The sequence below is a fragment of the Cygnus olor genome (genome assembly GCF_009769625.2).
Source record: "Cygnus olor isolate bCygOlo1 chromosome W unlocalized genomic scaffold, bCygOlo1.pri.v2 SUPER_W5, whole genome shotgun sequence".
In the NCBI taxonomy this organism is placed as follows: domain Eukaryota; kingdom Metazoa; phylum Chordata; class Aves; order Anseriformes; family Anatidae; genus Cygnus; species Cygnus olor.
The window spans coordinates 885,426-957,514 of NW_024429076.1; the positions used below are offsets into that span (position 1 = coordinate 885,426).

Consider the following 72,089-nt stretch of genomic DNA (forward strand, 5'->3'; position numbering starts at 1 on the left):
TGAGCCTGTTGCTGCCATCTGAGGGAGGCAGAGACACCGTGTGTGTGAGGTGTTAGCAGGTGGATGACCTGCTCAGCCTGGTGGCAGAGCTCAAAGAAGAGGTGGAGAGGTTAAGGGCCATCAGGGAGTGTGAGCGGGAGATAGACTGGTGGAGTAACTCCCTGCAAGGATGAAGGAAAGGCACCGGGGTGAGACACCACAGTGGTGGACCCTCTGCCCTGTTGCTGTCGGGCAGAGGGAGGGGACCTAGGAGATGAAGAGGAATGGAAGCAGGTCCCTGCTCGGCATCGCAGGCAACCCCCCTCCCTACCGGCCTCACCTTCCCAGGTGCCCTTACACAACAGATTTGAGGCCTTGGAGCTTGAGAGACTGGTGGGTGAGGATGAGGTGAAAAGTCTACCCAAGAGGATGCCTAGGGCGAGGAGGTCGACTCCACGCCTCAAGACTGCCTCCACTAAGAAAGAAAGAAGGGTAATCGCTGTAGGCGACTCCCTTCTCAGGGGAACAGAGGGCCCTATATGTCGGCCTGACCCTAGCCCTAGGGAAGTCTGCTGCCTCCCTGGGGCCAGGGTCAGGGACATTGCCAGAAACCTTCCCAACCTGGTTCGCCCCTCTGATTACTATCCTCTATTGATAGTCCAGGCTGGCAGTGATGATATTGAAGAGAGAAGCCTGAAGGCTATCAAAAGGGACTTTAGGGGACTGGGACGATTAGTAGATGGAGCGGGAGTTCAGGTGGTGTTTTCCTCCATCCCTACAGTGGCAGGGAGGGGTACAGAGAGGACACAGAAAGCCCACCTGATAAACACATGGCTGGTGCCAACACAGAATTTTTTTTTTTTTTTTTTTTTTACCATGGGGCACTTTACTCGGCACCCGGCCTGATAACTGCAGATGGGTCCCACCTATCTCTAAGGGGAAAATGGATCCTAGCCCAGGAGCTGGCAGGGCTCATTGAGAGGGCTTTAAACTAGGTAAGAAGGGGGATGGGGATGAAGTAGGGCTCGTTAGAGGTGTGCTAGGGGAACAATGTCAGGGCTGGGGGAGAAGGCCAGAAGCCCAACTGAAGTGCATCTACACTAATGCACGCAGCATGGGCAACAAACAAGAGGAGCTGGAAGCCATTGTGCAGCAGGCAGGCTATGACTTGGTTGCCATCACTGAAATGTGGTGGGACCACTCCCATGACTGGAGTGCTGCAATGACTGGCTATAGGCTCTTCAGAAGGGACAGGCAGCACAGAAGGGGTGGTGGTGTGGCTCTCTATATTAAAGAGTGTTTTGATGTTGTGGAACTTGAGGCTGAGACTGGGAATGATAAGGTTGAGTCCCTATGGGTTAGGATCAGCGGGAAGGCCAATGGGGCAGGCATCCTGGTGGGGGTCCATTATAGACCACCAAATCAGGATGAGGAGACGGATGAGGAGTTCTACAGGCAGCTGGCAGAAGTCGTGCAATCGCCAGTGCTTGTTCTCGTGGGGGACTTCAACTTCCCAGACATATCCTGGAAATACAATACAGCTCAGAGGAATCAGTCTAGGAGGTTTCTGGAGAGTGTGGAAGATAGTTTCCTGATGCAGCTGGTTAGTGTGCCTACCAGGGGAGGTGCCCCGCTAGACCTTCTGTTCACAAACAGAGAAGGACTGGTGGGAGATGTAGTGGTCGGGAGCTGTCTTGGGCAGAGTGACCACGAAATGGTAGAGTTCTCTATTCTTGGCGAAGTCAGGAGGGGGATCAGTAAAACTGCTGTCTTGGACTTCCGGAAGGCAGACTTTGAGCTATTCAGGACACTGGCTGGCAGAGTCCCTTGGGAGGAGGTTCTGAAGGGCAGAGGAGTCCAGGAAGGCTGGGCACTCTTCAAGAAGGAAATCTTAAAGGCTCAGGAGCGGTCTGTCCCCACGTGCCCAAAGACAAGCCAGCGCGGAAGAAGACCGGCCTGGCTGAACAGAGAGTTGTGGCTAGAGCTTAGGAAAAAAAGAAAAAAAAAAGGTTTCTGACCTTTGGAAAAGAGGGCGGGCCACTCAGGAGGACTATAAGGATGTTGAGAGGCTGTGCAGGGACAAAATTAGAAAGGCCAAAGCTCATCTGGAGCTCAATCTGGCTACTGCCATTAAAGATAACAGAAAATGTTTTTTTAAATACATTAACATGAAAAGGAGGACTAAGGAGAATCTCCATCCTTTACCAGATGCGAGGGGAAACTTACTGACGAGAGATGAGGAAAAGGCTAAGGTGCTTAATGCCTTCTTTGCCTCAGTCTTTAGTGGCAAGACCAGATCTGGATACCCATTACCCTGAGCTGGTGGAAGGGGATGGGGAACAGAATGTGGCCCTCACAATCCACGAGGAAATGGTTGGCGACCTGCTACAGCACTTAGATGTATGCAAGTCGATGGGGCCGGATGGGATCCACCCGAGGGTACTGAGAGAACTGGCGGAGGAGCTGGCCAAGCCGCTTCCCATCATTTATTGGCAGTCCTGGCTATCAGGGGAGGTCCCAGTCAACTGGCGGCTAGCAAATGTGACGCCCATCTACAAGAAGGGCTGAAGGGTAGACCTGGGGAACTATAGGCCTGTTAGTTTGACCTCAGTGCCAGGGAAGCTCATGGAGCAGATTATCTTGAGTGTCATCACGCGGCACTTGCAGGACAACCAGGTGATCAGGCCCAGTCAGCATGGGTTTCTGAAAGGCAGGTCCTGCTTGACGAACCTGATCTCCTTCTATGACAAAGCGATGCGCTCAGTGGATGAGGGAAAGACTGTGAATGTGGTCTACTTTGATTTCAGTAAGGCTTTTGACACCGTTTCCCACAGCATTCTCCTGAAGAAACTGGCTGCTCATGGCTTGGACTGGCGTACGCTTCGTTGGGGTAAGAACTGGCTGGATAGCCAGGCCCAAGGAGTCGTGGTGAATGGAGTTAAATCCAGTTGGAGGCTGGTCACTAGTGGAGTCCCCCAGGGCTCAGTACTGGGGCCAGTTCTCTTTAATATCTTTATTGATGATCTGGATGAGGGGATCGAGTGCACCCTCAGTAAGTTTGCAGACGACAACAAATTAGGTGCATGTGTCGATCTGCTTGAGGGTAGGAAGGCTCTGCAGGAGGATCTGGATAGGCTGGACCAATGGGCTGAGGCCAACTGTATGAAGTTCAACAAGGCCAAGTGCCGGGTCCTGCACTTGGGGCGCAACAACCCCAAGCAGCGCTACGGGCTGGGAGATGAGTGGCTGGAAAGCTGCCTGGCAGAGAAGGACCTGGGAGTACTGGTTGATAGTCGGCTGAATATGAGCCAGCAGTGTGCTCAGGTGGCCAAGAAGGCCAACAGCATCCTGGCTTGTACCAGAAATGGTGTGGCCAGCAGGGCTAGGGAAGTGATTGTCCCCCTGTACTCGGCTCTGGTGAGGCCGCACCTCGAGTACTTTGTTCACTTTTGGGCCACTCACTACAAGAAGGACATGGAGGTGCTCGAGGGTGTCCAGAGAAGGGCAACGAAGCTGGTGAGGGGTCTGGAGAACAAGTCTTACGAGGAGCGGCTGAGGGAGCTGGGATTGTTCAGCCTGGAGAAGAGGAGGCTCAGGGCGACCTTATCGCTCTCTAGAGGTACCTTAAAGGAGGCTGTAGCGAGGGAGGGGTTGGTCTATTCTCCCACGTGCCTGGTGACAGGACGAAGGGGAATGGGCTAAAGTTGCGCCAGGGGAGGTTTCGGTTGGATATTAGGAAGAACTTCTTTACTGAAAGGGTTGTTAGGCATTGGAATGGGCTGCCCAGGGAAGTGGTTGAGTCACCATCCCTGGAGGTCTTTAAAAGACGTTTAGATGTAGAGCTCAGTGATATGGTTTAGTGGAGGACTTGTTAGTGTTAGGTCAGAGGTTGGACTAGGTGACCTTGGAGGTCTCTTGCAACCTAGATGATTCTGTGATTCTGTGATTCTGTGACTGGAGGCTTGCTAACGTGATGCCCGTCTATAAGAAGGGTCATAAGGAGGACCTGGGGAACTACAGGCCTGTCAGCCTGACCTTGGTGCCCGGAAAGGTGATGGAACAGGTCATCGTGAATGCAATCACACAGCATATGCGGGACAGCCGGGGAGTCAGGCCCAGTCAGCATGGTTTCATGAAAGGCAAGTCCTGCCTCACCAACCTCATCTCCTATGACCGGGTGACCCGCCTGGTGGATGAGGAAAAGGCTGTTGACGTAGTCTACCTGGACTTCAGCAAGGCCTTTGACACGGTCTCCCACAGTATTCTCCTGGAGAAGCTGGCAGCCCATAGCTTGGACAGGTACACTCTTTGCTGAGTAAAAAACTGTCTGGACAGCTGGGCCCAGAGACTAGTGGTGAATGGAGTGAAATCCAGCTGGCGACAGGTCATGATTGGTGTTCCACAAGGGTTGGTGTCCTCTTTAATATCTTTAATATCCTCTTTAATATCTTTATTGGTTATTTGGACGAGGGAATGGAGTGCACCCACAGTAAGTTTGCAGACAACACCAAGTTGGGGGGAAAGTGTCAATCTGTGTGAAGGTAGGAAGGCCCTGCAGAGGGACCTGGACAGGTTGGATCAATGGGCAGAGGCCAATGGGATGAGGTTCAACATGGATAAGTGCTGCGTCCTGCACTTTGACAACAACAACCCCATTCAGCGCTACAGGCCTGGGGCAGAGTGGCTGGAAAGCTCTACCAAGGAAAAGGATCTGGAGGTGCTGATTGATGCTTGCCTGAACATGAGCCAGCAGTGTGTCCAGGTGGCCAAGAAGGCCAACGGCATCCTGGCTTGTATCAGGAACAGTGTAACCAGCAAGGCCAGGGATGTGATCGTCCCCCTGTACTCTGCTCTGGTGAGGCCACACCTTGAGTACTGTGTTCAGTTTTTGCCCATCACTTCAAGAAGGACATTGAGGCCCTGGAGCGTGTCCAGAGAAGGGCTAAGAAGCTGGTGAAAGGTCTGGAACATGAGTGCTATGAGGAACAGCTGAGGGAACTGGGGCTGTTTAGTCTGGAGAAGAGGAGGCTCAGGGGAGACCTTATTGCTCTTTACAACTAACTGAAAGGAAGTTGTGGGGAGCAGAGGGTAGGCCTCTTCTCGCAGATAACTAGTGATAGTACTAGAGGGAATGGCCTCAAGTTGCGCCAGGGGAGGTTTAGGTTGGAAATTAGGAGACATTTCTTCTCAGAAAGAGTAGTCAGGCATTGGAATGTGTTGCCAAAGGAAGTGGTGGAGTCACCATCCCTGGGGGTGTTCAAGGAGAGGTTGGAGGTGGTGCCTAGGGTCATGGTTTAGTGGTTGATATTGGTTGTAGGGGGATGGTTGGACCAGATGATCTTGGAGGTCTTTTCCAACCTTTATGAGTTTATGATTCTATGATTCAAAACTGCCCAGAGAGGTAGTGGAATCTACTTTTTTGGAGCTATTCAAAACGCAGTTGCATGCAACCCTGTGTAACATGCTCTAGGTGACCCTGCTTGAGTTGGACTAGACGGTCTCTTGACGTCTCTTCCAACCTCAGACGTTCTGTGATGCTTTGATTCTGTCGTTAGGGAGAAGAAGAAAGAAATTGTGCAGACAAAGCAATAGGCGTGTGGTGGTTTTACTCGGTTGGGCAGCCGATTTCCACCACAGCCGCTCTCTCACTCCCTCTCCTCAAAGGGAAAGGGGGAGAAAATATGACACAAAGGGCTCAAGGGTTGAGATAAGAACGGGGAGATCACTCAACAGTTATCCTGATGGGCAAAATAGGCTCAGAGTTGGGAGGCAGTAAGATTTATTGCCTATTACTAAGAAGCTAGAGAAGCGAGAAACAAAGAAACCAAAAACACCTTCCTCCCATCCACCCTCTTCCACCTCCTCCCCCTGAGCGGTGCAGGGAAATGGGGGAATGGGGTTTGCAGCACTTCGTCTCCGCTTCTCCTTCTCGGTCACTCTCTTCCCCTGCTCTAACTTGGGGTCCCTCCCATGGGATGCAGTCCTTCCCGAACTGGTCCTGCGTGGGCTTCCCACAGGCAGCAGCTCTTCAAGAACTGCTCCAGATATGGGTCCATACCACAGGGTCCATCCCTCAGGAGTACACTGCTCCAACCTGGGTCCCCGATGGGCAATAGCTCCTGCCAGGTCACCAGCTCCTACGTGGTTTCCTCTCCACGGGCTACAGGTCCGGCCCGGAATCTGGTCCAGCGGGGATCCTCCACAGGCCACAGCCTCCTTCAGTGCAGGTCCACCTGCTCCACCGTGGTCTCCTCCACAGGTTGTAGCATGGAACCCTGCTCCACCATGGTACTCCATGGGCTGCAGGGGGACTGCCTGCTTCACCATGGTCCTCTCCACAGGCCGCAGGGGATTTTTTCTCTGTTGTCTGAAGCACCTCTCCTCCTCCTTCACTGAACTTTGCACCTGCAAGGCTGTTTCTCACTCCTCTCTCTCTCCCATCTACTGTTCCCCTGCAGTTTTGTTTTTCCTTTCTTAAATACGCTCTCACAGAGGCACAAACGACGTTGCTTATTGGCTCGGCTCTGTCCAGCAGCGGGGCCCTTATCTAACATAGGGCAGCTTCTGGATTCTTCTCGCATAAACTACCCCTATGGACCCCCGCTACCAAAGCCTTGCCACATAAACCCACTACAAGGAGTATGTTGGTTACCCATGGGTATTCAAAGTACTCAAAAGCTGCTGTAATTAGCCCACTGGGAAAGAAGGAGGAGGTATCCTTCCTGATAATATTCATAAACTGACATCCAGAGGAGGAAAGGAAGACAGTATAATTTCGAATATTCTCTAAAAGATAATTTCCAGGAGACCCAAATGATAACCATGCAGGGCCTGAATGCCAGATTAAACTCCAGACCAGTGCTTTACAGCACAGGGAAATAAATATAAGGAGCACAAATTGTAGCACATTCTCCGATCTGATATAGAGGAGAAGGGAGAACATGGCACGGATTACATAAGACAGGATCACACAGGAAAATATTAACAGGAAACCGAACATGGTGACTAGCAAGTAAGTGTGTTAGATGTAAGTGTTTTAATCATTTCTGTTATCTCAATCCTTGTGCCGCAAATTGGGCGCTGAAAAGGACTGTGTTGGTTTTACCTTGTTAGGCAGCTGAACTCCACCACAATTACTCTCTCACTCCCCCTTCTCAGAAGAGGAGGAGAAGAAGAAAAGAAAAAAACAACTCACAAAAAAAAACAACCCATTATTAAGGGGAAATTAAATAAATTAACTGAAGGGAAAAGGAAACGTAGGGGAAAAAAACAATAACCACAAGCAAAGGCTGTGCGGAAGCACAGAGAGAAAGGAAAGAAATTACTCTCTACTTCCCACCAACGAGCAATGCTTGACCACGTCCCTAAAGCAGGGCCTCAATACATATAGCCGTTGTTCAGGAGGACAGACATTTTCATAACGAGAACCCACCCCTCCCCTCTCCTTCCCTTTTTCCAATTTTTCCACCTTTTATTGCTGAGAGTGACATCATATGGTATGGAATATCTCTTTGGTTGGTTTAGGTCAGCTGCCCTGGTGATGTCCCCTCCCAACCTCTTGCCCACTCCCAGTCTGCTGGCTCTTGTGGGTTGCAGGGGTGGGGGTGGGGGGCTGGAGGGAGTCCTGATGCTGTTCCAGTATTGCTTAGCAGTAGACAAAGCACTGGTGTGATACCAACGCTGTTCTAGCTACAAGTGCAGAGCACAGCACTGTATGGGCTGCTGCAGGGAAAGTTAACTCCATCCCAGCCAGACCCAGTACACACCTACACAACATACACAAAAATACGGAGGTGACTCAGGTGAGATCTGAAAATCATAGTGTCTAAGCAGCCTCAAGGGATCACAGAATCACAAAATGGTTTTGGTTGGAAGGGACCTTAAAGATCATTTAATTCCAACCCCCCTGTCATAGACAGGGACACCTTCCACTAGATCAGGTTGTCCAGGGCCTTGTCCAACCTGTTCTTGAACGCCTCCAGGGATGGGGCATCCTCAACTTCTCTGGGCAACCTGTTCCAGTGCCTCACCACCCTCAGGATAATGAATTTCTTCCTAATATCTAATCTAAATCTACCCTCTTTTAGTTTAAAGCCATTACTCCTTGACCTATCACTACACTCTGTTTTGGTTTAACCCAGATGACAGCTAAGCACCACACAGCTCTTGGATCACCCTCCGCTCCCCCCGCCCCCCTGGGGTATGGGGAGAGAATTGAAAAACTAAAAAAAAAAGAAAGCTTGTGGATTGACATCAAGACTATTTATTAAGACAGAAAAGAAAGGAAAATGATAATAATGATGATAATAGTACTACTAATAATAATGTGGACAAAACAAGTGATGCACAATGCAATTGCTCACCACCCGTTGACTGATGCCCAGCCTATCCCCGAGCAGCCAGTCCCCCCACCCTGGCCAGCCACCCCATATTAATTGTTTAGCATGGCGTCAAATGGTATGGAATACCCCTTTGGCCAGTTTGGGTCAGCTGTCCTGGTTCTGTCCCCTCCCAGCTCCTGCTGCACCCCTAGCCTGTCCGCTGGCAGGACAGACTGAGAAGCTGAAAAGTCCTTGGCTTAGTGTAAGCACTGCTCTGCAACAATTAAAACATCAGCATGTTATCAGCGCTCTTCTCATCCTAATCCAAAACATAGCACCCTGCCAGCTACTAGGAGGAAAATTAACTCTGTCCTAACTGAAACCAGAACACACTCCTTTACAAAGAGTACCTTTCCAGCTTTCCTCTAGGCCCCCTTTAGGTATTGTGGTGGTTTTACTGGGGTGGACGGCCGAGCTCCACCACAACCGCTCTCTCACTCCCCCTCCTCAAAGAGGAATGGGGAGAAAATACGATGAAAAGGGCTCAAGGGTTGAGATAAGGACGAGGAGATCGTGCAGTAATTATTGTGACGGGCAAAACAGACTCAGGGTAGGGAGATAGTAAGATTTATTACCTACTACTAACAAGCTAGAGAAGTGAGAAACAAAGGAAAGAAACCAAAAGCACCTTCCCCCTATCCACCCTCTTCCACGTCCTCCCCCCCTAAGCAGCGCAGGGGAACAGGGGAACGGGGGTTATGGTTAGTCTATAGCGCTTCTTCTCCGCCACTCCTTCTCTCGTCCCCTGTGCTGTGGGGTCCCTCCCATGGGATGCAGTCCTTCCCGAACTGATCCTGCGTGGGCTTCCCACAGGCAGCAGCTCTGGAACTGCTCCAAATATGGGTCCGTACCACGGGGTCCATCCCTCAGGAGCAAACTGCTCCAACCTGGGTCCCCCATGGGCAGCAGCTCCTGCCAGGTCACCGGCTCCTGCGTGGTCTCCTCTCCACGGGCTACATGTCCGTCACTGAATCTGTTCCGGCGGGGGTCTTCCACAGGCCGCAGCCTCCGTCGGTGCAGGTCCACCTGCTCCACCGTGGTCCCCTCCACGGGCTGCAGCGTGGAACCCTGCTCCACCGTGTTACTCCATGGGCTGCAGGGGGACTGCCTGCTTCACCATGGTCCTCACCACAGGCCGCAGGGGACTTCTGCTCCGGCGCCTGGAGCACCTCTCCCCCTCCTTCTTCACTGACCTTGGCGCCTGCAAGGCTGTTTCTCACTCCTCTCACTCTCAGGTGTCAGTCTGATGGAGATTACATTTTTTGGAGAGTACTATTGGAGAACAAAGGTGGACTTTTAGGGTTTGGGGAACTTGGGTGCCTGTGGGGTCTGGCATGCCTCCCGCTCCGACCCTGCCTCTGAAAGCTGATGGCAGCATGGGGCTGCAGCACGGTAAATCGAGAGCTTCCACCCAGCTCCCTGCCCTGCAGCTCCTCTGCCCTCCCTGGCATGCACACACATGCACACAGCCAGTGTCAGTGCTAAGAGCCGTAACTAGACAACAGTAATTCCCCAACATGGGCAGCTTGAAACTGCTAGGGCTGAATAGCATGCTGTTCCATCACTGCGGCCACCTCCTGCCAGCCCTGCGAGAAACTGATCTCTTCCTCCTGGAAGTTGTGCACACTGCCACAAATAGTTTGCCAACATTAAGCTTGCTCTGTGTGCTCTGTGCACACCTCTTGCCAACAGGGTCCAGGTAAAAAACAGCCAGCCATGCCATGGACATGTTTCGCCTCTCCACACACACACCCCAGCATAGGGGGCAGTGAGTGTGCATGTGTGTGTTTGGGGGGGTGTCTTGTGTCATGTGCATATGGTGTTGAGCCCTATGGGGTGTGTGGGGAAGACTACTAGTGAACATCCCCAGGCCCATACAGCCAAAGGGAACAGCAGCTGCAGGGGAATGCAGAGATGCCGGTTTTGCCCAGTATGTTGTTTGTTTTCTGTTTTTCTTTTAATATGCCAGGAAAGTGACTTGGCTTTCCAGAGTATAACAGATTACTTGGAAATGTGTCCTGGTTTCAGTTAGGACAGAGTTAATTTTCCTCCTAGTAGCTGGCAGGGTGCTATGTTTTGGATTAGAATGAGAAGAGCGCTGATAACATGCTGATGTTTTAATTGTTGTAGAGCAGTGCTTGCACCAAGCCAAGGACTTTTCAGCTTCTCGCTCTGTCCTGCTAGCGAGCAGGCTAGGGATGCAGCAGGAGCTGGGAGGGGACAGACCCAGGACAGCTGACCCAAACTGGCCAAAGGGGTATTCCATACCATCTGACGTCATGCTGAACAATATATAGGGGTGGCTAGCCGGGGTGGAGGGGGGGCCGGCTGCTCGGGGATAGGCTGGGCATCGGTCAACGGGTGGTGAGCAATTGCATTGTGCATCACTTATTTCGTACACATTATTACTATTAATGCTATTATTATTATTATTATTATTATTGTTATTGTTATTATTTTCCCTGTCTTAATAAACTGTCTTTATCTCAACTCACAGACTTCACTTTCCCGTTTCTCTCCCCCATCCCGGAGAGGGAGGGGGGAGGGTGAGCGAACGGCTGTGTGGTGTTTGGCTGCCAGCCGGGCTAAACCACAACAGTCCTTTTGGCGCCCAACGTGGGGCTCGAAGGGTTGAGATATCGACAGATTTGACCAGAGTGTGTTAAACTAAAATTGGTATAAGTATTCGACCTGCTTAATAGTTGCTAGTCACAATGTTGATTGCCTTAATCTCAAGTCTGCTGTGCCTGTTTCCCAAATTGAGTTTTATAGCACGTTACTTTCTGTATGTGCTCCCTGTCGTGCTGTTTATCCTTTCCGGGCCCTGGTTTAAGATTGTTATGGTACTGTGTGGTGTAACGATGGCTTATGAAATGATGAGGTATCTGGTCATGACTCTAACCTGGTATTTGTACTCAGCACTGTCGTCGACTCTATACTTCGGAAACCATATCTCAGAAACTATTAGCAATTACACCTATTGCCTTTTTTCATCAGGGAGTCAGTCTCTGGAGGGGACAGGGGAAGATATTTTTTCCTACCTGTTCACTCTCCCTTCCTCCTTCACCACCCTCTTATCCCCCGAGCTAGTTACGGTAGCTCTCCAAGATGTTGAATATCCTTGGGATACTCAGACCAGCATGTTCTTGTTGTTATGTCTCCTGAATGCGCTTCAGGTTTTGTTTAAGGTTAAACAACTACTTAGGAATCTCATCCGGAGATCTGTCTTGAGGCGGGATATTTGCAAGTGGCAGGGAGTGTGGGAGGATATGGGCAGGTTTCTAGAGCAGTGGGCACCTCCAGTGTTTTGGACATTCACCCCTGAACAACTGCAAAATCCTAAAAAACTGGTAGAATGCTTGAAAAAAAGGTGTCATGACTCTGGCAGTTCCAAAGTGACACAAATCACTGTGGCGTGCTGGGGTCTGGCTTGTGCCTATCGAGCTGCAATTGATGCTACATGGAGCAAGTGGGTTGCACTGATTACTCAGCGGGCTCGAATAGGAAACCCCAGTCGCCCAGGAATCCTGGAAGTGATTATGGACTGGCCAGAAGGCAAGTACTTTGGGATATCATCAGAGGAGGAGGTGGTCCGTGCTGAAGAAGCCCCACTGTACAACAAGCTACCAGAAAATGAGAAGAAATATGCCCTGTTCACTGATGGGTCCTGTTGTATTGTGGGAAAGCATCGGAGATGGAAAGCTGCTGTATGGAGTCCTACACGACGAGTTGCAGAAGCTGCTGAGGGAGAAGGTGAATCGAGTCAGTTTGCAGAAGTGAAAGCCGTTCAGCTGGCCTTAGATATTGCTGAACGAGAAAAGTGGCCAGTTCTCTATCTCTATACTGATTCATGGATGGTAGCAAATGCCCTGTGGGGGTGGCTACAGCAATGGAAGCAGAACAACTGGGAACGCCGGGGCAAACCCATCTGGGCTGCTGCATTGTGGCAAGATATTGCTGCCCGGGTAGAGAACCTGGTTGTAAAGGTACGCCATGTAGATGCTCATGTGCCCAAGAATCGGGCTACTGAAGAACATCAAAACAACCAGCAGGTGGATCAGGCTGCTAAGATTGAAGTGGCTCAGGTGGACCTGGACTGGCAACATAAAGGTGAATTATTTATAGCCCGATGGGCCCATGACACCTCAGGCCATCAAGGTAGAGATGCAACATACAGATGGGCTCGTGACCGAGGGGTGGACCTGACCATGGACACTATAGCACAGGTTATTCATGATTGTGAAACATGTGCTGCAATTAAACAAGCCAAACGGTCAAAGCCTCTCTGGTATGGAGGACGATGGCTGAAATACAAATATGGAGAGGCCTGGCAGATTGATTACATCACACTCCCCCAAACCCGCAACGGCAAGCGCCACGTACTTACAATGGTGGAAGCAACCACCGGATGGCTGGAAACATATCCTGTGCCCCATGCCACCGCCCGGAACACTATCCTGGGCCTTGAAAAGCAAGTCCTATGGCGACATGGCACCCCAGAAAGAATTGAGTCAGACAATGGGACTCATTTCCGAAAAAATCTTATAGACACCTGGGCCAAAGAACATGGTATTGAGTGGGTGTATCACATCCCCTAGCATGCACCAGCCTCCGGGAAAGTTGAACGATACAATGGACTGTTAAAGACTACACTGAAAGCAATGGGTGCTGGGACATTCAAAAATTGGGAAACACATTTGGCAAAGGCCACCTGGTTAGTCAATACTAGAGGATCTGCCAGCCGAGCTGGACCTGCCCAATCAAACCTGTTACGCACTGTAGAAGGGGATAAAGTTCCTGTAGTGCACGTAAGAAACATGCTGGGTAAGACAGAATGGGCTACTCCTGCCTCAGGAAAAGGCAAGCCCATTCGTGGGATTGCTTTTGCTCAGGGACCTGGATGCACTTGGTGGGTAATGCAAGAGAATGTGGAGGTCCGGTGTGTACCTCAAGGGGACCTAATACTGGGTGAGAATAGCCCATGAGTTGAATTATAGTATGTTAATTATCATATAACACTGTATGTCATCGCTACCATGGTTGCTATATATCGTAGATGAAAATGGTGATTAATTAGAAGGTATTGGAAAGAGTGTAACCTGAGCATGACATAAATGGTATGGAATAAGGGGTGGATATCTGTCCTGGTTTCAGTTAGGACAGAGTTAATTTTCCTCCTAGTAGCTGGCAGGGTGCTATGTTTTGGATTAGAATGAGAAGAGCGCTGATAACATGCTGATGTTTTAATTGTTGTAGAGCAGTGCTTGCACCAAGCCAAGGACTTTTCAGCTTCTCGCTCTGTCCTGCTAGCGAGCAGGCTAGGGATGCAGCAGGAGCTGGGAGGGGACAGACCCAGGACAGCTGACCCAAACTGGCCAAAGGGGTATTCCATACCATCTGACGTCATGCTGAACAATATATAGGGGTGGCTAGCCGGGGTGGAGGGGGGGGCCGGCTGCTCGGGGATAGGCTGGGCCATCGGTCAACGGGTGGTGAGCAATTGCATTGTGCATCACTTATTTCGTACACATTATTACTATTAATACTATTATTATTATTATTATTATTATTATTATTATTGTTATTATTTTCCCTGTCTTAATAAACTGTCTTTATCTCAACTCACAGGCTTCACTTTCCCGTTTCTCTCCCCCATCCCGGAGAGGGAGGGGGGAGGGTGAGTGAACGGCTGTGTGGTGTTTGGCTGCCAGCCGGGCTAAACCACAACAAAATGGTAGCTTGGCAAAGTCAGGGACGTTGTTTACAAAAAGACTTGCAGTGTTTATCCTTTGGACAAAGAGAGATGCCAGAAATGTCTGTCCTTGCCTCTTGAAAATGAATAAAAATGAGACATACCGGCTGGAAATTTTATATATAAACACATATACACATATATATGTATGAACAGTTATTTTGACACCTTTATTGCCATGCAATAAGAAAATTTTAATTGATTCCTTTCCCTTAAATTGGACCAAGGTTGCGTCAAGTTCTGAAGTTGCTTCTACATCATCTTTAGGGTTTGGAGGTTTCAGGAGGGGGTGGTGGTAGTGGTGGTTATTGACTTCATCTGAGTCCTCTGAAGGCTTCTTGGAAGGACGGTTAACTCTTTGTGTGGCTTACAATGCACGTTATTCACACACAGACATTTGCAGTGCTGTTCTCTTAAAAATAACGTGCCTATTTAGCAAAGCCATAACCTGGACATACACAAGGGTCAATACTAAAGGGTGGAAGCAAAACAGAACACACAAAACTGCAAAACTTAAAACTACTGTCAATTCCTCTTTTTGGCCTCTCATTCACTTCGTATTTTATATTTTACAGCATCAGAACACTTGTGACCAGAAAGAAAGAAAGCAAAACTGCACCAGTGTCCAAATCCATATTGAGAAAATCTGAGAAATGAAAAGCTTTGGCCTGTGAAGTGCTGATTTTTAGTGCAGCTCATGCTAAGTGCTTAAAGGACACGTTTACTGTGAGAAAAATCTCAAATAATTTTCTTCAGACAGGCTCTTCGGTGAAGCTATTTTATTCGCGATTGCAATGGCAGGCGTCCTGTCAATCAGGAGCGCATTTTTGTAAACAAATCATAACCTTTTATTCCCTACTTCCCGACGCCTGATCACCTCCTCTGTTTCCTCATTGACTGAGTACTACAGGTTCACAAGCTACTCGATGCTCCTCTATACCATATATGTACAATTTTTCTTTTTTTTCAACCCTTTAATTTCTCCTTTCTTATGTTTTGAGAACTTGTGATCTTTGTTTTACTGTTCTCACACTGCTCATCCTGTTTTTCTCAGTCTTCTACCTTGTTTTGGAACTGTGAGGCCTCCTACTGTCCACTTCTCTACTTAACATTTCTCCTTATTATGACTACACAACTACCTTGGACTACAGAAAAATAATTCTCTACTGCAAAAACACAACTTAGTTTCTCACAATTCCCCCCTCTTCTTTTCTTACTTCTATTGTTGTTTTTGCACTTCCTCAAGTTCTTAGCTTTCGAGTCTTTTTAGCACTAGGGTGCAATACTTCTCTTTCCGTTCAAAGCTAAAATTTGCAAAAGATGCTATACAGGGATTAATACAAGGAATAAGTAAACAAATTAAAACACACAATATCACTATTATTATTATACCAACAAACAGTTGCTTAAGCCAATTCCAGTTAGGTAACCACAAAGTTAGTTTCTCCCAAGAGTCTACAACTCCCCAGGAAGTGTCTTCTTCAGAAATCTTATGTAGGATTTTAGTTTTTTTCCAATACTTTTGAGATCAGTCTCAATTCGTCCCTTTTGGTCTACATACATGCAGCAACTAGTATTAATTACGGTGCACACTCCTCCTTGTGAAGTTAGTAATAAATCTAATACCATTCGATTTTGAAGTACTACCTTTGACAAGCTTGTTATCTCTTCTTGTAACGCTTGAACAGCATCCAGAGTATGGTTTTCTAGTTCTTCAATTATAGCTGAAATATTTACAATAGCTTTTTCTAATTCACTCACCCCTAACCATGGTAGAAACCATCTTGCAAAATGGTGAAATCCCTTGTTTCTTTTCACTAGAGGATTTTCTGGAGTTCTTTTAACTCTGTGTGGGATGTCAGGAGGGGTTTGGCTTTGCGGATCTTCAACAATGGTTACATTTGGAATTATTGCCCCTAGGGTGCAAGCTCCCTTCCACCCCAGGGGCAACACCTTTCGAGCTTTATTACCACATAGCCAGTACCAACCCTTGCCATTCGGGGCGGGCCATCCAGTTACAGGACTCCCACGATATACTTGATGCGCGTTGTAAAGGTTCGCATTCCCGTAGCTACCGTATTCAGTACAGTATGGCTAATTCCCTACTTCATGGATAATACCTCTGCATCCAGGGTCAGTTTTATTACCTCCTGAGTTTATACTAATGTTGGCTAAGAAACATCTTTGATAACATGTGATATTATAGCCAGAATTATGTGTAGGGAGTTCAACTTCAAAATCTATTCCTTCTCGGGACTGAGTATAATTTGCTGTGTTTAGAAATTTGGAGAATCCAGATATAGTTGTTGCTGGTAACGGAATAGCAATTAGGGACAAGGCCTTCTCAGTGTTTTTAGGCATTTGGGAACAAATCCAACAATTATTCCGATAGAGAACTCGAGAGATATTCTGAATTAACTGGAAATGTCGATTTTCCCCCCATCCTATCACTACTCTATTAAGAATAGAGAATACTAGAATAAATTTAAAATACATCATTTCTATATATATATATCCCTATTAAAAAGAAAAACAGTTAATACAGATAATAAAAGATCACACACTAAAGTTTCAAAAAGAAAGAAAAAAAAACTAAAATACCTCCTCCCCCCGTTACCTATTAATTCTATTAATTCTAAGGAGAAATTAAAGGTTTACAATAGTTAGTTTTGTTTGTTTTTAACAGTCTAGATCTTAAAAGTCCTTGTTAAAACAGTCTCTTATGTATCAGGGTTAACTGAAGCTTTTACTCGGGTATAATGAGTCCACCCTTTCTCAGCTGTTCTTACTGCCATCTCAGTAGTCAGGAGCACCTGGAACGGTCCATCCCACTCAGGTCGCAGTTTCGGTTCTCTCCAAGTCCGTATCAGAACCCAATCTCCAGCTCGGAATGGATGAATCTGGACTTCCAGAGGTGGAGTTTGAGCTAACAGTCCACGGGTCCTGAGAGATGATAAAGAGGATGACAGCCCGAGTATATAGTTTTTAAGAAAAGCATCCTTTGATTCGAACTGAGGTAACTCCCCTCTGCCCAGGTATGGCAACCCAAATAGTATTTCATATGGTAAGACTCCCACATTCTTCCTTGGCGCCGTTTGAATTCGCAGAAGTGCTAAAGGTAAACACCTTGTCCAGGGGAGTCGAGTTTCTAAAACTAATTTAGTTAGTTGTTTTTTTATCATCTGATTCATTCGTTCCATTTTCCCAGAAGAGGAAGGATGCCAGGGAGTATGAAATTCCCAGTTAATCCCCAGAGCCTGCATTACCCCTTGTAATATCTGTGATGTAAAGTGACTTCCTTGATCAGAGTCAATATTTTCAACAGTTCCATACCTGGGAATTATTTGTTCTAAAATTACCTTAGCTACTGTGTTTGCAGTAGCAGATACCGAAGGAAAAGCCTCCACCCATACTGATAAGTGGTCAGTTAAGACTAATAAGTATTTAAATCTACCTATTCTGGGGAGTTCTGTAAAGTCCACTTGTATACTCTGGAAAGGTCAAATTCCTGGTTCTCGCCCCCCCCCTTTGACTGTTTACGAATGATCTTCCTATTTATCTTTTGACATATTACACATCCCCTGCACACTTGCTTAGCCAGAGTATATATCCCCACACACACATATTTTCGTAGAACAGCATCACACATTGCTTGAACTCCCCAATGACTTCCTTGGTGTAAAACAGTTAATATCTGCCTCATTATTGCCTTGTTCAGCATTTCTCTTTCATCAGGGAGTATCCATTTTCCTTCAGGCTCCATGGCTCCTAATTCCTTAAAACAATCTTTTTCTTTATCACTAAATATCTGTTTTTTGGGTGGAGAGGGTGCCTCAGGTATAAGACAATTTATAGTGGATTCCGATTGTAAGGCTGCCTCCCGAGCCTTTTCATCTGCCACCTGGTTTCCTCGTGCAGTGACTGAGTTCTTTTTCTGATGTCCTTTTATGTGCACTATTGCAATTTCAATAGGTAGTAACAAATTATCTAGGACTTGTTTTACAAGTTCACTATGGACCAGTTCCTTTCCCTTACTATTGATCAATCCACGTTCCTCCCAGATTTTACCAAATGTGTGAACCACTCCATATGCATATTTGGAATCAGTATAAATAGTTCCCTTTTTCTCTTTAAGCAGTATAAGTGCCTGATTTAAGGCATATAATTCACATGTTTGGGCTGACCAGTTATTAGGTAATCGGCCCATCTCTTTTACTTCCTCAGTAAATCCATCAATCACAGCATATCCATTATACCTTTTTCCCTGTACTACCCTTGAGGATCCATCAATAAACAGAATATCTCCTTCCTCCAGGGGAACATCTTGTAAATCAGATCTCATTTTAGTTTGATATTCAATTAAATCCAGGCAGCTATGTTCTATATTCTCTCCAGCACTTTCCCCTTTCCATAGGAAAGTAGCCTGATTCAGGCATGCTTTTGTAGTTAACACTAAGTCATCCTTTTCAATCAGTATTGCCTCATATTTTAAAATTCTGGAATCAGTCAGCCAGCACCCAGCTTTCTGAGTTAGGATCGTTTTAACTTGGTGTGGAGTAGTAACTATCAGACAACCCCCGAAAGTTAATTTCCTACTTTCCTCTACCAGGATAGCAGTCGCATTCACAGCTTGAACACATTCAGGCCATCCTCTAGAAACTGGGTCCAGCAATTTAGATAAATAAGGTTGATGCTTATCCCCCTACTCCTGAGCCAATACTCCCAGTGCTGCTCCCTGATCCACGGTAACAAAAAGATAAAAAGGTTTATGTAATGCGGGTAGAGCTAAAACTGGTGCCGTAATTAAGCTCTGTTTCAGATTTTCTATTAACTCCTTTTCTTTTTCTGTCCATTCAAGTATATTAGGCTCTTCATCTAATAACTTGAGATACAATCCTTTTGTCTTCTGAGCATATGCCTCTATCCATAATTATATGCCTCTATCCATAATCGACAGTACCCGATCAGCCCCCAAAATTTCCTTAGTTCTCTTTTAGATTTAGGTAGGGGTAATTCAACAATTCCCTGGATCCTCTCTGGATTTATTCTTCGTTTTCCTTCAGACACTAGATGCCCTAGATACTTAACCTCCCTTTCCACGTATTGTAATTTATGTTTTGATACTCTCAAACCCTGCTTTCCTAGGAAATTTAGCAACTTATTAGTGGCTTCTCGCACCACTGTTCTCTCTGGTCCAGATAATAAAAGATCATCCACATATTGCAGCAGCAACACCCCTTCTGGAGGTTGGAATTTTTCCAAGATCTGTTCTAAAGCTTGGCCAAATAGATTTGGTGATTCTGTAAACCCCTGAGGCAAGACTGTCCATGTATATTGTTGTTTTCGCCCTGTTTCAGGGTCTTCCCACTCAAAGGCAAATATATTCCTGCTCGCAGGGTCCAGTGGACAGGCCCAAAAGGCATCTTTCAAATCTATTACACTGAACCACTTGTGTTCATGTGGGATCTTGCTCATCAAAGTGTGTGGGTTTGGAACCACAGGGTGGCGCTTTCGCACTATCTCATTAATTTTTCTTAGCTCCTGCACCAATCGGTAAGAACCATCAGACTTTCTTACTGGCAAAATGGGAGTATTAAAAGGAGACATGCATGGTTCTAATAATCCATCCTTAATCAATTCTTTTATTACTGATTTAAGACCGTTTCGTCCTTCAGTTGAAATAGGGTGTTGTGGTTTAGCCCGGCTGGCAGTCACACACCACACAGCCGTTCGCTCACCCTCCCCCCTCCCTCTCCGGGATGGGGGAGAGAAACGGGAAAGTGAAGTCTGTGAGTTGAGATAAAGACAGTTTATTAAGACAGGGAAAAGAATAACAACAACAATAATAATAATAATAGTATTAATAGTAATAATGTGTACGAAATAAGTGATGCACAATGCAATTGCTCACCACCCGTTGACCGATGGCCCAGCCTATCCCCGAGCAGCCGGCCCCCCCCTCCAACCCGGCTAGCCACCCCTATATATTGTTCAGCATGACGTCAGATGGTATGGAATACCCCTTTGGCCAGTTTGGGTCAGCTGTCCTGGGTCTGTCCCCTCCCAGCTCCTGCTGCATCCCTAGCCTGCTCGCTAGCAGGACAGAGCGAGAAGCTGAAAAGTCCTTGGCCTGGTGCAAGCACTGCTCTACAACAATTAAAACATCAGCATGTTATCAGCGCTCTTCTCATCCTAATCCAAAACATAGCACCCTGCTAGCTACTAGGAGGAAAATTAACTCTGTCCTAACTGAAACCAGGACATCATTAGTCACACAAATCCCATAAGAGTTTGTAGCGGGTTTACATGGCAAGGTTTTAGTAGTGGGGGGACTGCAGGGGTGGCTTCTGCAAGAAGAATCCAGAAGCTTCCCCATGTTAGATAAAGGGCCCCGCCACTGGACAGAGCCGAGCCTATAAGCAATGTTGTTTGTGCCTCTGTGAGAGCAGATTTAAGAAAGGAAAAAAAAAAACTGCTGCGCAACAGCAGCTGGGAGACTGAGGAGTGAGAAACAGCCTTACAGACGCCAAGGTCAGTGAAGAAGGAGAGGGAGAGGTGCTCCAGGTGCCGGAGCAGAAGTTCCCCCGCGGCCTGTGGTGAGGACCATGGTGAAGCAGGTTGTCCCCCTGCAGCCCACAGTGTACCACGGTGGAGCAGGTTTCCAGAGCGCAGCCCATAGAGGAGACCACAGTGGAGCAGGTGGACCTGCACTGAAGGAGGCTGTGGCCTGTGGAGGATCCCCGCTGGACCAGATTCCGGGCCGGACCTGTAGCCCGTGGAGAGGAAACCACGTAGGAGCTGGTGACCTGGCAGGAGCTATTGCCCATCGGGGACCCAGGTTGGAGCAGTGTACTCCTGAGGGATGGACCCTGTGGTATGGACCCATATCTGGAGCAGTTCTTGAAGAGCTGCTGCCTGTGGGAAGCCCACGCAGGACCAGTTCGGGAAGGACTGCATCCCATGGGAGGGACCCCAAGTTAGAGCAGGGGAAGAGAGTGACCGAGAAGGAGAAGCGGAGACGAAGTGCTGCAAACCCCATTCCCCCATTTCCCTGCACCGCTCAGGGGGAGGAGGTGGAAGAGGGTGGATGGGAGGAAGGTGTTTTTGGTTTCTTTGTTTCTCGCTTCTCTAGCTTCTTAGTAATAGGCAATAAATCTTACCACCTCCCTACTCTGAGCCTATTTTGCCCATCAGGATAACTGTTGAGTGATCTCCCCGTTCTTATCTCAACCCTTGAGCCCTTTGTGTCATATTTTCTCCCCCTTTCCCTTTGAGGAGGTGTGGTGGTTTTACCGTGCTAGGCAGCTGAACACCACAACCGCTCTCTCACTCCCCCTCCTTAGATGAGGAGGGGAAGAAGTAAAGGAAAGAACAACTCACGGGTTGAGAGAAGGATGATTTAATTAAAGGGGAAAAAAAAGAAATAATTATTAAGGAAAGATTATTATTAATTAAACAATTTAACTAAACAATTTAACTAAACAACAATTTAACTAAAGGGGAAAAAAAAGGAAAGGGGAAAAGGGAGGGGGAAAGGGAAAACTAAACAAAACAAGTAAAGGCTATGTGGAAGTGCAGAGGAAAGAAATTACTCTCTACTTCCCACAAATGAGCGATGCTTGACCACGTCCTTGAAGCAGGGCCTCAACGCACGTAGCCGGCGTTCGGGAGGAGGACAGACGTTTTCACCACGAGAGCCCACCCCTCCCCTCTTCTTCCTTTTTCCACCTTTTATTGCTGAGTGTGACATCATATGGTATGGAATATCCCTTTGGTTGGTTTAGGTCAGCTGCCCTGGTGATGTTTCTTTTCTCACATCTTTGCCCACCCCTAGGGGGTTAGAGAGAGTCCTGATGCTGTGCCAGCACTGCTCAGCAGCAGACACAACACTGGTGTGATACCAGTAGTGTTCTAGCTCCAAGTGCAGAGCACAGCACTGTATGGGCTGCTGCAGGGAAAGTTAACATCCCAGCCCGACCCAGTACAGGAGGGGGAGTGAGAGAGCGGCTGTGGTGGAACTCGGCTGCCCACCCGAGTAAAACCACCACAGAGTTAAACAGTAAAAATAACAGCATGAGGAATAAAATGTAACCTCGGTTTGATATTTTGCCTTTTGTATTCCTACTTTGTATATTCAAATTGCAGTCTAACTTCACTGGAATGAACTATGTTTATAAAATATCTCCAATCAGAAGTTGTAACAGAAAGAACTTTTAATATGGCCATCAGCTCAAACTGAGAGAAAATTCATGAAAGGTTGACCAGAATTCAATAATCTTGTTTTTCTTGTTTTTCTCAATAGCTAGCATAGAAGTAGACAATTTTTCATTTTTCATTAATTATTTCTTCTAAAAATGCTGTTTAAATGTTGAAATAATTTGTGAAATAATAATATACATTGAAAATCAATTCAACGTTTATTATTCTCATGCATTAACTTTTTAACTCCTTATAAAACAAAGAACCAAATATAGTGAATATTTATCCATGCCCTCCAGGGGTTGTTTTATGCATATTTAATAAGACAGGTGTAGAGAATATATTATTGCATTAGAGTACAGACACAAATATACTGCAGCATTGTTCTGTTCAAAAGAAATATGACGGGACTGTAGTTAAAACTAAGATAAACAAAAAGAGTTAGTGCAATACAGTCATAGTCCACAGACAGTTGGTATACAGATTTTATACGCAGATAAAATCATAGAATCAGAGAATGATTTGGATTGGAAGGGACCTTAAAGATCATTTAATTCCACCACCCCTGCCATGGGCAGGGACACCTCCCACTATACCAGGTTGCTCAAACCTGCCCTATCCAACCTGGCCTTGAACACTTCCAGGGATGGGGCATCCACAACTTCCCTGGACAACCTGTTCCAGTGCCTCACCACCCTCAGAGTAAAGAATTTCATTCTAATATCTAATCTAAGTCTACCCTCTTTTAGTTTAAAGCCATTACTCCTTGTCCTATCACTACACTCTCTGATAAAGAGTCCCTCCCCAGCTTTCCTGTAGGACCCCTTTAAGTATTGGAAAGTTGTTATAAGGTCTCCCTGCAGCTTTCTTTCTCCATGTTGAAAAACCACAACTCCCTCAGCTTGTCTTCATGGGAGAAGTGCTCCAGCCCCTTGATCATCTTTGTGGCCCTCCTCTGGACGCATTCTAATACTTCCATGTCCTTCTTGTGCTGGGGGCCCCAGAGCTGAACGCATTATGGCAGGATGGGTCTCACAAGAGCAGAGTAGAGGGGGAGAATCACCTCCCTTGACCTGCTGGCCACACTTCTTTTGATGCAGCCCAGAATATGGTTGTCCTTCTGGGCTGCAAGTGTGCACATTGCTGGCTCATGTCAACACTCCAAAGTCCTTCTCCTCTGGGCTGCTCTAAATCCATTCTCTATCCAGTCTGTATTTGTGCTTGAGATTGCCCCAGCCCAGATGCAGGGCCTTGCACTTGGACTTGTTGAATTTCATGAGGTTCACATAGGCCCACTTCTCAAGCTTGTCAAGGCCCCTTCCCTCCAGCGTGTTGACTGCACCACACAGTTTGGTGTCATAAGCAAACTTGCTGAGGGTGCGCTCGATCCCACTGTCCGTATCACTGACAAAGATGTTAAGCAGCACCGGTCCCAATGCAGACCACTGAGGAATGCCACTTGTTACTGATCTCTACTTGGACATTGAGCTGTTGACTGCAACTCTTTGAGGGTGACCATCCGGTCAATTCCTTACTCACCGAGTGGTCCATCCATCAAATCTATGTCTCTCAAATTTAGAGACAAAGATATCATGGGGGACAATGTCAAATACTTTGCTCAAGTCCAGGTAGATGATTAACTTTGTTAAGCAATTAATTTGGACCAGTGTGGAATAATTGCCTGAGGTGACTTAGAAATTAAGCTTATATTCACATTTTTAAGAAAAAATACAGCATTGAAGAAGCCTGTAGGTGGAGTGTAGCTGCATTCCATAGAAGTTCCCTAGGCCTCCAACCTTAGATGTTGGCCACAGCGGGGGACTTAATGTTCTGACTCTAAGAGGAACTGTACAGAGGGTGGAGCGGAGCAGAGACACCGCATACGGGTGCTGTAATAAGATGGGAACTCGAAGGTACATTGGAACTGATAAGCTGCACATTTGCTACCTGGGCCAACAGCCTGCCATGTTTTTGACAAAATCTGCCCTTTTGGTGAACTTTGCTCATTATGATATCATTATAATACCAAAACACACCTCCATCCCAAAGGCTACCCACCTCCAAGGTGCAACCACCCCTCACTGAGCATGCGCTCTGAATTTCTCGGAGCCTATACCTTTAAACAAAACATTTAGCACCAATCGTAACAAAGGGATGTATGAATAGAGTCACTCAAGCTCCACCTAAAAGATAGAAAATGATATAAGTTAGCTTAAGGGAGAGAGGACGTTAGGGAAGAGATCATTGTGAAGGAAGAGAGATCATCTTGAAAGATACCTTCTGACTTCTGGGATCAGTCGACGGGCTGAGCCTCTCTTCCCTCGCACTGGGATGCCTTTGGGTTAGATTCGAACACTTGGTTTCACCAAGTGCCTCCCTGGGAAACTTAGAAATCTCTATAGTGTCACTTCATATCTTTTAATGCGTTTATAACCAGGCCGAGTTACTAGTACTTTTGGTATTTGCACATGCTTTGCAGACAGTGAATTTATCAACGGCAATCCAAAGAATCTGTGTACCTGTTGCTTTAATAAATTGCACTGCTCATTAAATCTAGCTGTGATAGTTCTCATTGAATGTGACCAAACTCTTTAAGTGTGGCCGTGGTAGTTCATGGAATGTGACTAGACTGAGGGTGTATTACGTTATTTATGAATCCATAATCGTGATATTTCAGTACCCTGAACACGACCAGACTTATAACGGCTAATTGGCCATCACTCCCAATTACTTTAGCCTTTAACACAACAACCAGACTTCCACAAGGGTTCGCTGGATCACTCACTCTTTTTAAAGAATACTGAAAAATGATTAGAAAGATGTGGAATTGCCAAAGTAGTAGAAAAGAGTAGATCTCTTGTCTTGGGACATCCACTAACTGTACACGTGCCACATGAAGTAGACATACACTTGAAACAATATGCTACCCAAGCACTGTCACCGCAAAAGGCCCATAAGTATGAACTGACCCTCCTAATGGCAGAAAACATAACTATTAAGCATCATAATACTCTAAATCCAGCCACTTTGATTACGTTACCTGAGGATGGGAGGAACATCATCACTGTGCTCAGGATATCGAGGTGTCTAGTAAGCCAAGAGATGATTTAACTGATGCACCTCTGGAAAAAACATATTTGACCCTTTATATTGATGAGTCAGTGTATTATTGCGGTGGTTTTACCATACTGAACAGCCAAAGTCCATCACAACTGCTCTCTCACTCCCCCTCTTCAAAAGAAGCACAGATCACATAACACAGGATCACATTGAAAAATACTGAGCAAACCAGACAACACTGTGACTAGCAAGTGTTAACTAAGTATGACAACTAAGTTCCCTCTAAAGTGCTCTGATCAAATCTATTGTTATCTCACCCTTCAAGCCCACATTGGGTGCCAAAAAGGACTGTGGTGGTTTTACCTTGCTGGGCAGCCAAACTCCACCACAACCGCACTCACTCCCCTTCCTCAAAAGAAGAGGGAGGGGGAGAAGAAAGTATGCTGGAAAGAAAACAAAAGTCTCATGGGCTGAGATAAGGATAATTAAATTAAAGGAAAAAGAAAGGGGAAAAACAAGCAAAGGCCACACAGAAGCACAGAGATAAGAAAAAAAAAAAAAAGCTCTACTTCCCCTCAATGAGCGATGCTCGTTCATGTCCTGGGAAGCAGGGCCTTGATACGCGTAACAGTTGTTTGGGAGGACAGATGTCTTCATAACGAGAGCACCCCCTCTCCTTTCCCTTTCCCACCTTTTATTGCTGAGTGTGATATCATATGGTATGGAATAGTCCTTTGGTCAGTTTAGGTCAGCTGCCCTGGTGGTGTCCCCTTCCCACTTCTTGCCCATCCCCAGCCTACTGGCTTTGGGGGGTTTGGAGAGAGTCTTGATGCCGTGCCAGTATTGCTCAGCAATAGACCAAACATTGGTGCATTATCAATGCAGTTCTAGCTGCAGGTGCAGAGCACAACACTATATGGGCCACTGCAGGAAAAGTTAACTCCATCCCAGCCAGACACAGTACAATTATCTGTACAGACAATGGAAGAGAGGGTATGCAGTGGTAAGCCGGTTTAAAGTGACAGAGACAGGACCACTTCCACTTAAGTGCACAAGGGGCTGAGTTCATTGCTCTAACATGTGTGGCCATACTGGCACAGCAAGAGACTTAATATCTATACTGACTCATGGTTTGTGTTTGGTGTGTGCCATGCAACTGGGATGTTGTGGAAGTAGAGGGGATTCCTCACCTTAGCTAGAAAAGATCCATAATGGGAGGGAGATAAGAAAACTATTGGAATCCATCAAAGGAAGAGAAAATAGCAAAAATATGTACCCATACTGGATTAAAGTGGTCAGAGGCCCTGAACTTAGCCCTATGAGCTGTCTGTAATGCTCCAAGGCAACCCCTAGGTCTAACACCAGCCAAAATTCTCTTTGGTAGACATTTAGCTATACCAGGAACTTTTATCCCAGCTAAGACCAGCCTGTTGGACAGAGATGAACAAGTAAGCCAATACGTAACATACTTGCAAAAACAATTTGAGAGCAATCATGAATATGCACAATGGTATCTGGTGGTACCACCTGGATTACAGGTGCATGATATACAACTGGCGAATGAAGTACTAATTAAAATGTTTTTGCAGGAAAACAAGCTAGACCCAAAATAGGAAGGACCATATATGGACAATGATTTGCACAAATCATTAGACCATATACGAGATAATGGACAGAAAATCTTAATCACCATCCATCGTGATACAAAGGAAATACAATGTGTTCTGGAGAGGGTTAAGAAAGATGGTGGATGCCATTGGTACTATCGGGATGGTCTCCCACCACTACCAGGGTTCTAAACCTTATGTTACATCTAATCATTGTACTGATTATGTTAGTGTGCTTGCTTACTATAATACTCTATAGTACATGTGTGAAGATTATACCTAAACACCCAGAGGCAAATCGAACATTTGAAATATATGTGTTATAGAAGACAGGGATGCCCATAAAAAAAAAAAAAAAAAAAAAAAAAAGGAGGACACTGAAAGGGAAACAAGCCACTTGTAGGTAAGGAATTCAGGTAGCTATTGTTTCACATTAGTAGAGTAAATTTAGTGAAGCCTTAGGCCACAGTATGAGCTCTGTGTCACCTGAATCTGGCATGTAGTGGTGACTGAGCAACAGTGAGTGGCATTGTGTGGGGTCCTGGGTGGTGTCGATGGGGAAGGGGGGATCTGCTGACCAAGGACAGTGCCAGATCAGAGCCTTCCCTGAGAGACAGTAGAAGCCACCTGGCCCTGCAACAAAGAACCGCCAATCTGAAAGAACATAACATATGTGTTGAGAACTGATTGGACTATAGCGGATGAAATGAATATTGTATGGGTATAAGAACCCAGGGAATGTTTTGAGTGGGGTCCCTCCTTGGAGGCACCCAGCTCAAGATGATACCATTAAATTCTTGCTGCTTTAAATCAGTTGACTCTTTGAGTGAATTATGGCTGACTGGGGAGACTCATTCCACAAGGGGAAAAAATGGGATCCCCTAACACATATGGCCAGTGCAAACATCTGATGGAGAGTGGAGGCTAGCAGAGGACTATTGTGGCCTGAATGAAGTCATGCCACCTCTCAGTGCTGCTGTGCCAGGCATGCTAGAACTCCATACAAGAGGCTTGAACAGGGAAATCCAACTACCCAGACATCCTGAAAGAGGTCATGCACTGACCAGAAGGCAGAGACACTGGAGCATCACCTGAGGATGTGACTCGTACTCAATAGAAAACACCACATAATGAGTTATAATCATAGAATCATAGAATGGCTTGGATTGGAAGGGACTTTAAAGATAATCTAGTTCCAACTCCCCCTGCCATGGGCACGGATGCCACCCCACTAGATCAGGTTGCCCAAGGCCTCACCTAACCTGGTCTTGAACATCTCCAGGGATGGGTGTCCTGGTTTCAGCTAGGATAGAGTTAATTTTCCTCCTAGTAGCTGGTATGGTGCTGTGTTTGGGATTTAGGATGAGAATAATGTTGATATCACACTGATGTTTTAATTGTTGCAGAGCAGTGCTTACACTAAGCCTAGGACTTTTCAGCTTCTCTCTGGGGTGCAGCAGGAGCTGGGAGGGGACAGACCCAGGACAGCTGACCCAAACTGGCCAAAGGGGTATTCCATACCATCTGATGTCATGATGAACAATTAATATGGGGGGGTGGGGGGACTGGCTGCTCGGGGATAGGCTGGGCATCGGTCAGCGGGTGGTGAGCAATTGCATTGTGCATCACTTGTTTCGTACACATTATTAGTAGTAGTACTATTATCATCACTATTATTATTTTCCTTTCTTTTCTGTCGTAATAAACTGTCTTCATCTCAAGCCACAGGCTTTCATTTCTTTCTGATTCTCTCCCCCATCCCGGAGAGGGAGGGGGGAGGGTGAGCGAACGGCTGTGTGGTGTTTAGCTGCCGGCCGGGTTAAACCACAACAGTCCTTTTTGGCACCCAACGTGGGGCTCGAAGGGTTGAGATAACGACAGATCTGACCAGAGTGTGTTAAACTAAAATTGGTATAAGTATTAGACCTGCTTAATAGTTGCTAGTCACAATGTTGATTGCTTTGATCTCAAGTCTGCTGTGCCTGTTTCCCAAATTGAGTTATATAGCACGTTACTTACTGTATGTACTCCCTATCGTGCTGTTTATCCTTTCCGGAGGCTGTTTTAAGATTATTATTTTACTGTATGGTGTAACACTGGCTTATGTGATAAAATTGCTGGTCATGAGACTAACCTGGTATTTGTACTCAGCACTGTCGTCGACTCTATACTTTGGAAACCATATCTCAGAAACTATTAGCAATTACACCTATTGCCTTTTTTCGTCAGGGAGCCAATCTGTGGAGGGGACAGGGGAAGATATTTTTTCCTACTTGTTCACTCTCCCTTTCTCCTTCACCCCCCTCTTCTCCTCCAGGCTAGTTACGATAGCTCTTCAAGATTTTGAATATCCTTGGGATGTTCAGACCAGCATGCTGTTATTGTTATGTCTCTTGAATGTGCTTCAAGTTTTGTTTAAGGTTAATCAACTTCTTAGGAATGCCATCCAGAGATCTGTCCTGAGGCAGGATAGTTATGAATGCCAGGATAAGTGGGAGGATATGGGCAGGCATCTAGAGCAGTGGGCACCTCCAGTGCTTTGGACATTCACCCCTGAACAAGTGCAAAATCCTAAAAAACTGGTAGAATGCTTGAAAAAGGTGTGTCATCACCCTGGCAATACCAGACATACACAAATCATTGCAACGTGCTGGGACCTGGCCTATGCCTATTGAGCTGCAATCGATGCCACTATAACCCTAGTGACAGACACTGCGGACACTCCAAGTCCTGTGACAGGCCCGATGGCCACTCCAATCCCTGCATCCACTCCAGCCCCTACGACAGATCCTGCGACCACTGCAGCCCCTGCGGCCACTGCAGCCCCAGAGGCTACTCCAACCCCTGTCATGGGCCCAGTGGTCGTTCCAACCCCTGTGATGGGCTCTGTGGTCGTTCCAACCCCTGTGACGGGCCCTGTGACTCTTCCAACCCCTGTGATGGGCCCTGCGATTTTTACAACCCATGTGATGGGCTCTGTGGTCGTTCCAACCCCTGTGACGGGCCCTGTGACTCTTCCAACCCCTGTGATGGGCCCAGCGATTTTTACAACCCATGTGATGGGCCCAGCGGCTGTTCCAACCCCTGTGACGTGCCCTGCAGCTGTTCCAACTCATGTGACAGGCCCCAAGGCTAGGCCAGGGAAACAGACTGTACCAGTGTCAGTTGCCCCTGTTACCAAGATGAAACAATGGATAAGAAAGTCAGGTCGTTTAGAACTCAGAGGAATTCCTGCTCAGACTGGGGAGGAAAACGATGACGAGATGGGCTACTCTGAAGTGGCTGGACCATCAGATGAACGGGAAGATGAAGAGGAAGATATCATAAGAGCTTCAATAACTACCCGAGGCCTATCCCAGCCTGAGCTATGAGATATGCGAAAAGATTTCAGTCGTTGTCCAGGTGAGCACTTTGTCACCTGGCTTCTCCGGTGCTGGGACAGCGGAGCCAATAGTCTGGAATTAGAGGGCAGGGAAGCCAGGCAGCTGGGATCCCTTGCTAGGGACGCAGGCATTGACAAAGCAATTGGAAAAGGAGCACAAATCTTCACCCTCTGGAGGCACCTCCTGTCAGGCCTTGAAGGAAAGTTATCCCTTCAAGGAAGATCTTATATGTCAACCAGGCAAATGGACCACCATGGAGAAGGGAATTCAGTACCTGAGGGAATTAGGTGTAGGGGAGGTGATTTATGAGGACCTAGACAATGACCAGCTATCCACAGATCCAGATGAAGTCCAGTGTACTCGACCCATGTAGCAGAAGTTTGTACGGAGTGCACCATCATCATATGCCAGCTCATTGGCAGTAATGACCTGGAAGGACCATGAGGAACCCATGGTGGATGAATTGGCTAAACAACTCCGGCAGTACAAAGAAAGTATCTCCTCTTCCTTACAGGCCTGCATAAGGAAGGCAGTGGAAAAATTTCTCAAGAGTTCCACCAACTAAAAGAGAATACTTCGCAGCAACTTTCTCAAGAGGTCCACCAACTTAGAATTTCTCTTCCCACATTTACAAACCACTGTCTCAGCTATCAGGGACAAGTGTCCCTCTGTTCAAGGAAGAAGATATAGTAGGTACACACCCCATGACACCCTGTGGTTTTACCTATGTGACCATGGAGAGGACATGAGAAAATGGGATGGAAAATCTACCTCGAACCTAGAGGCATGGGTACATGAGTTGCAAAGAAAAACAATCAGAAAAAAGGGGTTATCTGGGAACAATGCTGCTCCTATTTCCAGCAGGCAGTCCCCCAGACACAGTGATGAATACTATGACCAGGATTAGAGGGGCCCTGCCTCCAGCCAGGGGGAGGAAAGGGTTTATTAGACTGTGTGGATTCGATGGCCTGGCATGTCAGACTGACAAAAGTATAAGGCTTTAGTAGACACAGGCGCACAGTGTACTGTAATGCCATTAATCCTAAAAGTGCAGAATTAATCTGTATCTCTGAAGTGATGGGGGAGCCCATCACATAACTGTATTGGAGGCTGAAGTGAGTCTAACCGGAAATGAGTGGCAAAAGCACCGTATTGTTACTGGCCCGGATGCTCCGTGCATCCTTGGCGTAGACTGTCTCAGGAGAGGGTACTTCAAGGGTCCAGAAGGGTACCAGGAGGCTTTTGGCATAGCTGCTTTAGAGACAGAGGACATTAAACAGTTGTCTACCTTGCCCGGTCTCTCAGAGGACCCTTCTGTTGTGGGGTTGCTGAGGGTCAAAGAACAACAGATGCCAATTGCTACCACAACTGTGCACTGGCGGCAATATCGCACCAACCGAGACTCCCTGATTCCCATCCATAAGCTAATTCGTCAACTGGAGAGCCAAGGAGTGATCAGCAAGACCCATTCACCCTTTAATAGTCCCATATGGCCAGTGCGAAAGTCTAATGGTGAGTGGAGACTAACAGTGGACTATCGTGGCCTGAACGAAGTCACGCCACCACTGAGTGCTGCAGTGCCAGACATGCTAGAACTCCAGTACGTACTGGAATCAAAGGCAGCCAAGTGGTATGCCACAATTGATATTGCTAATGCATTTTTCTCCATCCCTCTAGCAGCAGAGTGCAGGCCACAGTTTCTTTTTACTTGAAGGGGTGTCCAATACACTTGGAATCAGCTGCCCCAGGGGTGGAAACACAGCCCTACCATTTGCCATGGACTGATCCAGTCTGCACTGGAACAGGGGGAAGCTCCTGAACACCTGCAGTACATCGATGACATCATTTTGTGGGGTGACACAGCAGAGGAAGTTTTTGAGAAAGGGGAGAAAATAGCCCAAATCCTTCTGAAGGCTGGTTTTGCCATAAAACATCATAAAGTCAAAGGACCTGCACGAGAGATCCAGTTTTTAGGAATAAAATGGCAAGATGGACGTCGTCAAATCCCAATGGATGTGGTCAACAAAATAACAGCTATGTCTCCACCAACTAACAAAAAAGAAACACAAACTTTCCTGGGGGAAAGGGAAAAAGGGACGTGATTGTTCCCCTGTACTCGGCTCTGGTGAGGCCGCACCTCGAGTACTGTGTTCACTTTTGGGCCACTCACTACAAGAAGGACATGGAGGTGCTCGAGGGTGTCCAGAGAAGGGCAATGACGCTGGTGAGGGGTCTGGAGAACAAGTCTTACGAGGAGCGGCTGAGGGAGCTGGGATTGTTCAGCCTGGAGAAGAGGAGGCTCAGGGGCGACCTTATCGCTCTCTAGAGGTACCTTAAAGGAGGCTGTAGCGAGGTGGGGATTGGTCTATTCTCCCACGTGCCCGGTGACAGGACGAAGGGGAATGGGCTAAAGTTGCGCCAGGGGAGGTTTCGGTTGGATATTAGGAAGAACTTCTTTACTGAAAGGGTTGTTAGGCATTGGAATGGGCTGCCCGGGGAAGTGGTTGAGTCACCATCCCTGGAGGTCTTTAAAAGACATTTAGATGTAGCACTTAGTGATACGGAGGACTTGTTAGTGTTAGGTCAGAGGTTGGACTAGGTGATCTTGGAGGTCTCTTCCAACCTAGATGATACTGTGATTCCAAGGGTGGGGTCTGAGCGAACAATCCACAGGCCCTGAGAGATGACAAAGAGGATGACAGCCCAAGTATATAGCTTTTAAGAAAATAATCTTTTGTCTCAAATTGAGGAAATTCATCCCCTTTGCCCTGGTACAGTTAAATAATAATATTTCATATAGTGAAACTCCCACATCTTTTCTGGGTGCCATTTAAATTTGGAGAAGTGCCAAATGTAAGCACTCTGTTCAGGGGAGACGATTTTCCAGAACTTAGTCAATTGCTTCTTTACTGTCTGATCCGATCCACCCTTCCAGAAGAAGAAGGATGACATGGAGTGTGAAATTCCCATTTAATTCCTAGAGTCCGCATTAGCCCTTGCAATATTTGTGATGTAAAGTGACTTCCTTGACCAGAGTCAATATTTTCAACAATTCCATAGCTGGGAATTATCTGTTCTAGAATTACTTTAGCTACTGTGTTCAAAGTAGCAGATGCTGAAGGGAAATCTTCCACCCACCCTGACAAGTGATCGACCAAGACTAATAAGTATTTAAATCTACCTACCCTAGGGAGTTCTTTAAAAATCTACCTGTACATTTTGGAAGCATTGAATTCCTGGTTCTCGCCCTCCTTTAGGCTGGATGTAGATAGTTTTCCTATTTACCTTTTGACATACTACACAACTCCTGCATACTTGTTCAGCCAGAGTATATATATTCCTACACATACATATTTCCAGAGCACAGTGTCACACATTGCTTGAACTCCCCAATGTAAACTCCCCTTGATGTAAAACAGTTAATATTTGCTTCATTAGCACTTTATTCATCATTTCTCTCCCATCAGAGAGTATCCATTTTCCTTTGGACTCTGTGACTCCTAATTCCTTAAAAATCTCTTTCTCGTTTTCACTAACTATCTGCTTTTCCGGTGGGGAGGGTACTTCAGGAATAAGATAATTTATATCGATTTCTGATTGCAAGGCCACCTCCCGGGCTTTTTCATCTGCCACACGGTTCCCTCGGGCAATGACTGAATTCCCTTTCTGGTGCCCTTTTATATGCACTATTGCAATTCCAGTAGGTAATAATAAATTATCTAGGACTTGCTTTACAAGCTCCTCGTGGACCAATTCCTTCCCCTCACTACTGATCAACACACGCTTCTCCCAGATTTTACTGACCATATGAACCACCCGATATGCATATCTCAAATTGGTATAGATGGTTCCCTCTTTTCCTTCAAGAAGTTTGAGTGCCTGATTCAAGGCATATAATTCACATTTGGGCTGACCAGTTATTGGGCAATTGGCCCATCTCTTTTACTTCTTCACTAAATCCATCAACTATAGCATATCCATTATGCTTCTTTCCCTGTACTACCCTTGAGGATCCACTGATAAACAGAATAGCTCCTTCCTCAAGGGGAGCATCTTGTAAATCAGGTCTCACTTCAGTCTGATATTTGATTAAATCCAGGCAGTTATGTTCTATATCCTCTCCAGACCTTTCTCCTCTCCATAGGAAGGCAGCTGGATTCAAGCCTGATTTTGTGGTTGTCCTGGTTTTGGCTAGGATAGAATTAATTTTCCTCCTAGTAGCTGGTAAAGTGCTGTGTATGGGATGGCAGGCTGAGGGTGCAGCAGGAGCTGGGAGGGGACAGAACCAGGACAACTGACCCAAACCGGTCAAAGGGGTATTCCATACCATATGACGTCATGCTGAACAATTAATATGGGGGGGCTGGCCAGGGTGGAGGTACTGGCTGCTCAAGGATAGAATCATAGAATCATAGAATCATAGAATCATAGAATCATAGAATCATAAAATATCCCGAGTTGGAAGGGACCCATAGGGATCATTGAGTCCAACTCCTGGCACCGCACAGGCCTACCCAAAAATTCAGACCATGTGACTAAGAGCACAGTCCAAACGCTTCTTAAACTCCGACAGGCTTGGTGCAGTGACTACTTCACTGGGGAGCCTGTTCCAGTGTGCAACCACCCTCTCGGTGAAGAACCTCTTCCTGATGTCTAGCCTAAACCTCCCCTGCCTCAGCTTGACACCATTCCCTCGGGTCCTATCACTGGTGACTAAAGAGAATAGATTGGCGCTTTCCCCTCCACTCCCCCTCGTGAGGAAACTGTAGATCGCGATGAGGTCTCCCCTCAGCCTCCTCTTTTCCAGGCTGAACAGGCCAAGTGACCTCTGCCACTCCTCATACGTTGACCGATGACCCGCATCGGTCAGCGGGTGGTGAGCAATTGCATTGTGCATTACTTGTTTTGTACACATTATTATTAGTAGTATCATCATTATTATTATTATTTTCATTTCTTTTCTGTCGTAATAAAGTGTCTTTATCTCTACCCGCAGGCTTTCATTTTTTTCTTGATTCTCTCCCCCATCCCAGAGAGGGAGGGGAGAGAGTGAGCGAACAGCTGTGTGGTGCTTAGGTGCCAGCTGGGTTAAACCACAACATTCCTTTTGGTGCCCAACTTGGGCAGGCATCTAGAGCAGTGGGTACCTCCAGTGCTTTGTAAATTCACCCCTGAACAAGTGAAAAATCCTGAAAAAAATGACAGAATGCTTGAAAAAGGTGTGTCATCACCCTGGCAATTCCAAAGAGATACAAATCACTGCAACATGCTGGGGCTTGGCCTATGCTTACTGAGCTGCAATCGACACCACTTCAATCCCTGAGACAGGCCCAGCAGCCACTCCAAGCCCTATCATGGACCCTGCAGCCACTCCAACGCAGAGGCCACTCCATGCCCTATGACGGACCCTGCGGCTACTCCAACCCCAGCGGCCACTCTAAGCCCTGTGACAGGCCCCGTGGCCACTCCAGCACCAGTGGCCACTCCAAGCCCTGTGATTGGCCCTGCTGTCATTCCAAACCCTGTGATGGGCCCTGCAGCCGTTCCAATCCCTGTGACTGGCCTTGCAGTTGTTCCAACCCTTTTGATGGGCCCTGCAGTCTTTCCAACCCCTTCGATGGGCCCAGCAGTGCCTCCAACCCCTGTGATGCGCCCTGCAGCTGTTCCAACTCATGTGACAGGCCCCAAGGCTAGGCCAGGGAAACAGACTGTACCAGTGTCAGTTGCCCCTGTTACCAAGATGAAACAATGGATAAGAAAGTCAGGTCGTTTAGAACTCAGAGGAATTCCTGCTCAGACTGGGGAGGAAAACGACGACGAGATGGGCTACTCCGAAGTGGCTGGACCATCAGATGAACGGGAAGATGAAGAGGAAGATATCATAAGAGCTTCAATAACTACCCGAGGCCTATCCCAGCCTGAGCTATGAGATATGCGAAAAGATTTCAGTCGTTGTCCAGGTGAGCACTTTGTCACCTGGCTTCTCCGGTGCTGGGACAGCGGAGCCAATAGTCTGGAATTAGAGGGCAGGGAAGCCAGGCAGCTGGGATCCCTTGCTAGGGACGCAGGCATTGACAAAGCAATTGGAAAAGGAGCACAAATCTTCACCCTCTGGAGGTGTTTACGCTGACCAATGCCCAGCCTAAATAACAACTTTGTCTCCACCAATTAGCAAAAAAGAAACACAAGGTTTCTTAGGTGTTGTGGGTTTTTGCAAACTGCAGTCTGATTATAAGCCGGCTCTATATGTGTGTGCTGGGTCTGGCTGGGATGGAATTAACTTTCCCAGCAGCAGCCCATACAGTACTGTGCTCTTCACTTGTAGTTAGAACAGCATTGGTATCACACCAGTGTTTTGTCTATTGCTGAGCAATACTGGCACAGCATCAGGACTCCTAAACCCCCCAAGAGCCAGCAGGCTGGGGATGGGCAAGAGGTGAGGAAGGAACATCACCAGGGCAGCTGACCTACACCAACCAAAGGGATATTCCATACCATATGATGTCACACAGCAATAAAAGGTGGTAAAGGGGTAGGAGAGGGGAGGGGTTGGCTCTCACTGTGTAAACGTCTGTCCTTCTGAACAACTGAACAACAGCTACACCTACTGAGTCCCTGCTTCAGGGACGTGGTCAAGCATCGCTTGTTGGTGGGAAGTAGAGAGTCATGTATTTCCTCTCTGTCTGTGCTTCCCCGCAACCTTTTTTTTTTTTTTTCCCTTCCTCTCCCCTTTCCTTTTCCCATTAGTTAAATTATTTAATTAATAATAATTTTCCCTTAATAATTATTTTTCTTTTAATTAAATTATCCTTATCTCAACCCGTTTTTTTGTTTTTTTCCTTTTCTTCTTCCCCTCCTCTTCTGAGGAGGGGGAGTGAGAGAGCGGTTGTGGTGGAGTTCAGCTGCCTAGCAAGTTAAAACCACCACAGGAGTGTGAGTGTGTGTGAGAAATAGATTACTTTTGGATGAATCTAAACTGAAGGTTGTGTTCCAGGAGCAGATCTAATGTATACCAGTCACAAATTGGCAACCAGTCCACAAGACCACACTGGAGCTAGTGTGAAATAATGACAATTAAAAACCCTGAAATGTGTAGATTGGAGACATCAGATCCTTAGCATGACATGTTTCGCCCTGCAAAATCACCTCTATTGTTCCTTACTACTTGCTAATGCAAGCATAGCCAGAGTCCAGCCCCTTACTAGTAAAGGCAAATATGGCACATAAGCCTTTTCACAGAAGTCCATGTAACATAGCTCTTAGGAATGATATTCCACTGCTTGAGATCTCATGGTTTGCCTTGTTCTCTGCGGTCCTGTTGCAATTTCCTATATTTTTCTCAAACATCATTCTTTCAGCTCCCCTCAGTTATAATCTTCTACTGTTCTTGTTCCCACTTTGCCTGATCATTAATTTTTATTAAAATGTTTCCATGAAATATTACTTCAGGGCCTTTGCTATTTCCTAAACTTAATCCTTTTACCAGAAATTCTTAATACTATATGGCACAATCATTTCTTTTTGTTAGTGTAGCTTCTTGCATGGAGTACCTATTATTGTGGAATGCAAGAGCAACTGACTGTTACTCTGTGCAAAACAATATTATATTGGTTGTTGCCCTCCTTTTCCAAGGGACAGAAATGCAATGCTTAAGGTTAATCCTTTTGGACTTGAGTCCTCGCACCTTCCCTATCATTGCTCAATTGAATCAACTCTCACCAGACATGTCTCCACTGTATCAGGCCTTCATCTTTCGCAGTATCTTTCACCAAACTGTACACTAAAATGGGCTCATACCCATTTGGATTCAGGCCAAATGGTCTGGGCTGGGCCTGGCCAAATGGCTAAGGCTAACTTAGCTCTGCCTTTAAATTCTGATAGTTTCCCTTTTGTAAATGGGAAAGACAGACACCTATAGCTGAATATTCTCTAAAAGAGGGTACAGGGAGCCAACACCAGAAAAAGACTATGCTGTTTCATAAGACAAATATATTGTAGCTTTATATACATAAGAAAGATGGTCAGAGAAAATTTAAGCTAGCATGTTTCAGCTTCAAATGGAAATTTGGAAATGGACCTCATGAAATTGATGCGGAAATAACTGGAAAACGATTTAGATCAGGTCAAAACAGAAGCAGTGTATTACTATAGTTATAGGACAGAACAGAGCAGTAGTGGAAAACTGTTGATATGATCTCTGCCCAAATGGGGCGGGCAGTCACAGAGTATACCTTTAGGGTATACAACCAGTTCTTCACCAAAACTGTGTCAGATGACCAGGATGTGGTAAGTAACAACAGCAACTGAAATCCTTCAGATAAGGAGGGCAGATTTACAGTAGACATTACGAAGGAATTCTTTACTATGAGAGTGGTGAGGCACTGGAAAAGGTTGTCCAGGGAAGTTGTGGATGCCCCATCCCTGGAAGTGTTCAAAGCCAGGCTGGATGGGGCTTTAGGCAACCTGATCTAGTGGAAGGTATCCCTGCCCATGACAGGGGGTTTTGAACTAGATGATCTTTAAGGTTCCTTCCAACCCAAATCATTCTATGATGCTATGATTCTATATGAGACTAGATGGGGTTTGTGAAGTCCTCTACACATCTGGAGGCAGAAATGCTGCTGAGCCATATGTCCTTCAACTCACCTTTTAAATCCAGTGCCTTTGTACAGCATGAGTGACTCTCATATATGCCCCTGTAGCTATATGCTCAGTCTGCATCTATTATGGAGAAGGAGGGACAGAACAATGATATGGTTTTACATTCAAGTAATTGCTGTCCCTATCCCTAGCAAGGACATCTGAGGCAAGCATCAAGTACTCTCCCAGGACTGCTCAGGGAATGGAATGGAAAATCATTATCTAAATAGTTAAATAAATAAAGGCTATAAGTACAGTTTGTGGCAATTTATAAGCACTAAATGTTAATGTAAAAATATAGAGGAATCCGTTCTAAGTTTTAAAAATAAGTTTTAAAACAAAATTGGAAACATTTCTGTGTAACAAGTTACTAGGAATAACTTCTTGGTGAATAATGGTCAATGTTTTATGAGATTGCTTGTTTTATCTAAATGGGAAGGACCCCAGGGAAGCTGTCATGAGATGAGTGGTTAGAAAGCTGCCTGGCAGAGAAGGACCTGGGAGTATTGGTTGATAGTCGACTGAATATGAGCCAGCAGTGTGCTCAGGTGGCCAAGAAGGCCAACAGCATCCTGGCTTATACCAGAAGCAGTGTGGCCAGCAGGGCTAGGGAAGTGATTGTCCCCCTGTACTCAGCTCTGGTGAGGCCGCACCTCGAGTACTGTGTTCACTTTTGGGCCACTCACTACAAGAAGGACATGGAGGTGCTCGAGGGTGTCCAGAGAAGGGCAATGACGCTGGTGAGGGGTCTGGAGAACAAGTCTTACGAGGAGCGGCTGAGGGAGCTGGGATTGTTCAGCCTGGAGAAGAGGAGGCTCAGGGGCGACCTTATCGCTCTCTATAGATACCTTAAAGGAGGCTGTAGAGAGGTGGGGATTGGTCTATTCTCCCACGTGCCCGGTGACAGGACGAAGGGGAATGGGCTAAAGTTGCGCCAGGGGAGGTTTAGGTTGGATATTAGGAAGAACTTCTTTACTGAAAGGGTTGTTAGGCATTGGAATGGGCTGCCCGGGGAAGTGGTTGAGTCACCATCCCTGGAGGTCTTTAAAAGACGTTTAGATGTAGTCCTTAGTGATATGGTTTAGTGGAGGACTTGTTAGTGTTAGGTCAGAGGTTGGACTAGGTGACCTTGGAGGTCTCTTCCAACCTAGATGATTCTGTGATTCTGTAAACATTCAAAGGAATAATTCGTGGTGACAAGTGATTCTTTCAGTACTTTTTTAGCATTTAAAATTTGTGTGAATGAAAATGGAGGCTAAAGACTGACTAGGTCTGTGATTTGCTCCTGACTGTCTGCCTCTGTTCATCACAGGTTTCTGCAAGTTAAGGAAATCCCTGGGATGCTGGCAGGAAATAGCCCAGCTGATTCCTTGAAGGCATAAAATGATATGATTTTCTTATTGTTCTGTGTGGTTAACTATGCTCATGCAGAATTCATAACACATACCACACTTGGGTTTGTTTCTGTTCCTCTAGTGAAATTTATAGGAACCATGTTTGTTTCTTAAATAACTCATGAACTACATTTTCTAAATGCAACAATACGGTAAAAATCTAGAACATTGTGTTGCACTTGGGAGGGTGTTTCTACACAGAATGAAACACAAGGAATGGAAGGTTGCAATCCAGCCTACCCCTGTCTTCCCCCACGTCCCCCATGTTCAGCCCCACATACTGAACCTTACAGGTACAGTACTGAGACCTCTGCAGAGGGTTACCTTTGCAAATTAGTTTATGACTAGACTAAGGAGCTTGTAGGAAAATAACCTGTTAAACAGAAATGAAAACTAGTTTAACCCAGCTTTCCATACTGAAGCTATCAATTAATTTTACCATGAGGGATTTCAGCATGTTTATAAATTTCACATTCTTTCTCCTTTCTGAAATCTATACAGCACTGCCTGGCTAAAGAGAGATCACCTGGAAAAGGACAGATGGGAGTTATTAAGGAACATTATAAGTGGCTGCTGCCTGCAGCAGCTCCATGGCCTGGGGCTTCCTCTTGCCTGGCTGCTGGAGCTCAGTCTGGGGTTCCCCGAGATCTGGGGGTCTTGGTCCCAGTCTGGTGGATGTATCTGCTGCTTTTGTATTTGCAGGTTCAACTGACAGCAAGGCTAAGAGTGTATCCCAGAGACACATAAACAGGACACTCACAGGGCTGGTGACACAGGCTGCTACGGACAAGGTGCTGCCTTCAATAGTACCTCCATATAGCCCTCACATAAATCATAAGTATAGACAGCCAAGTCCCCTTCCTCATCTTTGGCTGGTAGAGACACAAGTTCACTAGCGAAAGCACATATAACTCTCTCTAGATTCACAAGCACGTGCACATTTGCAGGTCCTGCAAGTACTAGCATGGCCCCTCTGTCTGTCTGATACCCCTGCCTTGATCTCAGGCCCTCTCACCCGCTCCACAGGTCTCCTACACCCCAAACACCAGCATGGACCTTCTGCCTGCCTGATACTCCTGCTCAGACCCAGGGCCTCCTATTTGCCATTTAGTCCAGCTTGAAGTTTGCTAGTGAATTACACCCACCCATCCCCATGCACACCCAGTTTGGGCAAGACACAGACACTCACCTCCATGCCAGCACCAGGCATGCAAGCCTTTGACCTGCAGTCCCACTCAGCCTTCTGGCACAGAGCTCCTCACTCACACTAGTCCTCCCAGTAGCTGTGTCTGGGACACACACTGGTCCCATCCCAGTGACTGTAACCAAGACCCTCACTCATTTCAGTAGCTGGCACTGAAATACCACTTGCTCCAGTTGCTGACACCACAGACGCGGGGTGCATACATCCTGTCTGACTTCAGTATCTGGTACCAAGTCCACTCACACCAGTCCTTGCAGTGGCTGGCACCTAGTCCTTACAGCACTCACACATGCACAGGATGAAAACTGAGATTACAGGGAGAGATAGCTAAGAAAGGATTTAATGAGAAGAAAGGATTTAATGAGAAGAAAGGACAGACTGCAGTGATCAGGTGCAGGTCTCAGTCAGATAAGCATACTGGCAGGCCCCGTTTTTTACATGACTGGCCCCTTTTATATCCCATTCTGTATGTTCCCCTCTTTGTTCTTCCCTCATCCCCTTCCCCTAAATATACCTTCCTAAGTTTTGCATAGTCCCACAGACACCCCCCCCACCCCCACCCCCCGAATGTCACAAATCATCATGTTCCACTTGTTTTCACCTTCCTAGCAGTTATGGAGTCCAAGTCAGCCCTCTCCAAAGTTGTGTCTGGAGTTTCTTGATAGCACATTGTGGTGAGTTGACCCCAACCAGCAGCCAAACACCTGCATAACCGCTTTCTCATTTCCCTCTCCCATAGCACAGGGAGAAAACAGAAGGAAAGTGAAAAGATTCATGGATCAAGGTAAGGTAATTTTAATAAGAAAAGCAAAAGCTGTGCATATAAACAGAGCAAAAAGAGGAATTAATTCACTCCTTCCCATTGGCAGGCAGATTTCCAGCCACTTCCTGGAAAGCAGGGCCTCAGCATATAAAATGTTTGCTTGAGAAGATAAACACCGTAACCATGAACATCCCCCTTCCTCGGGAAGCAGATTGGAGCAGTTATGGAAGTAACCTGAGTGTAATAAGAAAAGTTCTAACATAAAATGACTGCTAAACACAGACAAAATAAAAAGTCTGCCAGCCTGAAAACTCAGACTGAGATCCAGGCCTGAGAATTTGGCCCTCAGCTTAGTAACTTAGCCTGGAAACCAAGGACATCCTTGAAGTGTGTCTAAATAGCTCATATGGGAGCTATGAAGATACCTCTCCATTGATAAGAACAACACCAGAAAAGGAGGAACAACTTATCGCCTGAGAAAATGGAAATCAGTGTGAGAAATAAAACTCTTGTTCAAGGGAAATTAATGGAAAACAAGAAACATCTATTAGCTGTCTCAGGAAGAAGACTGAAATTAACAGCACCTGTTGGTTACCTAAGCGGTGGTAGGTGGTGTCCTACGCCCTCTTACATCTCAATGAGATGAAAAGGGCCCACTTTTTACCCAAGATGGGTTTTCTGTCTTTGAGGAGCTTTCTGTGTTGTACATATATTTTTTTTTATCACCCCCCCCTCCCCCCTCCCTTAAACAGGATGAAGCTTCACTGGAACATTGGGTTAACATTGGGTTAACGTGATGACATTGACTCCTAAACTCTGTAACACTCCACACCTGGTGAAGTGGATAAACTCTGAAGTGAGGCTCTGTCTGTTACTTTGTTCCCCTTCAGAGCCCATTCCTGTCAGTGGTCAGTCATTTTGGGGATAGTTTTATTTTTAACCCTTTTGGTGGTCACTCTCTTTGGAGACTGCTTTTTGACATCCCCCTCCCCCTTCCTTTTTCCCATTCTGGGATCTGTTTGATGCATTCAGTACTGGTAATTCCATGAATATGTATGTATATAATCTGTCATAAATATACTATTGATAAGTATAGCCTATCATAAGTCTATTTCATAGATTCTATGAATCATAGAATGGCTTGGGTTGGAAGGGACCTTAAAGATCATCTAGTTCCAACCCCCCTGCCATGGGCAGGGATGCCAACCACTAGATCAGGTTGCCCAGGGCCTCATCTAACCTGGTCTTGAACACCTCCAGGGATGGGGCATCCACAACCTCTCTGGGCAACCTGTTCCAGTGCCTCACCACTCTCATAGTAAAGAATTTCCTCCTAACCTCTAATCTAAATCTCCCCTCTTTTAGTTTAAAATCATTCCCCCTTGTCCTATCACTATCTGCCTGTGTAAAAAGTCACTCTCCATCTTTTTTATAAGCCCCCTATAAGTACTGAAAGGCTGAAATGAGGTTTCCCCAGAGCCTAACACAGTTTAGAATCTATGATTCTGTAACTTCACAACTACACGGAGAAGGAAGATTTTAGTGCAGTCTTTCAAATATATAATTGTTCTGTGCCAGTGTTTAACAGAAAGAGAAAATATACATGACAATTATTATTTCTTCACTGAATATACTCCCAGACTGATTAATGGTGACAGTCTTTACAGAAACTCTGATTTTTGAATAGATACATTTTAATAAAATTTACATAAATAAGAAAAGATGTAGAATGGAAAGCAAATACAAAAAGGTTTCTGCAAGGCTTCAATTTGAAATTGTAATTAATAGTGAGGAGGTTTTTTTTCCAGCATTTCCCCAGATATATAAATCCAGGAAAATAAATCCAAATAAATTATCATGTTCTAAAGCACTGGGAGATCTAGGGGTTTAACTAGCACTTTTTTTTTTTTTTTTTCATGTGGCCAGTATTTTCCAAAAGTTTTCTGGTTCCAAATAAATTTAAACGAGATTTGCTGGATATTGACTTTCAGGTCTCTTCATCTCTTTCTGATTACTTGCCAATTTTAACACAATTAATGTTTAGTGGTTTTAAGGGTTTGGGGTGTTTTTGTGGGGTTTTTTTGTGTTTTTTTTCCAGGACCTTGCACTCAGCCATGTTGAATTTCATGAGGTTTGCATGGGGCCACTTCCTGAGCCTGTCAAGGTCCCTCTGGATGGCATCCCTTCCCTCCAGTGTCAACCTCACCACTCATCTTGGTGTTGTCCATAAACTTGCTGAGGGTGTACTCAGTCACACTGTCTATGTCATTAATAAAGATATTAAACATTACAGGTCCCACTGCTCCACATCAAAAAGATGTTAGGTGGTGCTAGTCCTAATATACACCCCTGAGGAACATCATTTTCTATCTGGACACTGAGCAACTCTTTGAATGTGGTCATCCAGCCAATGCCTTAACTATCTAATAGCCCATCCAAAATAGTCCAAATCCATATCTCTCCAATTTAGAGACAAGGATGTTGTATGGGACCGTGTCAAAGTCCTTACATATTTCCAGGTAAATTATATAAGTTGATCTTCTCTTATCCACTGATGTAGTCACTCCATCAAAGAAGGCCACCAGATTAGTAAAGCACGATTTGCCCTTTGTGAAGTCATTTTGGCCATCTCTAATGACCTCTTTGTTTTCCATTTGTCTTAACAGTTTCCAGGAGTATCTGCTCCATGATATTTCCTGGCACAGAGGTGAGACTGACTGGCCTGTAGTTCCCCGTGTCTTCCTTTTTTCCCTTTTTAAAAATGGGTGTGAAGTTTCCCTTTTTCTAATCACTGGGGACTTCACCTGGCTACCACAAATTTTTAAATATGATGGACAGTGGGTTAACAACTTCATCTGCCAGTTCCCTCAGGAACCTGGGATGCATCTTACCAGTCCCATGGACTTGTGCACATTCAGACTCCTCAGATGGTCTTGGACCTGGTCTTCTCTTACGATGGGTTGTACTCTGTTGTGGTTTAACCCAGCCGGCAGCTAAGCACCACACAGCCGTTCGCTCACCCTCCCCCCTCCCTCTCCGGGATGGGGGAATGAGAAAAAAATGAAGCCTGTGGTTTTAGTTTATTAGGACAGGAAAGAAAGGAAAATAATAATAATAATGTTAATAGTACTACTACTACTAATGTGTACGAAACAAGTGATGCACAATGCAATTGCTCACCACCCGTTGACCGATGCCCAGCCTATCCCCGAGCAGCCGGCCCCCCCACCCCGGCCAGCCACCCTATATTAATTGCTCAGCATGACTTCATATGATATGGAATACCCCTTTGGCCAGTTTGGGTCAGCTGTCCTGGTTCTGTCCCCTCCCAGCTCCTGCTGCACCCCTAGCCTGTCCGCTGGCAGGACAGAGCGAGAAGCTGAAAAGTCCTTGGCTTGGTGTAAGCACTGCTCTACAACAATTAAAACATCAGCATGTTATCAGCGCTCTTCTCATCCTAATCCAAAACATAGCACCCTGCCAGCTACTAGGAGGAAAATTAACTCTATCCTAACTGAAACCAGGACACAGTCTTGGAAGTGCTCAAGGGAGCTGGAAGTCATGAACAAAGACATACATAATATGGTAAACATTTTAAGCTAATATATATGTTCTTCACTTTTATATGGACATTCTGCTTGCAGTTGAGATGTCTTATTAAACAATATTCAAATACGTGAAAATGAAAATAAAGTCTGATAGAACTTCAACAGGTTATGGTGCATTCATACAGTACAGACTATTCTGTTTTTAATTAGCAAACCAAATGCATTGAACAGACTGCATGGTGTACTACATCAGCTTGGCTCCTACATTTTCTATTGATTTAGATTCATGTTTAAAGGGCCCTCTTCCCCCAATCCCCCCAAAAAGCCAGGACCATCAAAGAAATACCATTTCACTTTCCTGAAGAAGCCAGCTTTACCAGGTGTAGTCCCTAGGGACAATACTGGTAGCAGAAAGAACACTTCAATCTACCGTTTAATACATTTTTCTGCCACCTAGGATATGAAGCCAAATTGTTGGTAGCAATCATCTTTTGAATTTGTATTAAAAGTACCTGACTGGTAGAATCCAAAGGGACAAAGTGGACAAAGGGCTTTCTATATTACATGGATTTAACTTGCTGATTCCAGCTTGTGTTGTAGTGAACAAGAGGGAAAGTAATCCCATTTATTGTCAATATAATGAGAGCAATTCTTACTTAGTTTAGTTCTGAATTCAATATTAAAAGGACTATGCTTAATTTATACTTCTCTGATATTCCCAAAAATAGACTGAAGTGCCTATTTTTGCATGGAACTGAATAAAGGTAAATATTGCTCAAAAGTAGGTAACTGCATAGTCAAACTATTTTTTCCTGGTTAGAAGAGAAGGATTAATCATGCAGTCATTTTCTGTTATCCAGGGAAATTATTATCCAGCTAATTTTTACCTAACAATTTTACAATTTGATTTTTGATATATTATAGCATTTGTAGCTAAGAAGTTCAGAACATATATTCTAGTGAAAGCCTTTTAGGAGGACTGCTATTAATAATACTCTTTATAGATAATACTCTTTATAAATAATAGCATTAATTTAAAGTAAGGCAAAGTCTATATTACACTTCTAAGAGCAAAAAGTTTTCAGAACTATATTCTGAGATTTCACTAATAAAGCATTTTATATAAGCTGGATACACTAGTACTTCAGAACTTTTTTAAAAAAATTTTTAAATTAACCCTGATGTTTACGTAGCAGTGATAAGAAATGGCTTCCTTCTACTCCACTATGTTCCTTCCTTTCTAAAGGATGTAAGAATAATTTTGGGTTTCTAGGCAAGGGCTGGATTGGAAACTAACAAAAACTACATGTAAGAATACTGAGAGTAGTTTATATGCATTATGAATAATAACAATAAGAAAAAAACATAGAAGAAATAAGTACTAATCAAAAAAAAGGAAGTACCAGTCAACACCCTAACAAATTTTATTGTGTGCTCTATCCTTTCATTCATCATGCACCCGCATTTGACCTTTCCAGTGATAATTTGGGGAACGAAGCCTATGTCATATTATATTCATGTAGAGTTAGCCAATAAGTTTATGGTGCTTTTTACAGTCTGAAAGATGGAAGTGGAGATAGATTCCTAGGTTTCAGAGCGGGAAGGAATTCAGAGGATCACCAGAGAAACATCATGATCTATAAACAAACAAACAACAAGACACAGCCCTTAAATGAAAATTACTGAGCCCATATAAATTGTTTTCATGCAGAACTTAAAAAGCAACTCTTCAGGATCTGAGCTCCATCTAACAGGATGAGGCCTTCCAAAACTGAGCCCTAGGAACCCGCCAATGCTATGGAAAGGAAAAGCAAAGTACAATGGTGTGAATAACTGCAATAGCAGCTCAGCAACTATTCTGACTTACCGTTTGAAAAGTCAGTTGTAAACTCCATAAATAGTAAATACTACACGCTTCCCCAAAAATCTTTAAAAAATATTAAGTAGTGACAGGCAGAAACATCTCAGGTGATAACACCACTCCACAAATCTTAATTACTAGTTCTTTGGAAACTATAGTAATAAACTTAAGAATTCCTACTATTTAAGTTAGAATGTTATACAACTGAGTCTAAAGGTGGATTTTCTAAAAGGATTCCAAAGGGATTCTGATAATAAGATTCTTTTTTTTCGTTAAATGTGTCTAGAAGTATGTTTAGGTACCTACATCTAGGCAGGATTCTTTATTAGCTTTTGCAACTAAGGCACTTTAGTCACATTGCAATATATAGAGACCAATGAAGTGTAAGGGAAATCAGTGTCAAATAGGGATAAGGCATTAAATCTATACAGAGAAAGGATTAGAATTTGCTCAATCTCATTAATCATTTGTGAGTTCTGATAGAAACATATAGTACTATGTATATTAGAAGAGCAACTACAGTGCAACCACAGAAGCAGTTAGTGAACTTTTACTAATCAGACGAAACAGTACCGTCTCTCTGAGGTAGTGTTGTTGTTTAGCCTGGCAGGCAGCTAAGCACCTTTTCCATTCACATCTCCCCGCCTCCCAGTGGGATGGGGGAGAGAATCGTGAGGGGAAAAAAAAAAAAGCTCATGGGTTGAGATAAAGACGGTTTAATAGGACAGAAAAGGGAGAGAAATAATAACAATACTGATGATGATGATGATGATGATAGAATGTACAAAGCAAATGATGCACAATACAATTGTTCACCACCGATGCACAGCCTATCCCTAAGCAGCGGTCCCCCCCACCCCAGCCAGCCACCCCATATTAATTGTTCAGCATGACGTCATATGGTATGGAATATCCCTTTAGCCAGTTTGGGTCAGCTGTCCTGGTTCTGTCCCCTCCCAGCTTCTTGTGCACCCCCAGCATGCTCACTGGCAGGGCAGTATGAGAAGCTGAAAAGTCCTTGACTCTGTAAGCACTGCTCTGCAACAACTACAACACCAGTGTGTTATCAGCATTATTTTCCTCCTAAAACCTAACCACAGCACCATACCAGTAAGTAGGAGGAAAACTAACTCTATCCCAGCCAAAACCAGGACAATATCCACCCCTTACTCTAGACCATTTATGTCATGCTCGGGTCCCACACTTTCCAACACATCCCAATTAAAAAAAAAACAAAAAACTTTTCCTATCCATATATAAAAATATATATAAATATATGCACACATACAGTTATCATTTTCTTAGTCTATAGGCCATCCCTCTAAAATGTCCGTTGAGTTTGTTTAGTCCGTCACTTTGGGCTCCATCCGTCATAACACTTTCAGGGCAGAAGAGATTGTGTGTGGTGTTGGACTGTTGAATGTTGAAGTCAGTTCTGATTCCATCACCACTGCACTTTTCTGGTTCTATCAAAATTCATTTGTCATTTTCTGGGTGACTCTTATTGTAATACCATTAATATGGCATATAGGAGCCATAGTACTAATGACATAAAGCATTACATAGCAATTAACATCATACAATTCATATCTTTGGCTATTCTCACCCCAAATCCCTTTGAGGTACACATCAGATGCCCCATCCTTACAAACTACCAACCAATTGCACCCTGGGCCTTGAGAAACAGCAGTCCCACAGATGGTTTTGCCTTTGCCTGAGGCAGAAGTAACACAGACTGTATTTCCCAGCATGTTTTTTATTGTGCAGGGGCTTCATACCCTTTTGCAGTACAGAGGTGTTTTCACTGAGCAAGGCCAGCTTGTTTGGCAGATCCACTAGTGTTGACTAACCAGGTGGCTTTTCCTAAATGTGTACCCCAATGCTTGCATGTCCCAGTATTCATGGTTTTCTGTGTAGTCTTTAACAGTCCATTGTATCATTTGATTTTTCTGGAGGTTGGTGCATGATTATGGGGGATGGGATACACCCACTCAATACCGTCCTCTTCTGGCAAGGTGTCTATGAGGCTGTTTCAGAAATGAGTCCCGTTGTCCGAATTCTTCCCCGGGGGACCATGTTACCAAAAGACTTGTCTTTCAAGGCCCAGGATACTCTTCTGGGCAGTGTCATGAGGCACAGGATGTTTCCAGCCATCTGGTGGTTGCTTCCACCATTGTAAGTACGTGGCGCTTGCCGTTGCGGGTTTGGGGGAGTGTGATATAACTGCCAGACCTCCCCATATATCAGCCATCATCCTCCATACCAGAGGTTTTAACCACTTGGCTTACTTGATTGCAGCACATGTTTCGCAGTCATGGATAACCTGTGCAAAAGTGCTCATGGTCAAGTCCACCCCTTGATCACCACCCCTTGATATGTTGCACCTCTTCCTTGATGTCCTGAGGTGTCATGGGCCCACTGTGCTATAAATAATTCACAGAATCACAGAATCACAGAAGGGGTGAGGTTGGAATGGACCTCTGAAGATCATCTAGTCCAACCCCCCTGCCGAGCAGGATCACCTAGAGCACGTTGTGCAGGATGGCATCCAGGCAGGTTTTGAATATCTCCAGAGAAGGAGACTCCACAGCCTCTCTGGGCAACCTGTTCCAGTGCTCTGTCACCCTCACAGTAATGAAGTGCCCCCTCATATTCAGCCAGAACCTCCTGTGCTTCAGTTTGTGCCCATTGCCTCTCGTCCTCTCACTGGGCACAACTGAAAAAAGATTGGCTCCATCCTCTCGACACCCTCCCCTCAGATATTTATATACGTTAATGAGGTCTCCCCTCAGTCTTCTCTTTTCCAGGCTAAACAGGCCCAGTTCTTTCAGCCTGTCCTCGTATGACAGGTGCTCCAGTCCTCTAATCATCTTAGTAGCCCTCCTCTGAACTCATTCCAGTAGTTCTATGTCCCTCTTGTACTGGGGAGCTCGGAACTGGACACAATACTCCAGGTGTGGCCTAACCAAGGCTGAGTAGAGGGGGAGGCTCACCTCCCTTGACCTGCTGGCAACACTCTTCCGAATGCACCCCAGGATACCGTTGGCCTTCTTGGCCACAAGGGCACATTGCTGACTCATGCAAGCTATCCCACCATGTCTCTGTGATTGCAAAGAGATCATAGCCTTGGGACCGCACGCAGATTTCCAGTTCTTCCCGATTGTTTCCCATACTACACGCATTAGTATACAACCATTTCAGGGAGCTGAAATGCTTCTCTCTCATGCTGCGTGTGTATGTATAGAAACACTTGAGATGTCTTTCATTCAACTCATCCCCTCATGGGGCAGACTGAAGGGCCTCCCCAGCATGCAGTTCCTCAAAAATTGGCGTGCAGTCCCATAGCTTAACACTGGTGGTCATGGTTTTGTCCCTTTCCCCCTTCAAATCTAGTTTCAAGCCCTGTCAATCAGCCCTGTTAACTCCCGGGCAAAAATCCTTTTCCCCCTCAGAGAAAGGTGCTCCCCATCAGAAGTCAATAGGCTCGGTGTCATGTAGACCTTCCCATGATCAAGAAACCCTAAGCTGTGTCGGTGGCACCAGCCTTGGAGCAACGTATTGATCATCTGGGTTTGCCTGTTTCTTTCGGTATTGATCCCCACAACTGGAAGGATGGAGGAAAACACTACTTGTGCACCTGATCCTTCAACCAATCGCCCCAAAGCCCTAAAGTCCCTTTTGATCGCTCTTGGGCTTCTCTTTGCCACCTCATCACTGCCCCCCCACAATCCCCCTCTCCGCTGCAGAACACGTCTGCCCCGGAGCCGATCGCCTCAGCAAATTCACCCTTATGTTGCCAGTCCAGATCCACCTGAGCCACTTCAATCTTAGCAGTCTGATCCACCTGCTGGTTGTTTCGATGTTCTTCAGCATCCTGATTCTTGGGTACGTGAGCATCTACATGGCGTACCTTTACAACCAGCTTCTCTACCCGGGCAACAATATCTTGCCACAATGCAGCAGCCTAGATGGGTTTGCCTCTCTGCTGCCAGTTGCTCTGCTTCCATTGCTCTGTAACCACCCACACAGAACATTTGTCCTGGTTTCAGGTAGGACAGAGTTAATTTTCCTCCTAGTAGCTGGTAGGGTGCTATGTTTTGGATTAGAATGAGAAGAGCGCTGATAACATGCTGATGTTTTAATTGTTGTAGAGCAGTGCTTACACCAAGCCAAGGACTTTTCAGCCTCTCTCTGTCCTGCTAGCGAGCAGGCTAGGGATGCAGCAGGAGCTGGGAGGGGACAGACCCAGGACAGCTGACCCAAACTGGCCAAAGGGGTATTCCATACCATCTGACGTCATGCTGAACAATATATAGGGGTGGCTAGCCGGGGTGGAGGGGGGGCCGGCTGCTCGGGGATAGGCTGGGCATCGGTCAACGGGTGGTGAGCGATTGCATTGTGCATCACTTATTTCGTACACATTATTACTATTAATACTATTATTATTATTATTATTATTATTATTATTGTTATTATTTTTCATGTCTTAATAAACTGTCTTTATCTCAACTCACAGGCTTCACTTTCCCGTTTCTCTCCCCCATCCCAGAGAGGGAGGGGGGAGGGTGAGCGAACGGCTGTGTGGTGTTTGGCTGCCAGTCGGGCTAAACCACAACAGTCCATTTGGCGCCCAACGTGGGGCCCGAAGGGTTGAGATATCGACAGATTTGACCAGAGTGTGTTAAACTAAAATTGGTATAAGTATTCGACCTGCTTAATAGTTGCTAGTCACAATGTTGATTGCCTTAATCTCAAGTCTGCTGTGCCTGTTTCCCAAATTGAGTTTTATAGCACGTTACTTTCTGTATGTGCTCCCTGTCGTGCTGTTTATCCTTTCCGGGCCCTGGTTTAAGATTGTTATGGTACTGTGTGGTGTAACGATGGCTTATGAAATGATGAGGTATCTGGTCATGACTCTAACCTGGTATTTGTACTCAGCACTGTCGTCGACTCTATACTTCGGAAACCATATCTCAGAAACTATTAGCAATTACACCTATTGCCTTTTTTCATCAGGGAGTCAGTCTCTGGAGGGGACAGGGGAAGATATTTTTTCCTACCTGTTCACTCTCCCTTCCTCCTTCACCACCCTCTTATCCCCCGAGCTAGTTACGGTAGCTCTCCAAGATGTTGAATATCCTTGGGATACTCAGACCAGCATGTTCTTGTTGTTATGTCTCCTGAATGCGTTTCAGGTTTTGTTTAAGGTTAAACAACTACTTAGGAATCTCATCCGGAGATCTGTCTTGAGGCGGGATAGTTGCGAGTGGCAGGGAGTGTGGGAGGATATGGGCAGGTTTCTAGGGCAGTGGGCACCTCCAGTGTTTTGGACATTCACCCCTGAACAACTGCAAAATCCTAAAAAACTGGTAGAATGCTTGAAAAAAAGGTGTCATGACTCTGGCAGTTCCAAAGTGACACAAATCACTGTGGCGTGCTGGGGTCTGGCTTGTGCCTATCGAGCTGCAATTGATGCTACTATCAACCTAGTGACAGACCCTGCGGCCGTTCCAGTCCCGGCTCCCGCAGCCATTCCAGCTCCAGCTCCCGCAGCCGTTCCAGCTCCCGCAGCCGTTCCAGCTCCAGCTCCCGCAGCCGTTCCAGCTCCCGCAGCCGTTCCCACTCCTGTGGCTGGGTCAGAGAAACGAACTGTAGCAGTGCAAGTTGCCCCTGCAGAGGGTACTCCAACCCCTGTGGCAGACCCTGTGGCTGGGTCGGAGAAACGAACTGTAGCAGTGCAAGTTGCCCCTGCAGAGGGTATTCCAACCCCTGTGGCAGACCCTGTGGCTGGGTCGGAGAGGCGAGCTGTAGCAGTGCAAGTTGCCCCTGTAGAAAAGGTGAAAAAATGGTATAGAGACTCAGGTCGTTTAGAACGCAGAAAGTCTTCTGCTAAGTCTGGGTGTGGAGAAGACGAGGCTGGGCCATCAAGTGTGCAGGAGGATGAAGATGAGGATGAGGATGTCAGTAAGTCAACAGTAACTACCCGAACCCTATACCAGCGTGAGCTACGAGATGTGCGAAAAGATTTTGGTCGCTGTATAGGTGAACAGCTTGTCACCTGGCTGCTCCGGTGCTGGGACACTGGAGCCAATTGTGTGGAATTAGAGGGCAGGGAAGCCAGGCGGTTGGGATCCCTTGCTAGAGATGCAAGCATTGACAAAGCGATTGGAGATGGAGCACGATCTCACAGCCTCTGGAGGCGTCTCCTGTTAGCTGTGAAGGGAAGGTATCCCTACAAGGAAGAACTTGTATGTCTACCAGTTAAGTGGACCACCATGGAGAAGGGAATTCAGTACCTGAGGGAATTAGCCGTACGGGAAGTAATTTATAAGGACCTAGACGACGCACAAATATCCACAGATCCAGATGAAGTCCAGTGTACTCGACCCATGTGGCGGAAGTTTGTACGGAATGCACCATCATCATGGGCCAGCTCATTGACAATAATAACCTGGAAAGATGGTGAAGACCCCACAGTGGGTGACATGGCTAAACAACTCCGGCAGTACGAAGGAAATCTCTCCTCTTCCCTACAGGCCTGCGTCTCGGCTGTGGAGAAACTCTCTGAAGAGTTCCACCAACTTAAAGAGAATTTATGTTCCCCCCCACCTGAACGAACCAGTGGCCACCAACTAAAAGAGAATACTTTGGAGAAACTTTTTGAAGAGGTCCACCAACTTAAAGAGAGTGTATTTTCTTCCCCACCTGTACAAACCAGCGTCTCGGCTATTAGGGGTAAACGTGCATCCGTGCAAAGAAGACAATATGGTGGGTACACACCCCGCACCACCCTGTGGTTTTACCTACGTGACCATGGAGAGGACATGAGAAAATGGGATGGAAAATCTACTGAGACCCTAGAGGCACGGGTACGTGAGTTGCAAAAGAAAACAATCGGGAGAAAGGGGTTCTCTGAAAAGTTTGCTGCTCCAACTTCCAGCAGGCAGTCTTTTAAACACAGAAACGAAGATTCTGACCAGGACTAGAGGGGCCCTGCCTCCAGCCAGGGGGAGGAAAGGGACAATCGAGTTTATTGGACTGTGTGGATTCGATGGCCTGGCACGTCTGACGCACAGAAGTATAAGGCTCTAGTGGACACCGGTGCACAATGTACTCTAATGCCATCAAGCTGTAAAGGGCCAGAGCCCATCTGTATTTATGGCGTGACAGGGGGATCCCAGCAGTTAACTGTATTGGAAGCTGAAGTGAGTCTAACTGGGAATGAGTGGCAAAAGCACCGTATTGTGACTGGCCCAGATGCTCCGTGCATCCTTGGCATAGACTATCTTAGAAGAGGATATTTCAAGGACCCAAAAGGGTTCCGCTGGGCTTTTGGCATAGCTGCCTTAGAGACAGAGGACATTAAACAGTTGTCTACCTTGCCCGGTCTCTCAGAGGACCCTTCTGTTGTGGGGTTGCTGAGGGTTGAAGAACAGCAAGTGCCAATCGCTACCACAACTGTGCACCGGCGGCAATATCGCACCAACCGAGACTCCCTGATTCCCATCCACGAGCTAATTCGTCAACTGGAGAGCCAAGGAGTGATCAGCAAGACCCATTCACCTTTTAATAGTCCCATATGGCCAGTGCGAAAGTCTAATGGTGAGTGGAGACAAACAGTGGACTATCGTGGCCTGAACGAAGTCACGCCACCACTGAGTGCTGCAGTGCTGGACATGCTAGAACTCCAGTACGAACTGGAATCAAAGGCAGCCAAGTGGTATGCCACAATTGATATTGCTAATGCATTTTTCTCCATCCCTCTAGCAGCAGAGTGCAGGCCACAGTTTGCTTTCACTTGGAGGGGAGTCCAATATACTTGGAATCGGCTGCCCCAGGGGTGGAAACATAGCCCTACCATTTGCCATGGACTGATCCAGTCTGCGCTGGAGCAGGGGGAGGCTCCTGAACACCTGCAGTACATCGATGACATCATTGTGTGGGGTGACACTGCAGAGGAAGTTTTCGAGAAAGGGAAGAAAATAGTCCAAATCCTTCTGAAGGCCGGTTTTGCCATAAAACAAAATAAAGGACCTGCACGAGAGATCCAGTTTTTAGGAATAAAATGGCAAGATGGACGTCGTCAAATCCCAATGGATGTGATCAACAAAATAACAGCTATGTCTCCACCAACTAGCAAGAAGGAAACACAAACTTTCCTAGGTGTCGTGGGGTTTGGGAGAATGCATATTCCAAATTACAGTCTGATTGTAAACCCGCTCTACCAAGTGACCCGTAAGAAGAATGCTTTTGAATGGGGCCCTGAGCAACGACAAGCCTTTGAACAAATTAAACAGGAAATAGTTCATGCAGTAGCCCTTGGGCCAGTCCGAACAGGACCAGATGTAAAGAATGTGCTCTACACCGCAGCCAGGGAGAATGGTCCCACCTGGAGCCTCTGGCAGAAAGAGCCTTGGGAAACTCAAGGTCGACCCCTGGGGTTTTGGAGTCGGGGATACAGAGGATCTGAGGCCCGCTATACTCCAACTGAAAAGGAGATATTGGCAGCATATGAGGGAGTTCGATCTGCTTCGGAAGTGGTCGGTACTGAAGCGCAGCTCCTCCTGGCACCCCGACTGCCGGTACTGGGTTGGATGTTCAAAGGAAGGGTCCCCTCTACACATCATGCAATTGATGCTACATGGAGCAAGTGGGTTGCACTGATTACTCAGCGGGCTCGAATAGGAAACCCCAGTCGCCCAGGAATCCTGGAAGTGATTATGGACTGGCCAGAAGGCAAGTACTTTGGGATATCGTCAGAGGAGGAGGTGGTCCGTGCTGAAGAAGCCCCACTGTACAACAAGCTACCAGAAAATGAGAAGAAATATGCCCTGTTCACTGATGGGTCCTGTCGTATTGTGGGAAAGCATCGGAGATGGAAAGCTGCTGTATGGAGTCCTACACGACGAGTTGCAGAAGCTGCTGAGGGAGAAGGTGAATCGAGTCAGTTTGCAGAAGTGAAAGCCGTTCAGCTGGCCTTAGATATTGCTGAACGAGAAAAGTGGCCAGTTCTCTATCTCTATACTGATTCATGGATGGTAGCAAATGCCCTGCGGGGGTGGTTACAGCAATGGAAGCAGAACAACTGGGAACACTGGGGCAAACCCATCTGGGCTGCTGCATTGTGGCAAGATATTGCTGCCCGGGTAGAGAACCTGGTTGTAAAGGTACGCCATGTAGATGCTCATGTGCCCAAGAATCGGGCTACTGAAGAACATCAAAACAACCAGCAGGTGGATCAGGCTGCTAAGATTGAAGTGGCTCAGGTGGACCTGAACTGGCAACATAAAGGTGAATTATTTGTAGCCCGATGGGCCCATGACACCTCAGGCCATCAAGGTAGAGATGCAACATACAGATGGGCTCGTGACCGAGGGGTGGACCTGACCATGGACACTATAGCACAGGTTATTCATGATTGTGAAACATGTGCTGCAATTAAACAAGCCAAACGGTCAAAGCCTCTCTGGTATGGAGGACGATGGCTGAAATACAAATATGGAGAGGCCTGGCAGATTGATTACATCACACTCCCCCAAACCCGCAACGGCAAGCGCCACGTACTTACAATGGTGGAAGCAACCACCGGATGGCTGGAAACATATCCTGTGCCCCATGCCACCGCCCGGAACACTATCCTGGGCCTTGAAAAGCAAGTCCTATGGCGACATGGCACGCCAGAAAGAATTGAGTCAGACAATGGGACTCATTTCCGAAACAACCTTATAGACACTTGGGCCAAAGAACATGGTATTGAGTGGGTGTATCACATCCCCTATCATGTACCAGCCTCCGGGAAAGTTGAACGATACAATGGACTGTTAAAGACTACACTGAAAGCAATGGGTGCTGGGACATTCAAAAATTGGGAAACACATTTGGCAAAGGCCACCTGGTTAGTCAATACTAGAGGATCTGCCAGCCGAGCTGGACCTGCCCAATCAAACCTGTTACGCACTGTAGAAGGGGATAAAGTTCCTGTAGTGCACGTAAGAAACATGCTGGGTAAGACAGTCTGGGCTACTCCCGCCTCAAGAAAAGGCAAGCCCATTCGTGGGATTGCTTTTGCTCAGGGACCTGGATGCACTTGGTGGGTAATGGAAAAGAATGGGGAGGTCCGGTGTGTACCTCAAGGGGAAATAATACTGGGTGAGAATAGCCCATGAGTTGAATTGTAGTATGTTAATTATCATATAACACTGTATGTCATCGCTACCATGGTTGCTATATATCATAGATGAAAATGGTGATTAATTAGAAGGTATTGGAAAGAGTGTAACCTGAACATGACATAAATGGTATGGAATAAGGGGTAGATATCTGTCCTGGTTTCAGTTAGGACAGAGTTAATTTTCCTCCTAGTAGCTGGCAGGGTGCTATGTTTTGGATTAGAATGAGAAGAGCGCTGATAACATGCTGATGTTTTAATTGTTGTAGAGCAGTGCTTACACCAAGCCAAGGACTTTTCAGCTTCTCGCTCTGTCCTGCTAGCGAGCAGGCTAGGGATACAGCAGGAGCTGGGAGGGGACAGACCCAGGACAGCTGACCCAAACTGGCCAAAGGGGTATTCCATACCATCTGACGTCATGCTGAACAATATATAGGGGTGGCTACCCGGGGTGGAGGGGGGGCCGGCTGCTCGGGGATAGGCTGGGCATCGGTCAACGGGTGGTGAGCAATTGCATTGTGCATCCCTTATTTTGTACACATTAGTAGTAGTAGTACTATTATCATTATTATTTTCCTTTCTTTTCTATCCTAATAAACTATCCCAAACCATAAGCTTTCATTTTAGTTTTTTTCTCGATTCTCTCCCCCATGCCACGGGGCGGGGGGGAGGGTAAGTTAATGACTGAGTGGTGCTTAGCTGCTGGACGGGTTAAACCACTACAGTGGTTAACACTAGATCATCCTTTTCAATCAGTATTGCCTCATATTTCAAAATCCTACAGTCAGTCAGCCAGCACCCAGCTCTCTGAGTCAAGATTGTCTTAACCTGGTGTGGAGTATTAGCTATCAGATGACCCCCAAAGTTTAATTTCCTGCTTTCTTCCATGAGAATAGCAATTGCTGCTACAGCTTGAACATATTCAGGGCATCCTCTGGAATCTGGCTCCAGCTGTTTAGACAAATAATTTTCCCCTTCTGTCCATACTAGTATATTAGACTCCTCCTCGAATAATTTAAGATACAACCTTTTGTCTTCTGAGCATATCCTTCCATCCATAATCGACAATATCCCATTAACCGCCAAAACTTTCTTAGTTCTCTCTTAGTTTTGGGTAGGGGTAGCTCAACAATTCCCTGAATCCCCTCTGGGGTTATTCTTCATTTTCCCGCAAACACTAGATGCCCTGCCCTAAACACTTGACTTCTCTTTTTACATATCGTAATCTATTTTTCAATACACTCAAGCCCTGTTTTACCAGAAAGTTTAATAGCTTGTTAGTGGCTTCCTTCACAACTGTTTTCTCCTGTCCTGACAATAAAAGATCATCCACATATTGTAACAGTAACACCGTCTCCGGAGCTTGGAATTACTCCAAAATCTGTTCTAGAACTTGACCAAATAAATTTGGTAACCCTGTAAACCCCTGAGGTAATACTGTCCATCAGTATTTTTGCTTACGCCCTGTATCAGGGTCTTCCCACTTGAAGGGGAATATATCTTTGCTCCCAGGGTCTGAGAGGACCCCATTAATAACACCGTTATTCCAGTCTAACAGCTTAACTATTCGAATGCCCAATTTCATCATCAAATCCCTTCCCAACAAGTTCGTCCCTGCCTTGGGTACATACAATAATTGCCCAGTGATCATTTTATCCCTAGTCTAAGCTTAGTGTCCCCAAAAAGTAGCACTGTTATCCCAGACCCTTCTACCCCTGTCACCGTTAGGGTTTCATTAGTTAATTTAAGCCTTGATAATTTACAGGCCAGCAATGACTTAGCTTAGTGTACTGGGTTTACGTGGCAGGGTTTTGGTAGCGGGGGGGCTGCAGTGGTAGCCTCTGTGAGAAGAATCCAGCAGCTGCCCCGTGGCAGATAAGGGCCAGTTTCAGCTGGCTCCAAAGGGACCTGTTGCTGCCCAGAGCTGAGCCATGAACAACACTGTTTGTGCCTCTGTGAGAGTACACCCAAGAAAAGGGGGGGAAAAAAAGCCCGCTGCACAGCAGCAGCTGGGAGAGCGAGGAGTGAGAAACCTCCCTGTAGACACCAAGGTCAGTGCAGAAGGAGAGGGAGGAGGTGCTCCAGGTGCTGGAGCAGAAGTTCCCCTGCAGCCCGTGGAGAGGCCCATGGTGGAGCAGGTTGTCCCCCTGCAGCCCATGGTGTACCACAGCGGAGCAGATCTCATAACTGCTGCAGCCTGTGGAGGAGCCCATGCAGGAGCAGGTGACTGGGGGGGGATCGGCTGCCCGTGGGGGTCCCAAGCAGGAGCAACCTGCTCCTGATGAATAGACCCCGCGGCACAGACCCACACCTGGACCAGCTCCCGAAGAGCCGCTGCCCATGGAGAAACCTGCGCAGGACCAGTCCTGGAGGGACAGCACCCTGGTGGAGGGACCCCACACCAGAGCAGGGGAGAGAGTGACCGTGAAGGAGCAGTCGAAATGAAGCACCACAGAACAACCGCAGCCCCCACTCCCGGCTCCCCTCGTACCACTCAGGGCAGGAAGGAGGTGGAAGCGAGTGGATGGGGGAAGGTGCCCCCAGCTTGTTTCTTTTTTTCTCACTGCTCCAGCCCTTCAGCAATAGGTAATAAATTTTATTAAATTCCCTACACTGTCTGTTTTGCCTGTGACTATAATTGTGGAGTGATCTCCCTGTCCTTATCTCAACCCTTGAGTCCTTTTACATTTATCAGGGGTTCTCAGTGGAACTAGCTTTCTGAGAAGCCCTGACTCCCCTATTCTGAATGTATAACAGCAAACAATCTCTCATTCTTCCACTCCGGACATTCCAATTTGAAGTGACCAGCACTGCCACGCTTGAAACATCTTCTCTGTCCCTGTTGTGATTTAGGCTGCCACACAGGTAGCTTTCCTTGCCTGCCATTCCTTTGTCTCTCTTCCTCTCCCTTCCATCCTGGGCCCAACTTCCCCTAAGAATTTCTTCCTTCATCTCCAATCCTCTGCTTCATTACCTGATTCACTGTGGAGACCATTAGTTTCGCTCTCTGCTTTTCCTTCTCATCTCCCCTCCTGACATACACCTTCAGGGCCTCCTGCAGGAAGGCCTCCAGTAACTGTTTACTCCATCCTCCCATTTTCTGGAGCTTTTCTGTGTATCTGGCCAGGCTTTAATCACAAAATGAACTTTCAAAAACCCTTGGGCTACGGGGTCCTCAGGATTCATCCCTGAGTACTTTCTCATTCTGACCCCAAGACTCTCATATGATTTCTGTGTTGTGGGTTGTTATTATCGCAGTTAGATAAGCAGATATTTCTGCTCGATAGGAATTACTCCTGGTCGGGGGGGGTTGGTTCTTTCCCAGTCTTGCATAGCTGCCTATCTAATCAATCCCCTCCTAAACATTCTTCTCCAGTGAAAAACATACTCAAGATTGACATCACCCCCACCCCCACCCCCAGCCAGGAATACAAATTAGGTCTTAGAAACTGATCTAACTGATCTAACTGTACTGCTAGTCCTAAAGGGTCCTCAATTAAAGAGTTCATTTCCTTCTTAAAACTACCAACCTCTCTTCTGATAAAGGGGCAGTACACATAACCTGTTTGTCCTTGCCTCACTGGGGCCTCCCTAAGAGGATACACAGTTAGTGCTAGTTAGTCCTGTTAGTATGAGTGTGGTGGTTTTACTTGGTCGGGCAGCTGAGCTCCGCCACGGTCGCTCTCTCACTCTGCCTCCTCACAGGAGAAGAGGGAGAAAATATGACACAAAGGGCTCAAGGGTTGAGATAAGAACGGGGAGATCACTCAGCAGTTATCCTGATGGGCAAAATAGGCTCAGAGTTGGGAGGCAGTAAGATTTATTGCCTATTACTAACAAGCTAGAGAAGCGAGAAACAAAAGAAAGAAATCAAAAACTCCTTACCCCATCCACCCTCTTCTACCTCCTCCCCCCCCCCCAAGCGGCACAGGGGAATGGGGGAATGGGGTTTGCAGTCATTCTACAGCACTTCGTCTCCACCGCTCCTTCTCGGTCACTCTCTTCCCCTGCTCCAACTTGGGGTCCCTCCCATGGGATGCAGTCCTTCCTGAACTGATCCTGCGTGGGCTTCCCACAGGCAGCAGCTCTTCAAGAACTGCTCCAGATATGGGTCCATACCACGGGGTCCATCCATCAGGAGCACACTGCTCCAGCCTGGGTCCCCCACGGGCAGCAGCTCCTGCCAGGTCACCTGCTCCTCCGTGGTTTCCTCTTCATGGGCTACAGGTCCAGCCCAGAATCTGTTCCGGCGGGGGTCCTCCACAGGCCACAGCCTCCTTCATGGCAGGTCCACCTGCTCCACCGTGGTCTCCTCCACAGGCTATAGTGTGGAACCCTGCTCCACCATGGTACACCATGGGTAACAGAGGGACAACCAGCTTCACCATGGTCCTCTCCACAGGCCACAGGGGAGCTTTTGCTCCGGTGCCTGGAGCACCTCTCCCCCTCCTTCTTCACCGACCTGGGCATGTGCAAAGTTGTTTCTCACTCTTCTCTCTCTCCCAGCTGCTGTTCCCCAGCAGTTGTGTTTTTTTTTTTCCCTTTCTTAAGTATGCTCTCATAGAGGTGCAAACAGCATCGCTTATTAGCCCGGCTTTGGCCAGTGGCGGGGCCCTTACCTAACATGGGGCAGCTTCTGGATTCTTCTCACAGAAGCCACCCCTATGCCCCCCCCCACCCCCACTACCAAAACCTTGCCACATAAACCCACTACAACCAGGGAAGGGGAAATTCTTAATATCTACATTGTTCTAATTCTTGCCAGAGCCTATAATGCACTCCTTCTCTAGGGACAGTGTTAATTGCAGTCCCTTCCTCCCTTCCTGGAGCGACTGCTGCTGCCACCGGTGCAATATTAGGATTATAGGGAGGGGGTAAATTATCCAAGGGTTCCCACTGACCCATCCTTCTCTCTGACTCTTCTTTCTTCTGGTTCTGACCCTTTTTCAATAAAAACTTATTTATCCCCTGCACCCAACAAGCTGGGTAACTTGACTCCTCCTACGCAAAAGGAGTCATAGAACCACAGAATCACAGAATATCCTGAGCTGGAAGGGACCCATAAGGATCATCGAGTCCAACTCCTGGCACCACACAGGTCTACCCAGAAATTCAGACCATGTGACTGAGAGCATAATCCAAACACTTCTTAAACTCCGACCGGCTTGGTGCAGTGACTACGTCCCTGGGAAGCCTGTTCCAGTGTGCGACCACCTTCTTGGTGAAGAATCTTTTTCTGATATCCAGCCTGAACCTCCCCTGTTGCAGCTTGACTCCATGCCCTCGGATCCTACCACTGGTCACTAAAGAGAATAGATCGGCGCCTGCACCTCTGCTCCCCCTCGTGATTCTTATTGTTTAGATATGAATTTAAAGCCTGAATTCACCAGACCCGTATTTTGGCCAAAATACCACTGTTTCCTTAATTGTTTCCTTTGTCCAGATAAATACACGGTATTTAATCATTTTCTTTTTATAATTTCCTCTGATTTTGGGATTATTTTTCCAATTTCTTATCATTCTTCTGGAAGGACTGTCGGTAGGCACTGCCCCAGGGATATCTCCCTGTCCACTGGAACCCTTATTTCCCATTTTTCCTAGCCCTTGTCAGCATGCTGCTACAGAAACTTTTCCTCCTGCTAGGTAACACACACTAACGTTCCAGTTCTAGAAAATGGGGCGATACTGCCAAGCACTTTACCGTGCACGGGATACCAAACACTTACGGGTTAATCAGATTCCCTGGCATACTGCCAAGCACTTTATCATGCAAGGGGGTACCATACACCAGATTTCCCCAAGACTCTTCCTTTCTCCCTTCTACCTCTCACTTTGTCCATCTCTGGCTGCGCCCCTCACAGAGTTACGGAACTGCGGATCAGGACTCCACACTTGCTTCATACAAAAGTACATTTCAATCACACTTCACACAAGATTCTTACCCGACCCCCAAGGCAATACTTAATATTTCTTACCTTGGTCTGTGCACAGAGTTACCGGGTCAATAATCGAAAATGGTGTGCCTGCCTTCCTTTCTTCCCCTTTCTTCCCTAATTCTTCTGCCTTCTTAACCAGTCTCGGTTCCTTTGTCAGCTCCCTGCAGAACCACCGTCACCAATGCACAGAACCGCTGAAATCAGCAGGGCATACCATCTTGCTGTGGTGGTAACAGGGCTCCCCAGAGGGTGACTGGATCCCAGACGAACCCCCAAGTTGTGAGAAACAATCTGCAACCAGTAACAAAGGCTCAGGCGAGGCTCTCAGTGAAGTAGCATTTTTATTCGCGATTGCAATGGCGGGTGTCCTGAAAGAAGGAATGCATAGCAAAAGTATATTTTAACCTTATATTCCCTATTACCCGATGCTTAATTCCTCCCCTCTTTCGTCATTGTCTGAGTACTACAGGTTCACAACCTACTCGATACCTATTGCTTTACCACATATGTACAATTTTATTTGACCAAACTTTAGTTTCTCCTTTTCCTTTTTTTCCTTCTTCTCTCATGACTAGAGGGCCCGTGATTTTTTGTTTTTACTAATTCTGCACTGTTCGCCTTGTTTTCCTTAGCTATCCTCCTTATTTTGGGACAGTGCTTGCAAAAGAGATAAAGGATAATAAGAAGGGTTTTTTTTAAGTATGTAAACAGTAAAAGGAAGACTAGGGATAATGTGGGTCCCTTGCTGAACAAGGCGGGTGTCCTGGTAACGGGAGACGCCAAGAAGGCGGAGATACTGAATGCTTTCTTTGCTTCAGTCTTTGCTTCAAGGACTCCCCCCCCGGGACTCCTCGACCCCGGAGGGAGAAGAAAGGGTCTGGGAAATGGAGAGCTCCCCCCTGGTTGACGAGAGAGTGGTTCGGGAGTGTCTGAGTGGGCTCAACGCACACAAATCCATGGGCCCCGATGGGATGCATCCACATGTGCTAAGGGAGTTGGCAGAGGTGATCGCCGAACCACTCTCTATCATCTTTGAAAGGTCCTGGAGAACAGGAGAGGTGCCTGAAGACTGGAGGATAGCCAGTGTCACTCCAGTCTTCAAGAAGGGCAAGGAGGAGGATTCGGGAAACTACAGGCCAGTCAGTCTCACCTCTGTCCCTGGAAAGGTGTTGGAACAGCTTGTTCTGGATGCCATCTCCAAGCCATTGGAAGAGAAGAAGGTTATGAGGAGTAGTCAGCATGGATTCACCAAGGGGAAGTCGTGCTCGACCAACCTCCTTGCCTTCTATGATGGCATCACCAGCTGGGTAGATGGGGGGAGAGCAGTGGATGTCATCTACCTTGACTTTAGCAAGGCTTTTGATACTGTCTCCCACGACATCCTGCTAGCAAAGCTGAGAAAGTGTGGGATAGACGAGTGGACGGTAAGGTGGGTTGAGACCTGGCTGACTGGCCGAGCTCAGAGGGTGGTGATCGGCGGCGCAGAGTCCGGCTGCAGCCCTGTGACTAGCGGTGTTCCCCAGGGGTCGGTGCTGGGTCCGGTCTTGTTCAACATCTTCGTCGACGACCTTGATGAGGGAATAGTGTCCACCCTCAGCAAGTACGCCGATGATACAAAGCTGGGAGGAGTGGCCGACACGCCAGAAGGCTGTGCTGCCATTCAGCGAGACCTGGGCGGGCTGGAGAGCTGGGCAAGAAGAAACCAAATGAAGTTCAACAAGAGCAAGTGTAGAGTCCTGCACCTGGGAAGGAACAACCGCACGTATCAGTACAGGCTGGGGGATGACCTGCTGGAGAGGAGCGCTGCGGAGAAGGACCTGGGGGTCCTGGTGGACGACAGGTTGACCATGAGCCAGCGGCGTGCCCTGGTGGCCAAGAAGGCCAATGGGATCCTGGAGTGCATTAAAAGGAGCGTGGCCAGCAGGTCAAGGGAGGTGATCCTCCCCCTCTACTCTGCCCTGGTCAGGCCTCACCTGGAGTACTGTGTCCAGTTCTGGGCTCCCCAGTACAAAAAAGACAGGGATCTCCTGGAAAGAGTCCAGCGGAGGGCCACAAAGATGATACGGGGCCTGGAGCATCTTCCCTATGAGGAAAGGCTGAGAGACCTGGGTCTGTTCAGCCTGGAGAAAAGAAGACTGAGAGGGGATCTTATCAATGTTTATAAATACCTTAAGTGTAGGAGACAGAGGGATTTGGCGAACCTCTTTTCAGTGGTTTGTGGGGACAGGACAAGGGGTAATGGCCACAAGATGGAGCACAGGAAGTTCCGCACCAACATGAGAAAGAACTTCTTCACGGTGAGGGTGACGGAGCACTGGAACAGGCTGCCCAGGGAGGTTATGGAGTCTCCTTTTCTGGAGATATTCAAGGCCCGTCTGGATGCCTACCTGGGCAGCCTGCTCTAAGGAACCTGCTTTGGCAGAGGGGTTGGACCCGATGATCTCTCAAGGTCCCTTCCAACCCCTACAGTTCTGTGATTCTGTAATAGGAGATAAGCTAGGCAAGCTAGAACAACTATTAGAAGTAGCTAGAGAGAGAGTTTCACAAGTTAGCTGTTTATAAATAACAGTTCTTCAAGTCAGAGGTGTGTTTCCTTTGCGAAAGATCAGCAAGCACCTGAATTTGCACAGCATTAATTAAAAGGCCTTCGTGTAGAATTTGACTCTGTCATTATTGGCTAGGTGCACCAGGCATGAATCTAGGGATAACAGCAGGGGAGGATGGGCAAGGCCAGTAAAGCCCAGTAGTACCATCAGGGCCCTGACACATGCATATGGAGGTTTTAGAAATGCCAGAAGAGCATGAATGGAGATGAGAGGTAATCTGCTCTTCACAGTTGATTCTGCAGTTATAAAATTCTTTCTCAGCATATGGGCTGTGACTGGGCAATTTGGAAATGCAGGCAAGAATCCTTTTAGAGGACTGTTGATGACAGCAAATATGAGATTTAACAGTAAGACCCAGACTCTCAGACTACATAGGATCTGAACTTAAGTCCTTTAACCAGCCCAGGGATGTAGCAAAACTGAAAAATGAGAGCTATAGAGTATAGAATCATAGAATCACTTAGGCTGGAAAAGACCTCTAAGATCATCTGGTCCAGTCATTAACCTAGCACTGCCAAGTCTACCACTGAACCATTTCACTAAGCACCACATCTACAAATCTTTTAAATACCTCCACGGATGGTGACTCCACTACTTCCCTGGGCAACCCGGTCCAATACCTCATAACCCTTTCAGTGAAGAAAATTTTCATAATAGTCAAGCTAAACTACCCCTGGTGCAACTTAAGGCCATTTCCCCTTGTCCTATCACTTCTTGCTTGGGAAAACAACCCCCACCTCATTATAAGGTAACTGTAGAGAGCAATAAGGTCGCCCCTGAGCCTCCTCTTCTCCAGGCTGAACAACCCCAGCTCCCTCAGCTGCTCCTCGTAAGACTTGTTCTCTAGACCGTTCACCAGCTTTGTTGCCCTTCTTCAGACACACTCCATCATCTCAATGTCCTTCTTGTAGTGAGGGGCCCAAAAGTGAACACAGTACTTGAGGTGCGGCCTCACCAGAGCTGAGTACAGAGGGACAATCACTTGCCTAGACCTGCTGCCCACACTGCTTCTTATACAAGCCAGGATGCTGTTGGCTTTCTCGGCCACCTGAACATACTGCTGGCTCATATTCAAACGGCTAATGACCAATACCCCAGGTCCTTCTCTGCCAGGCAGCTTTCCCGCCACTCATCTCCCAGCCTGTAGCGCTGCTTGGGGTTGTTGCGCCACAAGTGCAGGACCTGTCACTTGGCCTTGTTGAACTTCATACAGTTGGCCTCGGCCCATTGGTCCAGCCTATCCAGATCCCTCTGCAGAGCCCTCCTACCCTCGAGCAGATTAACAATTGCTCCTAACTTGGTGTCATCTGCAAACTTACTGAGGATGCACTTGATCCCCTCATCCAGATCATTGATAAAGATATTGAAGAGAACTGGCCCCAGTACTGAGCCCTGGGGGACTCCACTAATGACTGGCCTCCAGCTGGATTTAACTCCATTGACCACGACTCTTTGGGTCCAGTCACACAGCTGTTTTTTTACCCAGAAAAGCATATACCCATCCAAGCCTTGAGCAGACAGCTTCTCCAGGAGAATGCTGTGGGAAATGGTGTCAAAAGCCTTACTGAAGTCTAGGTAGACCACATCCACAGCCTTTCCCTTGTCCACTGAGCACATCATTTTGTCATAGAAGGAGATCAGGACCTGCCTTTGATAAACCCATGCTGACTGGGCCTGATCACCTGGTTGTCCTGTATGTGCTGCTTGATGGTACTCAAGATAATCTGCTCCATGGACTTCCCCGGCATCGAGGTCAGACTAACAGGCCTGTAGTTTCCCGGATCCTCCTCCCGGCCCTTCCTGTAGAAGGACGTCACATTTGCTAGCCACCAGTCGACTGGGACCTCCCCTGATAGCCAGGACTGCTGATAAATGACGTTTTGTGGCTTGGCGAGCACTTTGGCCAGCTCCCTTGGTACCCTCAGGTGGATCCCATCTGGCCCCATAGACTTTTGAACCTCTAAGTGGAGTAGCAGGTCGCTAACCATTTCCTCATGGATTATGAGGGCTTCATTCTGCTCCCTGTCCCTATCTAACTACTGAGTACATTTAATTTTTGGTTTAATTCTTTTTACGAAGTGTTGGAAGATTGTGAGAAAGGAATTCACAGGTGGCTTCACGCTGTTTCACACGTCCCTGAATTAGAGATGATGAGGAAATAAGAGGTAGAAACAAAAACTTGAGCAAGATCGAGATAAAGTAACTTGGCTACAGTGTTAAAGATGAGCTTTGGGCAGTGGCCAATTGCTGGCTGGCTCCAGGCGCGTCTGAGGGTCTGTAATCAATTGTATGACAGATTCGGGCGTGTGGACAGCACGTGGGGCTACGGGGAAAGTATATGTAGTGGTGAAAAATGACAATAAAGGTCTCCTGCTCAAGAGCCATCAGGAGTCCGTGTCTTTCATCCCTTCAAATGGTAACCCCAACGTGACAGGGGAGGAGCAGCACTGCACGAGCGTCTGAAGGGAACCCAGCCGAATGAGTCAAGCTCGCAGCTGGACTGCAGCTTCAACCTCGGGACATCACCTGAAGGACAGGTGAGCAGCTGGGCATTGATCATGGAAGCTAGACTTTCGGCAGAGGAAGAGGCTATAGTGAAACACTACACTGTATTACAGCACTTGGATGTACGCAAGTCGATGGGATCCACCCGAGGGTACTGAGAGAACTGGCGGAGGAGCTGGCCAAGCCGCTTTCCATCATTTATCAGCAGTCCTGGCTATCAGGGGAGGTCCCAGTAGACTGGCGGCTAGCAAACGTGACGCCCAACTACAAGAAGGGCCCAAGGGTAGACCTGGGGAACTATAGGCCTGTTAGTTTGACTCATGGATTATCTTGAGTGTCATCGCATGGCTCTTGCAGGGCAACCAGGCAATCAGGCCCAGTCAGCATGGGTTTATGAAAGGCAGGTCCTGCTTGACGAACCTGATCTCCTTCTATGACAAAGTGACGCGCTCAGTGGATGAGGGAAAGGCTGTGGATGTGGTCTACCTTGACTTCAGTAAGGCTTTTGACACCGTTTCCCACAACATTCTCCTGAAGAAACTGGCTGCTTGTGGCTTGGACTGGCGTACGCTTCGTTGGGTTAAGAACTGGCTGGATAGCCGGGCCCAAGGAGTCGTGGTGAATGGAGTTAAATCCAGTTGGAGGCCGGTCACTAGTGGTGTCCCCCAGGGCTCAGTACTGGGGCCAGTCCTCTTCAATATCTTTATCAATGATCTGAATGAGGGGATCGAGTGCACCCTCAGGAAGTTTGCAGACGACAACAAATTAGGTGCATGTGTCGATCTGCTCGAGGGTAGGAAGGCTCTGCAGGAGGATCTGGATAGGCTGGACCGATGGGCTGAGGCCAACTGTATGAAGTTCAACAAGGCCAAGTGCCGGGTCCTGCACTTGGGGCGCAACAACCCCAAGCAGCGCTACAGGCTGGGAGATGAGTGGTTGGAAAGGTGCCTGGCAGAGAAGGACCTGGGAGTACTGGTTGATAGTCGGCTGAATATGAGCCAGCAGTGTGCTCAGGTGGCCAAGAAGGCCAACAGCATCCTGGCTTGTACCAGAAAGTGTGGCCAGCAGGACTAGGGAAGTGATTGTCCCCCTGTACTCGGCTCTGGTGAGGCCGCACCTCGAGTACTGTGTTCAGTTTTGGGCCCCTCGCTACAAGAAGGACATGGAGGTGCTCGAGAGAGTCCAGAGAAGGGCAGCGAAGCTGGTGAGGGGTCTGGAGAACAAGTCTTACGAGGAGCGGCTGAGGGAGCTGAGGTTGTTCAGCCTGGAGAAGAGGAGGCTCAGGGGTGACCTTATTGCTCTCTAGAGGTACCTTAAAGGAGGTGGGGGTTGATGAGGTGATGACTACATGGCGGCTGGTGACTGAGACTTTAAGATTGTGGCAGGCAGAAATGGAAGTACAGAACGCCGCTGCCCAGGCAATAACAGCAGCCCAACCGAGATCAGAGCCTGCAAGGTCACCAGAGCTGTGCAATTTGATAGACCTGGGGGATGACAAGGAAGAGGGCCGCGGACCGCCGCCGCAGAGCCCCTCCCCGCTGACCCCCTCGGCTCCCGCCTTGCCTACCCCCGATAATGCCTCCCTGGGGGCCCGAGCTTTCGACCCGCGGGAACGATGGGAGCTAGTGCGCCGGGAAGCGCTAAAGGACGGGGACCCTGTAGGAATGGCTTTCCCGGTGCAGGTGCGACCCAGCGGTCCAAATGAATATAATGCCTTCCCCTGGGACCTAATTAAAGAATTAAGAAAGACTGTGACTACATATGGATTACACGCACCATTTACTCAGTCATTGTTAGAAAATGTTATGACTGGTCAATTGTTGGTGCCGTACGATTGCCGCCAGCGCCGCCGCCCGCCCCGCTGTCAGCTCCGGGCACCCGCCCGCCCGTCCCGCCGCCGGCTGCTGCGCCCGGGCCCGCGGCCCCGCGGGCCCCCGCTCTGTCCGCCCTGCGTGGCCGGGCAGAGCCACGCACCGCCCGCGCTCCGCGACAGCCCGCACGGCCGCAAGCGCCGCCGCCGCCTCGCCGCTCGGCACCGACCGCCGCCGCCACCGCGGCTGCCCCCCCCCCCCGCCCCGGGTCGGCCCCCCCGCAAGCCCGCCGGCCCCTCTGCTGGCGCTGCGGGCCGCCGCCGGCAGCTCGGCCAAGGATGTGGGTGGATCCCCTGAAAAGGCAGCCACAGATCTCAGCAGTGAAAGCAAGAAACTCAATAAATCCCAGCAGCTGAAAAAAGTTTTCAAAGTATGTGGTGCTGTAGGGGTTTCATTCCATGTTGGAATTTCATTAGTATCTCTAGGAATCTTCTACCTGGCTGTGTCAAGTGGTGTGGATATGACTGCAGTTCTCTTCAAACTTGGTTTCAGTGAATCATCGCTGCAATCTAAAAGGGCTGCTGGTACAGGCACATTTGTGTTGGCATATGCTATTCACAAATTGTTTGCTCCAGTACGAATCATTTGTGTGCCAGCGATACGGATGGCCATGTTTAACAACAGGAAAACATTCCATTGTTCCTTATCCAGCTAAATTAGACGGCTAAGTACCTAAACATGCTTTCTCACAAAACCACCGTGTCCCCTGCTCACCGCCTTTGGGTTTTTCCAACTAAAACAAGAGTTGCTGTTGTAACATCACAATTTGCGTGAATAACAATCTGTGTAGCTCAAAAGATTACACTGTTTCTCTCCCTTGGGGTAGAATATTTGCATTGTGCCAAATGCTAGTAGATATTTTCATATATTTTCTATGCTCTGTGATACCTTAATATATGCAGATTTTCAGACTTGTGTCCTCTTGTGTTAGAGATAAAAACCATAAATGATGGGGAAATTACATTGTGAATGTGTCTTAGGCTGTTAAATATTTGTTTTTCAGATTTTTTTTAAATGTATGTATTTAAGTAAATTTGTTAGCATATTTTTGACAATTTATGTTCATAAATGTTTTGAAGTAATTGTTTCGGGGAAAGTATCTGTGCTGCACTATCAATAAAAATGTGTTAAATAAAAAAAAAAGAAAAAAGAAAAAATGAAAAAAAAAGAAAACGAAAAAAGGAAAAAAAGAAAAAAATAAAGGAAAAAAAAATAGTACCTTTGAATATTGT

General features: G+C 46.8%; 1 long non-coding RNA gene across 1 annotated transcript; it reads right to left on the reverse strand.

The window, feature by feature from the left end:
- Positions 1 to 23,733: 23,733 nt before the first annotated feature.
- On the reverse strand, positions 23,734 to 31,008 carry LOC121062974. The gene is made up of 3 exons (XR_005815767.1): positions 30,998 to 31,008; positions 29,776 to 29,777; positions 23,734 to 23,928 (listed from the first exon to the last, which is right to left on the reverse strand). It is a non-coding gene; the product is annotated as an uncharacterized LOC121062974 (long non-coding RNA).
- Between the last annotated feature and the right edge of the window lie 41,081 nt (positions 31,009 to 72,089).